Source organism: Rosa rugosa, chromosome 2, assembly GCF_958449725.1.
Source record: "Rosa rugosa chromosome 2, drRosRugo1.1, whole genome shotgun sequence".
Classification (NCBI taxonomy): Eukaryota; Viridiplantae; Streptophyta; class Magnoliopsida; order Rosales; family Rosaceae; genus Rosa; species Rosa rugosa.
The window spans coordinates 38901838-38973192 of record NC_084821.1 but is presented as its reverse complement, the minus strand read 5'-3'; the positions used below and the strand labels follow the sequence as shown (position 1 = coordinate 38973192).

At 38.0% G+C, this 71355-nt stretch overlaps 6 protein-coding genes and 1 long non-coding RNA gene across 10 annotated transcripts in view; 3 read left to right on the top strand and 4 right to left on the bottom strand.

Moving 5' to 3' along the window:
- Positions 1-805, bottom strand: part of LOC133734437 (zinc finger protein WIP3) — a 3368-nt gene extending 2563 nt beyond the window's left edge. Inside the window, exon 1 of the mRNA XM_062162093.1 lies at positions 114-805. Within this exon, the coding sequence (XP_062018077.1) occupies positions 114-644 (531 nt within the window). The 5' untranslated portion in view covers positions 645-805. The remainder of the gene's footprint in view (positions 1-113) is intronic.
- Positions 806-19795: 18990 nt separating this feature from the next.
- Positions 19796-21111, bottom strand: LOC133732715 (CEN-like protein 2). Its single transcript, XM_062160298.1, has 4 exons — positions 20730-21111; positions 20585-20646; positions 20392-20432; positions 19796-20301 (listed from the first exon to the last, which is right to left on the bottom strand). Exons 1-4 carry the CDS (start codon positions 20943-20945, stop codon positions 20084-20086), a joined length of 537 nt encoding a protein of 178 aa, XP_062016282.1. The 5' UTR covers positions 20946-21111; the 3' UTR covers positions 19796-20083.
- A 21958-nt stretch (positions 21112-43069) lies between these two features.
- On the bottom strand, positions 43070-45823 carry LOC133733997 (uncharacterized). Its single transcript, XR_009858000.1, has 5 exons — positions 45234-45823; positions 45070-45161; positions 44925-44996; positions 44080-44162; positions 43070-43396 (listed from the first exon to the last, which is right to left on the bottom strand). It is a non-coding gene; the product is annotated as an uncharacterized LOC133733997 (long non-coding RNA).
- Positions 45824-49121: 3298 nt separating this feature from the next.
- Positions 49122-50822, top strand: LOC133730723 (pentatricopeptide repeat-containing protein At5g48910-like). Its single transcript, XM_062158261.1, has one exon. The coding sequence runs from the start codon at positions 49122-49124 to the stop codon at positions 50820-50822; it is 1701 nt and encodes a 566-aa protein (XP_062014245.1).
- Positions 50823-51534: 712 nt separating this feature from the next.
- LOC133733313 (uncharacterized) lies at positions 51535-55521 on the top strand. 3 transcript variants are annotated; one of them, XM_062160953.1, is made up of 6 exons: positions 51535-51686; positions 51766-51841; positions 53166-53419; positions 53980-54191; positions 54323-54590; positions 54904-55521. In XM_062160953.1, the coding sequence occupies exons 3-6, from the start codon at positions 53168-53170 to the stop codon at positions 55192-55194; spliced, it is 1023 nt and encodes a 340-aa protein (XP_062016937.1). In that variant the 5' UTR covers positions 51535-51686; positions 51766-51841; positions 53166-53167; the 3' UTR covers positions 55195-55521. The 3 variants fall into 3 exon arrangements, with proteins under 3 accessions (XP_062016937.1, XP_062016939.1, XP_062016938.1); XM_062160954.1 differs by having other exon boundaries at positions 51566-51686; positions 51785-51841; XM_062160955.1 differs by lacking the exon at positions 51766-51841 and having other exon boundaries at positions 51542-51686.
- A 6297-nt stretch (positions 55522-61818) lies between these two features.
- LOC133731658 (uncharacterized) lies at positions 61819-64101 on the top strand. Of its 2 annotated transcripts, XM_062159047.1 has the most exons (5): positions 61819-62130; positions 62229-62482; positions 62954-63165; positions 63264-63525; positions 63677-64101. In XM_062159047.1, the coding sequence occupies exons 1-5, from the start codon at positions 62124-62126 to the stop codon at positions 64010-64012; spliced, it is 1071 nt and encodes a 356-aa protein (XP_062015031.1). In that variant the 5' UTR covers positions 61819-62123; the 3' UTR covers positions 64013-64101. The 2 variants fall into 2 exon arrangements, with proteins under 2 accessions (XP_062015031.1, XP_062015033.1); XM_062159049.1 differs by lacking the exon at positions 61819-62130 and having other exon boundaries at positions 62342-62482; positions 62946-63165.
- A 7046-nt stretch (positions 64102-71147) lies between these two features.
- LOC133729079 (uncharacterized) overlaps positions 71148-71355 on the bottom strand; it is a 1910-nt gene continuing 1702 nt past the window's right edge. Inside the window, exon 2 of the mRNA XM_062156551.1 lies at positions 71148-71355. This exon is cut by the window's right edge and continues 35 nt beyond it. Within this exon, the coding sequence (XP_062012535.1) occupies positions 71353-71355 (3 nt within the window). The 3' untranslated portion in view covers positions 71148-71352.

Genomic DNA, 71355 nt, shown 5'->3' with positions numbered 1-71355 from the left:
GGATTCAATTCGAATCTCCACTCTTCCAATAAAAAAGACAAACCCCACAAAACCGAATTATTCAATAGAGATTTCAGATTTCAATTGGTTAGTATAATAATTGACTAACGTACCTGCATGTTGTTGTATCTATTGAAGGTCTTGCTGCAAATGGAACAAGCAAACTGCATCGGCCCAACAAGAATCTGAGCTGGCGTCGGTATCCAAAACCTACTCTCTGTCGCAGAGCATCCATTGGCGTTAAATCTATTCTTGGTTATTGGTAGTACTACGTCTTCTTCCTTGACATCATCCAAAACCTTCTTCTCATCATCTGCAGTTGTGCTATTAGGCAGTCCAATGTGCAGTGCCACTGTAACCTTCTCTATCTGCTCTTCTTTCACTCCGAAACCCTCTCTCTGTACCCCAATATCTTCTCTTTTCACCGGCTTTGTATCGGTAAACCTGCTTAAAAGAGGCAAGCATTGCAGAGTACTACTGTTTTGGTCTTCCAACGAACAAAAAGACGTCAATGATGATGAAGACAGTGATGAAGCAAAAGAGGACGACGCTGATGGTTTGAGCCATTCGATAAAAGGCGGTGCTGCTTGAACACACAAATTTCGGTAGTCTTCCACCTGGTGCTGGTTATTCCATAAACCCATCTGCAGAGAGAGAGAGAGAGAGAGAGGTCCCTGCCTGGTGAAATAATTCTCTCCTCGATCAGAGGATTTATTCAGATACCTTTTGCGTGAAAGCTTTCGGTAATTATAGTAGGGTTGATTTGTGAAAGTGTGGTTTGGTTTCGTCTTTTTGGAACTTTTTCTTTCTACCTCTCTAGCCTTTGTTTGGTTTAGGGGAAAGAGAGAGAGCACTAATTGGTGGGGTTTATAGATAATGACATATGCAAAAAAAATTGAGACTCACCAAAAGGAAGAGAATCCTAGAACAGTCTGAACTATCTCATACAGATATGTTCATTGTTAGCTTAGTATTTATTCCTTGCATTTTCTTCTTCTTTCTTATAATATCATGGAGTTTGACCTACATGACACATTTCACATAATACATTGACATTTTGCAGATGAGCTCAAATAACGGAAGGAATTCAAAAAGGTTGAGCACTTGGTCAATACCTAAAACAAGAGAAATATATATAATTTTGAGGGAAAGCAAAGCTAATCACTACGAACCAGCTAGGCTTATAGATAATTAATAAATTATACGTAATGTGATTTGAGCTTCCATTATATATTTCATTACCTTAATTTTATATGGGCTGCAATGACCTACTTGTTGATCAGTTACTGAGAACTAAATGCAAGTTGAATTTCAAAGTTAGCTGCGGAACAATTCCCATACTCTGTCCTCGATCTGTGCTTAATTTGATGAATTAATTTCTAAAAGGGCAATGATATAGGGCCTCAATGAGGCCTCAGATTTGTGGCCTCAAATCCTAGGTGTCATGTCATGTAAGCAAATATAAATTTTATTTTTAATTCCACATAATATATCTTACCACATCATACTATTGCAACACCAACTCTACCCTTTTATACTTCCTTTTAGATGTTAGGGGGTGAATTAATTACGATAATGAATTTAATTTTTTGAATCAAATAATTATCTTTATTGAAAGAAGCCTTAAGTCGGCTGATTACAATCTGATTGTAAAACGTCCAGAATGCATTCTGGAACCTTATCAATCCAAATAGTATTAATTAGGTGACCAAAAAAAAATATAAGCTATTAATTATGTATTAATTTAAGAGATATGTCTACAAATTCTTTGACCAATATTTTTCTTAATTTAATTAAATTCTTTCCTATAATTTTTCTTTCCAAATAGTATTAATATATTGAATTAGGTGTCAAGAAATAGGCATTAACTTTTCTTTCCAAACATTGATTAATTTCATCCAAAAAACTAGCATTAATAAATTGATTTTGGAAAATACATATGTCTAAATTAAGAGGTAAGAAAAATTTTCATGTTAGTAGCAGCCATTAATTATCATCTACAATCTAAATATATGGGGGAAAAAAACAAAAAATAATAATAAACTCAAATATAACATTTAAACCCTAGCTACATAAAGAGAAAAAATGAACAAAAGAATGTATCTATATTAATCGTATGAATATGTATTTTTCACACTATATATATTTTCAAAATTTATAAGAATCCAACAAAGGTTGAATTCATATACATGTGTTAAGCAAATCTATTGTGATCGAATGTATGTGCAAATCCATTGACTGAATTACATGAAAATTTTCTATTCTTGATTGGAGAAAAAAATTGTTATTGAAATCTAAGCATGAGTGTAATGAAAAGAAAAAATACCAAAAAAAAAAAAAAACTAAAATATTTTTTAGAAAGCCAAAATAACATAGTCATTAGATTTTGGAAGGATAAAATAGTATTTTTCTCAAGAATTACATAGCATGATTTGACAAATAGTTGATGTGTGTAGGTGACATGGCATGACACCTAAGATTGAGGCCACAAATCTTAGGCCTCATTGAGGCCACAAATCATTTTCATTTCTAAAACAAACGTACATTATTTTGTCATTCGAAAATTGGAAAAAGATACCACTTCTATTGCAAAGATTGTAATTTATATACAAGCTTTGGGGTGATGGTGGAAAGGTTGAGGGATACAAGTCACCTTCCAGCACAGCCTGTCCTCATATTTGAAGGCTTGAGGCGAATAAAACGTCTTATAGAAAGATATTCAATAACAAAATTTATTTTTCATGTATTGTTTTCGGAAATCAGAAATTGGGAGAGAATGATCTGTACTTTCATTGATAATAAGGGGGTCTCTTTATATAGAGAATTACAAGCATAGAATATAAGTCTTACAAGGAAGCTGAATCGTTCAATGATTAGGATACCTCTGAAGATATCTGTAAGACTAACCCTATTACAACTTGGACAAGTCACTTAGAGTTTGGGCTAGACACATAAATTAGATGTCCTTAAACACTACCTCTAGTTGCTTAGTCAAAAACCTTGCCCAGTAACAAAAACCCAGTCAGACAAAAATAACCTTAGTCGAAGAAGAAAAAGAGTACAGCACACCTTTCACGTTTCGAGACCATACATGTAGACATCTCCCCCTGATGACTACGATTATGGGAGTTCGGATAACTTCCGTAAACGATGCTATCAACATGTTTCTCGAAAGTGGATTTAGGCAGTGACTTAGTAAACAAGTCTGCCATATTGTCCTCAGATTGAACCTGGTTCACTTTGATCTTAAGGAGAGTCTGTTATTGCTGATTATGTTTGATGTTGTTGCCTTTGATGTAGCCTTGCTTCATTTCTTCAATCCAAGCAGCATTATCCTCATAAATGCTCGTAAGCTCATCTGTAGTAGACTTCAAACCACAATTGCTTCGAACATGCGTAATTATGGATCCAATCCATATACATTCACGAACCGCTTCGTGAAAAGCCATAGTCTCTGCATGGTTCAAAGATATAGCAACTAGGGTCTGTTTTGTAGACCTCCAAGATATCGCGGTCTTACCCATGGTGAACACATAACCAGTTTGGGATCTTTGTGTGGGTCAGAGAGGTACCCAGCATCAGCAAAACCTTCCAAAACACTAATGTCGTTTTAGGATAGGGATAGAGGACACAGGCCAGTGTTGGCGGCGTTCCTGGTGTATGATGGGTCTGATTCCATCATCTCTCTATAGGGATCGAACAAACTCATACCAACGCGAATCCATTAGTATCGAAAGATATCCTTTAACACCAGTCCAATGGCATCGCGTTGGCGCAGAGCTATATCTAGCTAACAAGTTTACTTCAAATGAGATGTTCGGTCTTGTGCATTGAGCTAAGTACAATAATGCGCCTATTGTACTTAAGTAGGGCAGTTCTGCCTCTAGCATATCTTCGTCATCATTATTTGGACGAAGAAGGTCTTTTTTAAGATCAAGACTACGAACGATCGTTGGCGCGCGTGCTTGAAGGCTTGACATTGTCAAAATGCCTAAGCATCCATCAACATGGTGCTTAAGTTCCAAACCGAGGCAAAATCGTGTTCTCCCAAGGTCTTTCATCTCAAACTCGGATTTCAAATGTTCAGAAATTTACCTCAACTTCTTAAGCGGATTCCAATGAAGATCATGTCACCAACATGAACCGCGATAGAATCCGAAACTTGTCATAGAAATGCGCGGGCATAGTTCATCATTGACATATCCCTTCCCAATCAAGTAGTCATTTAGTGAGCATTTCAACCTCATTGCAAATGCGCTCCGTGGGCTAGAGCAACTTGACTTTGGTAATTGAAGTCCATCTAGGACCTTCATGTCTATTATGTATCTAGATCCCCATAAAAATATGTAGTGACCATATTCGTAAGCTTCATGTTCAGTTATTTGGAAACTACCAAACTGACAGGTTAGTGGAGTGCAATGACATCCATTACGAGAGAATATATTTCCTCGTAGTCGATTTCAAGGAATTTTGTAAGAAGCCTTGCGCCATAAGGCGAGATTAACATATCTTTTTCTTATCACGTTTTCTAACGAAGACCCATTAGTCAATAGGACGGGTCAGCATCATAGGCTAGAAAAAATCTTCATCTTCATTAGAAAATCCAACTTAACCTGGATCACATCTTTCTATTTAGGCCAATTTTCTCTACGTTGGCATTCATTCATCAACGGAGCGTGGTTCGATATCATCGGACTCACAAACTCATACTCAAAAAAATGCGCTAATACATCATCAATGATGATGGAGTTTCATTCCCACGTCTCATGTACACTAGTGTAATTTTCAGAGTGCTCTATATTCTCAGGAATAGGTTCTGACATTGAGGCTTCCCCCAACAATAACCTTAATCCAAAACATTCTCATGAGACGGATTTTGAGTGTCGATGATCAAAGGATTGAGTTGTGCCAAAGTTTCATTCGAACCCACGGGCCTCCCACGCATCCTAGATGAGACCATGGCCTATGACTCCAGAGTGTCACTCTCTATGGTGTCGGTGCCATGCCTACCTCCATGTAGGGTGGCACTACGTCCTCTTGTAGGAACATCCATCCCTGCAGGTACGTTTGCAGCAGACGTAGTGGAGACAGACCACCACAATTCATGTCGTTCCTATTGAACATTCGTGTTCTTATCTCCCCCTAACGACAGGAAGAGTGTCTCATCAAAGTGACAATCCGTAAACCTAGCGGTAAAGAGATCGTCTATCAAGGGTATCAATTGGCGGACGATTGTTGGAGTCTTAAAACCACAGTATTTACCAATTCATCTGTGAGGATCCATCTTAGTGCGCTATGGCGGCGGAATAGGCACATAAATGATGCACTTAAATATGCATAAGTACAAGATACTGGTACCCAGTCACTAGCTGTAACGCAGAGATAGATTGAGTGGCGGTGGGTCGTAGACGAATTAGCATAGCTGCATGAGATATGGCATCACCTTAAGCTGATATAGGGAGATTGGTGCGCATTACCAATGTCCGGGCTACTATTGTAGTCGTTTCCGCGAGACCATTTAGGTGTGTACATGGGAATATGATGTCTAACATCAGTCCCAATGCAATAATCATCGAAAATCTTCGATGAAACTATTTAGCATGGTCAAGTCGAACTGACTGAATGGGATGATCTGGGGAGTGAGCCAGTCGCCATATGATCTGTACTAGGAGTGTAGTATAACCAACATTACAATCGAACAATGGCACAACACGTAACCAGCGTGTCTGCGCGTCAACCATCATTATGAAATATTTAAACGCTCGCAAGTTGGTTGAATCGGTCCACAAAATCCCCTTGGATTCTATTTAAGAACGAAATGAGTATTTTTCATATCCTTTTTGTAAGACGGTCTCATTCCTAATTTCCCTAAGGAACAGGCTTTGTAGAACGAGTGAGGGGCCTTAGAAGCAACCAATGAGGATTTTGGTTGGGCCAGAGCGTCTAAAACGTTATTGGAAGCAAAGTTGGTGATTGCAGCATCACCTGGGGCGCCATCACCATGATGGACACCATCCATGGCGTCATGGATATGGACTGTGCCAGCCCTAGGCTGACAGTGGATGGCGGCGGTGTTAGGGGCAGTGGCAGCGGTCACACTTAGTACATGAATCAACCTGTGATTCTTGCTTCGTTTCGCTCGAAAGAATGGATGTCCATGTGAAATCTTTAGTAGATGGATCATCATATCATGACTAGGATGACCTATCTTGTCGTGGCAAAGCCAATATGTGTCTAAATCCAAGAAATCTTATCTCATAACTTTATTGGATTTAATAGCTCGAATAGTGGTGACATAATGTCCACTAGAGAGACGTATAAGTTTCTCTAAGATGCGTCTATGTTCGCAATCATTAGAGGTAGTGTAAAGAAACTCTTTTCCGTTCTCTATATGTGTTTTTGCATGGAATCTGTTGGCTTGAATGGCTCAATAAGGTTCGATTTTCCCTAGGAGAGTAGAGAGTTTCTGTGACAGTAATCAAGGTGCCATTTGGCAAGAGAAATTTGGGCTATTCCATGTCCTTGAACTAATCCTGACGGCCCAGCCATCATAGTCATAAAGTAATATGCTCAGAATTTCAAATGGAGTCATAATGAAAAGAACTCGAAATTTTATTCATAATCTAACGGAGTACATCATTGTTTCTTTAACCATTAAGAAAATCTAATCCGAAAGTAGCTAATACAAAACAAAGGTAGTCGTTTAACTTCTTTCGGTAACTCCAAAATAAATATGACTAGGTAAGTAGAGAGATGTTAGTGGAGCAAAGCTCGCTTAAGTATCACTTATCTCAAAACCGTCCTAGACATCACACTCACTTTGGATGAGCCTAGTTGAAGAAAAAAACTAAACCAATGGCATTTACTACAAAATATATGGCAATTGCCTATTACATCTCTTGAAAAAATAAAAACTTTATTCAAAATCGCCAAACTCTTGATCTTGGCCTGATTTGAAGTCTTCAACCCTTGGTTCAAGATCACCTTCTTGATCTTCTTGTTCTACATAGTGAGCTTCTCTTGCTTCACAATACGCTTTGTAGGCGGTGACAATACTCTCACGAGCTCTACAAATGTGTGCCCAATGACCAGATGCTCCATATCGAGAACATACATCTCTGTGCTCAGATTCCCTTGATTGAGGTGCTTTGAAAGCGTCATAAAGATAGCTCCTTGTGTTGGTGGCGCCACTAACGTGGCCAGAGATGTTGCCTCTCTCTCTCTCTCTTTCCATGCTGATCTCTTCAGTTCCGTGTCCGCCTATTTTGGCGGTTACCTTCCTCATTAGAGCGAGAATATGGATCAGAATGTCCAAAATTGTCCCTATATTTAGGGTTTCGCTCTTGGCGCCCTCCCTTAGGGGCGCGACTATAATTGGACTCCGGAATAGGCTCTATTTCCACAAAGATGTTATCATGCTTTTCAGCGACATTCATGACTCCAATGAGCTCATGAAACCTTGTGATCCATCCTGCCGTAACATCGATTGATAGTTCTTAACAACCATCAAAATAGAGACAGGGAAGGTAGAGAGAGTCCTCTCAATCAGCATCGCATCTGTGATATCTTTTCCATAGAATTCCATTAAGGATTTAATGCGAAGTGCTTCTGAGTTGTAATCAAGAACTGTCTTAGCAACCAATCAAAATATTAGGATACATGGGAAGGCTAGGAGATGTTGTGGCTTCAAGATGACTCAAGATTGTACAAGAATGTTCTAGAATACATAAGAATGGCGTCACATTTGAAGATGGGATTTGAAATTGTCCAAGTGAAGAAGCCTGACCCAAAGATTGAAGCATGTGACTTGCATATGAGATTCTAGAAAGATCAAGACGTCATAGAGGAGTTTTATTTCCAAAATTATTCCTTTATTGCCGTGAGAATTAAAAGGAAGAGTCTAGAAGGCATCTTGACATCAACTTGATTAGAGTTTGGAAGAATATCTACTTCATGTGAATTATGGATAATAAAATAAAAGAGAATAAATATTGATTTAGGTTTCCTGATTGCACACGAGTTGAATGAAGACCAAATTTAGGGAAGATACAGTAATTTCGGCAATGAAGATTACATTGAAGATTTAAGATTGTTCTCTACTTCTCATGCAATATTTTGATTGGTTGAATGACATCACTGTAGTAGAAATCAACCTTGATACCCTAGCATGACGTGCACTATATAAAGGAAGCATTGTGAGATGTCAAATATCGACCACAAAATTCAGAATCAAAGTCACAATTCGTTCCCCTTCTTCTCTCAATATTTCAGCAATCTTCTATTCTTCAAAGTTCAAGACTGTGAAGCATCTCCATCTCCATTCAAGCATCTTTGTTGTGATCCTCATCCATTCCACCACCTTTGAAGCTTCTTGCGTCCTTGAAGATTTCAAAAGTGTAACCATGACCACCTTTTTAATGTTTTCAGTTTTGATACTTTGTAAAACATTCTATATCAATTTTGATTTCGGTTTTTGTTTTTGTTTTATGGTTGTTGCGATTTCATGTGAGGATGAAGTTATGATTTTAGATATGTAGTTTTCGAATACTATGAAGCTTGTTTTAGGTTTTAGGGTTTTCAAAGTGTTAAATGCGATTTCATAAGTGTTATGCATGTTTGTTGATTTTGTGTGCTTCAATCCCATCGTTTACTTGTTTATTGATCTTTGGATGCATACTTTGATTGATGAGCATGTAATTGATCCATATTAAGATATGCTAGCGTTATAGGTCTTAATAATTAAAGTGGAAAAACTATAATTCCTTAGGTAAATCAACAATGAGCTTTGCATGCTTGATTAACCTTCTAACTTGTGTTTTTGGCTTGAATTGATCAAACTTCCATATGTGCTTAATGCGTTAAAAGTGTTTTTTGTTAGTGATTAGCTACCACTAGTAAGTGCATGCTTAATAGGGTTAACTATGGTGCGTTCATCTAGTTAATTTAATTTAGGGAAGTAAAAAGGACTTTGTATGCGTTCATCTTTGTTCTTGATCGATTCCTTGCTATAACATGTTTTGATTCGTGATTTGGACTTTGAAACTTTGCCAACGTGTTAATAGTAGTTGACTCTATCTATTTTTGTTCCATTCATCTTTATCTATTTGATTATGTGTTTTGGTGTGTCACATGTATCTAATTAGGTGTTAATTTAGATTTTGAAATCCCAAAATCCCATTTCCATGTACAAATCGTAAATATTGTGTTTATATATACTTTGTTTTGTTTTATCTAACGTTTTATTTTTGCAGGAATAAATGGAGCCCTAATCCCCAGTTGGGAACGATCCCTACTTATTCTTACTACATTGATAGGGTTTTAAATTGAGCACTAACTTTTGTGTAGGTCATTTGCTTCGTAAATATTGTGTTTATATATACTTTGTTTTGTTTTATCTAACGTTTTATTTTTTCAGGAATAAATGGAGCCTTAATCCCCAGTTGAGAACGATCCATTCTTATTCTTACTACATTGATAGGGTTTTAAATTGAGCTCTAACTTTTGTGTAGGTCATTTGCTTTATGCTAGTTTGCTCTAGAGCTTTTCTCTAGAGTTTTCTTTCATGGCTCAATATTGTCATATCCCGGTGTTTGGGTGAGTTTGTTACTTAGAGCTTCACTCTAGGGTTGCATTATATGAGTTTGCTCTAGGGCTTTTCTCTAGAGTTTTCTTTCATGGCTCAATATTGTCGTAGTCTGGTGTTTGGGTGAGTCATTGTGTAATGTAACTCTCATTTACATTTAATGGATGTCAACGCCCTATTGATGAAAAAAATATTTATGTGCTATTTCTTTTATATATTTCATCAATTATTAATTTATATATTTGCTGGGTTCTAAAGGATGTCTAGAAAATTTATTATCTTATGCATATAGTGAGGTTATTATTTTAAGGGTTAAATACTGTTTACTACCTTGTGGTTTGGGTCCAAATAAATTCAGTCCCTGTACTTTTAATTTCATCAAAAACACCCTCACACTATCATTTTTCATCCAATAGGTCACTCCGTCATAATTCCGTTAAATTGAGCCGTTAAGCAGCTGTGCCATGCCAACTCAGTATTAGGTAGGGCCCATATGGAAGGAAAAAATTTCAAAATTCCAAAATAAAATTTGATTCTCTCCCCCTCTCCGACTTCGGTTTCTCTCTCATCTTCATCTTCAATATATTCTCATTTCTCTATCTTCTATGTATCCTTCATAGTAGATCAGGTTGAATCTTTGTCCAACAATCTCAAAAGGAACTCTATAGTTTGAATCCCAAAAGTGTGTTAGCTTCACTCGCATAACCTCAGGCCCCGTTTGGGATTGCTTCGCTTTTAAAAAAATCAGCTTTTGTTCAAAATTTTAGATTTTATTGTGTTTGGTAAATAAATAAAAAGCAGCTTTAATTGAAAGTTATAGGTCACTGGCAGCAGATTTTAGAAGCAGCCTAGAGGTTGCTTTTAGAAGCTGCTGTGAATAAAAACACACTCTGCAGTTGTTTTATGTACTGAAAGCACTTTTAAAAATATTATTTACCAAACACGAAACTGTTTTAATTCACAGCTGATTATTTTCACAACACAGCAGCAACAGTTTTTTTTAAAAGTCACAGCAATCCCAAACTAGCTCTCAATCATATCCATCCTAAGAAGCAGGAGTCTCAACAATCTTACGAGATGCTAACTTTGCACTTCCAGGAGATCGCTCAAATAAATGAGAACAATCTGTTTATGTAGATCCAATCCCTAATCCAGCACCAAAGGCTACAAAAGCCTAGTGAGTAACAAGACTCCTGAACAAAAGAAGACCGTCGAGGGCTTCACCAAGGATAGAGTAGACTAAGCGGCGGACGGTGAGATCTAATCACACGGCCAAAAGAGAAATTAAGGCGCGCTTGATTTGGAAAAGGATCATGATTTAGGTCTTCACCTCATGACCCCATGTGAACTAGTCGGCTACTTAAATTAGAAAGGTCTCATCTTTTTCTCCAAAACCCATCAAATCAAAATTAAACAACTTAACTTTAAAGGTTTGGTCTTTTGGCCCTAGTTTTTTTTTTTTTTGCTTGTATTCTGGGTCTGATCATGAGATATGTGTGGGTGTTTGTGATGACTGTCATCATCTGTATATATATGACTTTTAGTGCCGGTAATTTCCCCACTGCCATGAATGCAGGTGTGGGTTGAGTGATCGATGAAATATTATCAAGATCTTATCTTGAAGTTTTAGTTTCATAATTTTATAGCTTTTGTTGGATTTGCAGTGGGGCTATTAATTGCTCTCGATTTTTGAATCTATTTCTTTCTTCTTCTTCTTCTTCTTCTTCCTCTTCCTGAACCCTGCAGAATAGGCATTGTGTTCCAGGAATTATGTTTTTTTTTTTTAATGGAGGCCAAAGCCCAGAAAAAAAAAAATGTCAAGAACAACTCTAACAATATTATTTAAAAGGGAAAATGTCCATTTACCCAAAATTGAGCTTCATTAACCCCATTTACCCAAACATCTTATAAGAATTCTCACTTACCCAATAAATTACATATTTTTTTACCCTAATACTCAATTAAGTATTTTTTTTATTATTTTTTGTATATTATTGATACAATTTTGCCCCCCCTCCATTGTCACTTAGAGAGAAGTCAATGGAGACTTGACCGGAGTCCAGTCAATACTCGCCGGAATCCGGTCACCGGTCGCGGGACTTCGGTTACCGCCGCCGGAAGTTATCACTTAGAGACAATTCGGTCACAAGTCGCCGGAAGTTCTCAAAAAGTTCGTCGGAGATGTCATAGGTCACGAGAGAATATTATTGTTCCCCAATAATATTATTACGGCCCCCAGTAGCCCCTAATAAAAACATTATTGCCCCCCAATAATATGATTATTGGGGGCCAATAAAACATTACTGCTCCCTAATAATATGATTATTGTCCTGCAGTAATATGATTAGTTCCCCAGTAGAAACATTATTGCCCTTCAATAATTATTATTTCCCACCACGTCGTCACCAATTTTGCGAGCTTCCCGAAGCACCAGGTCCACATCAACAAGACCATTTTTCTAAGGAAAACTGTCTTAACTGGAATTAAGACATCATTTTATGTATTTTCTCATATAATAAAAAAAGAAAAAGGAAGTAGGTACATGTGTGGTGCAAGTACGTTTTATTATTAAAAAAAGAAAAAGAAAAAGAAAGTAGGTGCATTTGTGGTGCAAGTACGGGCTGGCAAATGGCAAGAAAGAATGGCATAGGTAACAGTGACACATGCGGAGTTACTTATGTCAGTGTCATATTGACAAGTAGTAGTAGTCTCGTAGAAGAAGCGGGCATTTCCCTTTCCTAATTCTTCGTCGCTAAGCTTTGGGCTTTGGTCCTTTATAAGAATCAAAGGAATGATGAAGACGACTTCATCAATCTCGCTGCTCATTCTCCTTCTGACATTCGCAATCGCCATGGCCGACTCTTCTTCTTTTGCTCTCCGCGGTGCTTCTCGATCATTATGCCCTTCTGGTTCTAGTGCGGGGACACCGAGATTTCCATCCCCAACCGCCTCATCAATCGCCGTCCATTCCTCGTCAGGCGGAGATGGTGGTGAACTCGGCATCTTCGAGGCTGACGGTGGTCGGTGAAATCGGCATCTTCGAGGCTGACGATGGTCGCTGAGTCGACTCCGCCGGGGAAGGGAGAGAGAGAGAGAGGAGTCGAGAGAGAGTGTAGTTTATTAATTAAATTGAGGGCAAAATTGTCATTGCTGTTTAAATTGGGTAAATGGGATTAAAAACTTCTTAGTGGAATAAGTGGACAATTTTTAAGCTGAAATTGTGTAAATAGTCAATAAGTATTATGTAAATTATTTTTTATTTTGTTAACTAATTTTAATTTTTCCTTTCATGTGGGCCCCACCTACTCCTGAGTTGGCATGCCACGTCAGTTGCTTAACGGCTCCATTTAACGAAATTATGATGGAGTGACCTATTAGATGAGAAATGATAGTGTGAAGGTGTTTTTGATGAAATTGAAAGTCTAGGAACTGAATTGATTTTGGACTAAAATCACAGAGTAATAAACAATATTTAACCCTTATTTTAATACAGTGCTCTGAATTGAGACTGAAAAAAATTTATTATTTAATCGAAATTATTAATTTATCAAAGTTTTACTGTATACGTATTCTTAGTCGAGCATTATTTAGCTTCCACTTTTCCATGATGACATTCTTGTGTTAGTAGATCCCATCTATGTTCTTAATGAATTTGGCCAAAATAGAGAGTGGAAATAATGAAATTACCGAATGAAAATGGGGAACGTATAGATGCCACCTACTGGTACATATGAATGCAACGTCATGAGCTTAAGACATGGTCTACAGATTTAACAGAAATGGAATCTTATGCAAGAGGAGGTCGATATTAGTTGAAAAATTAGTTTTTGCTCCGTACAAGGTTGTCTTCTTTTCTTTGGTAGGGATCAAACTATATATATTTATTCGACTATTCTGATTTTAACTCATTTCTGTATTTTCTTCGCCGCTTGATCACCTAATTCGATCGAGAGGCTCAATGTCATACGTTCAGATATGAATTTCATTTGAACAAAAGATTAGGCTGCTTATGTGTTCTAACAAGTAACTCATTGATCAAGTACGCATAGCGGCCACGATCAATCTCTATCAATCTATGAAGAGATTTTGGAAAATCGATATATATAGAAAGGTCGGTAAAGCATATACAGGACATGCCATTATTTTTGGGAACTGTAGTGTTGCCTTTTAATAAAATTTAGAAAATCTAAAGCAAGCTTTGCCGACATCAAGATATCACGGGCGGATTTTCAGGAGATGATGACATATTGCGAACATTATCTTTGTCTGAAGCCATTGTATATATGTTATCTGCATCGTCCATTTCGTCCATTGTTTCAATATTCCTTCTGATAAATTTTAAAGTCAACAAAGTATTGAACTCAATAGTGAACTAATTACTTTCATATTACTTTGTCCCAAAAAGAATTAATAGTTTCATAATACGAAACTAACTATCCCTTTCAGTACATCATTCCATGATATTGTAAACCAATCAAACGAGGGAAAAGTAAAGAGAGTGGAAAAATTGTTTTGGTTAAAACATTGAAGTGATTATGAAATATAATTGTTTTGACTATCAACAAAATACTATTCGGATTATGATACCGTGCGTACGTTGTACTAGTTAGGTAGGTAAACCCAGATGAAATGTCATGAATTTGTTTGGCTAGATTCACGGGAAGAAATTTATATTTTGACATTTATGTTCCAACATATAGTAGCAAGCTAGATTGCGTCAACAAAAGAAAGCAGAATAGAAGTTCAGAAATTAGGAAACTTACTGACTCGATCATCAACCTCTTAGTCAATGGTACTCATGAGACGAGCTACATTTCTGATTGCAGAACCAACACTATTTTCAAATTGTGGCCGAACTCTTGTTTTGATTTCGAACAAGTCCAGCTTCATGATACCTATATTTGATCTGCTAGTATTTACGGCCGTTCGATGAGTCTCTGCTAGATTTTTTTTTTTCCTTCTTTCTCTTCTTCAAAGAAAAAACAATCCATTCACGCGTAAGGAGCTGTACATATGGTCAAGCTTGTAGAAATTAGATCCCATTTCGTAAACTCATCATTGGAAGAGTGGACCTTGACCTTAGTCTTGCTCACTCTTTCGCAAACCTGTAGTTATATGGCAGTTTTAAGACGTTGAGCTCTGAATGGGAAAATACCAAACATACCGGTCTGCAAATTCAAAGAAAGGGCTTTGTATAAAGCGACGGAAATGATGAAGATTAAGTGCATGTGGCTTATGTCTAGGTCTTTTGCTATTCCTTCTTTGAAACTGAAACCCATCATGTCATGTTAATTCTAAATCTTCATCATTTCCTTCACGATTAGTTTTTAACTACCTTGTTTGACAAATTTGTATTCAAGTACTCTCAAGGAGTAAATGACTAATTGGCTGGAGGATACGTAAGCATGACGTATTGCGTAGAAGCTCTTTCTTTGTCCTGAAGGTGGTCAATCCAGATTTAAGCTGTGAACCCTAAAATTATGACTTGGGCTGTTAGTACTTAGTACACTTCCATTTTAAAGATGCCCACCCACAGATCGTCTATGGACACCCGCTATTTCTTTTTCTTTTTTCTTAACAAGACACAGAATGTAAACTAGCAAACAAAGAAAAAGAAAAAAGAAAAAAGAATTCAATCCTTTATTTGCAAGAGCTAAGAAACATGGCAGATTGGATGTGTTAGTTACTGAAGCGTTGGTCATAAGATATAAATTATTTACAGCCTTGCAACATAAAATTTCTCCTGTAGAAGGTAATTCTAAGCTGGTCATTGACTCGTTCAAGGGCTTCATTTCAACTCGTTGACGCATTCAAGAAATTGCCCAAGACATCACCTTCTAGCAAGATGATTGATTCGTACGTATTTCATTCCCACATAAATCTAGAGAAGCAAACTTTGTAGCAGATCACATTGCTTCTCTTAATCGTCTTTGTTCTTCAAATCAATCTTAGGTTCATTCCTTGCCCCTATCTTCTTCCTCTGCTTTTCACTCGAATCAAATGGGGAAGGATGCCCCCAAGCAAGGGCGGATCTACATACAAGCTTGGAGGACTCAAGCTAGCCTACCCGAGATTTCTAGAATAAATGACTGAGTATGTGTAGAATGTACATATTTAAAGACTTGCAGGCTTGGTTTAATGTTTTAAACTAACACCAAGCCCACCCAAGTTCGAATCACAGAGAGAGAGAGAGATGTTTGAGTGGCATGATGGTAGTTTGTTAATTAGAATAAGGGCAAAATGGTCATTTGATGTTAAATTAGGTTAGTATGAATAAAAATTTAGGATAATTTTGGCTCATTTTGGTGCTATTGGTCAAAGACTTTTTTTTTTTTTTCTCCCACCATGCATGCTGGGCTCGAAGTTGGAGGCCCAATAAACATATTTTCTTGATTTCTTCAAAATGTTTTGTTTTAATTTCTTTCTCCCAATGCATACTCGAAGTTGGACACTAGGTCTCCCTGATGTGTGGCTTTGGATCTATTTGGTATTCAGATTTGTATTTTTTGTTTTATCTTTGGGCTTGCATTATTTTGTAGATGTTAGGTCTTTTTTTTTTTGCATTAGTTCAGTTCTTTTCTCAATCTCACGATTATTTTATTTAGTAAAAAATGATTCTAAAATTATTTTTTTTCAGTAATTCGAATAAATAATAGTTTTGGATGAGTTTTTATTTTTTGCATCTCAATAAAATATATATCTAATATATTTTAGTTAAATACTAGTACTGTGACTAAATTTTCCTATCACTTTAGTAAAAAAAAAAAAAAAAAATCAAGCCCGCCCCAATTTTAAATCATGAATGCATTGCCCCATGGGCTTTTGTTGTAGTTTCTTCTTATTTTTTGTTTTTGTTTTTGTGTTTTTCTTTTTTTTTTTCATCCAAAAGAAATCCATCCCTGCTATATACGGAGCCCAGTGGACTCTTGAAGAGAAAAAAGAAAGTTTCAGTTTTTTACTTTTTCAAGTAAAGTCTACTGTGGAGAAGCAGAATGGAAAAGGTTGGTATTAGTGTATTACCAAAGGAGAAAGCACAGGCAAGTACCGTCACTCTAAGTCGACCAACCAGTCACTGCAGAACTACTTGCGTGTCTGCGTTCCCTAACCTACTCCTATATATTATAGGTAGGGGATGGCCGTTCAGTAGCCTATGTTCGGGACACATGCCACGATATTCAGAGAGGGATTTCTGTCCACACTCCACAGTTTCTTTTTTTGCTCATGTGCTGCACTGCTGCTTATGTTTATAGCCTCTCCGATGTCGACAGGCAAAGATCGTTCAAATCCAAAATGATGTAGGGGTCCTCACACCGTCGTCCCAAAGTGATAAGGATGAGGACACTAGTTATCTAACGATTTTTTATAGGGTTACCCAACAATATATGACCTACTTTGTCTAAGTTCATTAATATATATAATATTAATCTAGTTGTAGTAATAATAGTAATACTACTGTAAAACATATGTATGCTTATAGTTCTTAATATAAATATGTTTGTATTGAAAACTAGAAGATATATAATTAATATTTATATAATCAGTAAATTTAGCATTTACTAAAATCAAACCAAATTTTTCAGTAATTTTTTATTTTGGTTTGATTAGTTTCGATTATTAAAAAGTCGGTTTAGAACATCTTTAACAGACTCTCTATTTTGGCTCTTTAGCTATTTTGGAGAGCATGTTTAGCTTTTTATCTATTTTAGCAGCTGCACCAGACTCCTGAGTGGCTCTCAATTATAACTTTTAGCTATCTCACTCCTAAATATAGAGAGCGAGATGATGCTCTCTATAATTTAAAACATTCATTTTAAGTTATTTTATGTAATTTATAAATACATTTAAATTATTAAATTTTTATTTTAAAAATAATATAAATTCAAAAGTAGCTAAAATAGAGAGCACTGATTCAAACGTATTTCTAAATGACTTTTTAGCTACTTTGACTAAATTTTGATTTGAAAATGACTAGCATTGTTAAAGATATTCTAAATAAATCTAAAACATTAGTCGGTATTCCATCAATTTGGTAATTATCAAACCCCTAGTGAATGTCCATCTGCACTTGTACTTAGTATTCATATGTACGTCCGTATCCAATTATCTATCTGCACTTGTCCTAGCTGGTGTTCAGAATCTGCACATGCTCATTTGTAAGGTCAGTTATCTGGCTTGTACTGATAATATCCTCATAACCTCATTCAATACGCTATGTACTTCTGGTGCACAAAAAGGGTGGCGCTCGAGTACTGGTTTTATGGTGCAGGTTTACATACGTACCAACAGAAATAGTACGTGTAGCCGAGGTTAAAACAGAAAGTAACAATATTCTATACACATGCTTTAATATTTAGAATTGTTATTACTGCTGAAATTAACTTCTTTGCATTACGTCCAAATTAGTCATTTTAATTGCACAAAATTAGTCATTTTAAAATATTTTCTAAATTGAATACCCAAATGCAAGTTTGTTTGCTAATAAAAACCCTAATAAATACCCAAATGCATACTTTTTGGCAACCATCAATACCTTCATTAGTTGTTGACATGGCAAGCGAATAGAGGTTTACCCAACCGCGTGCGTGGCTGCAATTGAAAAACAAGTGTTCAAACCCAATATATATATATATATATATATATATATATATATATATATATATATATATATGAGTTTTTCTATTGGAACTTCTAAATTTACTCACTGGACCTCTATGCTTTTTACACCTCCTATCAAATTTTTAAATACTAAATTTACTTACTAAACATCACTGAATTTCCTCAAATAACCTCACTCATATAATTTGCAAACAAACTATTATCTTTAAAACAAAAAAATTAGTTAATTTAATGAATTAATTACCCTATAAATCTTAATTACATATCCATTCCTTAATCAGACAACATAAATTTTTTAATAAAAAAAATTAAACACAAGGTATTGAGTTTTAAAAATTAATTTCTAATCAACAAGAAAATAACATGAACTTTTTTGTGGTTTTTTTTTTTAACTTTTTTTTTTCTTCTGTTTTAGCTCTGCAAAAAAAAAATGAAGATTAATAATTTTTTCTTAATGTTTATTTTATGTATCTCATGATTAATTATTTAAATATTTGTTTATTTTTTTTAATTGCTAGCTCTTTTTTTTTTGTTGCAAATATAATGGATAGACTTAGATTTAGGTCATAATATGATTTGTTTGTTTTTTCTCACAAATACGCGTTCAACATGTATATCATACATTTTTATGTCACATAATCATAGTTTTAATTCTTATTAAATATATATGAATGTTTAATGAGTATGTAGTGAAATTAGGAAATTAAAATAGATAAGAAAAATAATAAATAATACAATATAATATTATTTAATTGGAAAGTCTATAGAAAATCAATTTAATATTTTTTTGGTATAACTATTGTCCTTAATAGTCATTTTATAGTAAGTTATATATGTAATTTAATAATTCATAATAGAGTGAGGTCAAGTGAGCATATTTGGAGGTCCCAATAGCAACACTATATATATATATATATATATACTGAACGGTTAAGATGTGAAAATATGATCGGAAAGTGGGTAAAAATGGGAAATCCGTACGTTTTGCTTAGGTGCGGATATCCTCACCTGAGCAAGGTTGAATATATATATATATATATATATATATATATATATAAGCTTACTTAATTTCCCTCCCAACTGATGGTAAGTTTTTATTTATTATGATTATTTTTTTTATACAAAGAGTAAATGTCTCCTACATGCAAGTCTATATTTTTGTGCATATGAACAGTAACAAAAATAAAATAAAATTGCAAACAATAAACTTTTACTGTGACTAGCAGTCAAAAAATTCTTGAAGTACAAAACCAACAAAGCAAAAGCTCCTTTGCAAAGATGGAAAATGCAGGGTTGCCCATTATAGGTTAAAAAAATAAAAAATAAAATAAAAAAAGACCTTAACGCCTGTGAAATGTGGCTTAAAGCTGTGAAGCTACAAATGTACAACCACAAAAAGTTACACATAGGCCAGAAAAATAAAACCTAGAATTGCATGTATTTATCATTTTATTTAGGGGAGTGAAATTCACATTCCTTTTATTTTACAATTCAAAATCCATGTTTCATTTTTTAGTAAGTTAAGTTTTATTTTTAGTAACTTAATTTTATCTTTTTATAAGACTTTCAATTAAAAAGAAAAAAAATGAGTATGAATTGTAGAATGAAGATGGTGGATTTCACTCTTCTTTATTTATTTATAATACTTGATATTTAGGAAGGTACACAAGGTTTACACAGCCATAGACTAATACACATAAAACGACGATAATACGTAAATAAAAAGAAAAACGATTTTATGCACCAGTTATAGTGTTATATATTGACTCTCACAACAGATGATCTATGAGATTTATTTATTTAATTTTTCTTCTCATATTAACTGGCACGTACAAGTGTTTCCAATAAAAGACCAGAAGCATCACTTGGTTGTTTAAAAGTTAATTAGCGTCTTCTTGCAGCAGTTTCCCTCTGGGCATTGAAGAAAACAGCAGCCACCGGAAGCCCGAACTCGTTTGCTTCTGCAAACTTTCGACTGTCGAAGTGGTCCTTGGAAGGAGGAGGAATCACTGTTTGCCTACCTTTCTGCTTGAACAGAAGGAACACAAACCTGTGGATCCCTATGTTTGGCCTCGGCATTTCATATTTCACCACCTCCCTTCCTGCGGTTTTTATCGACCACATAATTAATTAGTTCAAAGAAACAAAAACAAACCCATAATAAGCATCATAATCGGTATGAAAGGACTTACCAAATGTGTTGTCAGTTGTTCCTGGGATATCCGTGACTATCCTGCAAAGGTAGAAAGAAAAGAAGATTAACTCATCCAAATCTTTAACAAAAATGGCAGTTCTGCTCATTTTGAACCTGCACTATTATTGCCGTAACAAAAATTTTCATGCCCAGGTAAGTATTCTACCAACCAAGAGTAAGGGTTTTGTTACCAGTGCAAGTGCTCCTTCAGATATGGATCACTAGGACCTGGAACATCTGGGTCAGTCATGACCTGCAAGGAAAGAATCACCTTAAGGACATATATTTACAAAACTAAAATTAGATTGGAGATAGATCACTGTAAGCATGCTTTACCAGTGTAAAGAAAGATCTCAGATCGCCTCCCTGAACTTCAACCTTAGGCTTCGTGGTTACTGAGGAAGGAAATAGCTCATGCCCATTATACACCTTCTTGCTGGAGTTGTAAGTCACTGTCATTTTAACACTGGGGGAGAAATGATCAATAACATCTCCAATGACTCTTCCAACAACAAGAGGATCTGACATCTTTGCCGTGGAATTTGAATTCATATATAAATAAAATTATATATCCTTTTCTGTTTTCCTTGAGGAAGCAGGTTTCTGATTTATAAACACTGAAGCAGACCCCATATTTATAGTTGAGAAGAACCCTTGAAAACTACATAGGATCCATTATGACAGTTGATCGAAGAGAAGTGGGTTTAAAATAAGTTTCAAAAGTGGAACATATATGAAAAGATATATATTTAGTGTACTCTCTCTAATTAGTTAACTTTTAACAAAGTATCCTTAAAATGCCATTAATTATAGTCTTGCATGTACTTCAGTTCTCTCTCACGCTCATTAATACAAAATGATTTATGCCTAGAAGTACAGAAAAAGAAATAAAAATAAATCATTGCTCGAGTTAACTTACATTTTCATTATTATAAGCTCGAAGACTATATATATATATATATATATATATATATATATATATATATAAACAATTCGAAAGACTTGAAGTTGTGTACAAGCCTAAGCCTATTACATCTACCCTAAGCCGTGAAAGAACTACATACACACCTCCTCCCCCCCCCCCCCCCCCATCCATTGGTACGCAACTCTTGCTTCTTGAAGTCTTTTATGAGCCTATTAACCTTTATCGTTTGCGAGTCCAAGTAACAAATAAATAATGCGATCACATTTATAGTTGATAAATATGCTTCACAATAACATATGCATAAAATACATAGATTATGACATTTGTATGAGCAAAATAGCTACTTGAGTGAAAATAGATAAAGAACTCTCTCCCCTCTATCCCCAAACCCCTCTTCTTCTTCTTCTTTTTTGTTGAACTGAAGTGCATCGAAGATTTACCATCTCTCTCTCTCTCTCTCTCTCTCTCTCTCTCTGGTTGAATTGAGGTTCATCTCTACACCAACTTAGTTTTATTAATTAGCTAGTTGTTGAAGTGGGAGCTTAATTACATATTTGATGTTTCCGAGTTATTTAATAAGTGGCTTTTGTATTAAGTGCATTAGAGCCATATTTAGCCCAGAGAAATGATAACATATATTGGCGATGAGACTGTGATACGAGTCAAGGAAAGCCCTAGACGACTGAGCATCTTGTATGTACGATTTCAATTATTGTAGCATCTTACTTCAACTGTCACAGTTTGAGTCTCAGTTTTAATGTCAGTCCGCGCGAGCGCATACACTACATAGGTTTGTTGATGAAATGAGGACCTACTTGACTTGATCGATGTGCTATATGATTCGAATTTTATCATCTCTCTATCTTTTTTCAAGTTCGTTTTCTCAAGGTATTTGATGTATTGGCCCCCACCAATTCATGTGTCTCTACGAGGGCGCATTGCAAGTGTATCAAAGATTATATCTCTTTTCAGAAAATGTTTGCTTACCTCAAGTTTATGAACAAGCAAAAAAGATACTATGCTTCGATGATTTTGGCTTGTAAAATCGAAAACCTCAAATTGATTGCAATTCATATAAATTTGCAAAAAGTTATTTCATTTACAATAATTTTTTGGATGTGCAGTGTGCGCATCGGACAATAAAACACATAACTAGTCTAAATGGTAATGAAATTCCTTCACTAAAATGTTTATTTGGATTATGACATAGAAGACTTAGAACCCTTCATGTTTTAGGTATGTTATTTATGATTTATTTTGTAAAAAATCATTTATGTTAGAAATCGTTTGATCATCGAAAATGATAAAAGTATGAAAAGAAAATAGCTTTTTCAGGTAGATCTCCCATGCTGTGGATGTTAATAGAATAATTAAACGATCTTTGATTTAACTAATTGTTTTTGTACAAATAATTCATGAAAGATTATAAATTTTATGAGGAAACATTAACAATTCAACTTAATTAGTGAAATTTGAAGGTTATAACTTTTTTTTTATTTTTATAAGAAAATTATTATTTGAAGGTAACCTTCAAAGAAAGACATAAGCAATGGGATTGTGTTTCGATCTGCCAACACATTCTGAAGCCGGTAAAGAGTCTTTAGCCTTTTGTATGAAACATTAAGAAAGGTATACTTTCGAAATTGGTTTCGCAAGAACCTTCCCAAAGTGAGGATTCACTCCTATATACTGATGTTATTAATTTGAGAGTTATTTTATGGTATAATTTAATTTGGGGTATAAAGCAGCTCGTTCCACTACCACAAAGCCATAAACATAGACTGGTGGCCTGGTGCTGAGCAGTCACTTCAATAAAGAGATTCACTTGTGCTCATTATGGTTCTTGAAATAGCAGGGGCAAATAAGTGGCTTTGCTATAAGGAGAAGCCATAATTCTCTTGTTTATTTCCATATCCCACTTTTGGATTACATTGGATAATGTTTACAACCGATTATCGGATTATGTACTATATTTTATGTTAGAATCTTTTCTACCATTACTTTTGCTCGTAGCCCGTACATTTATTTTACACTCTAAAAGAGCACTAGCTATATGCTTACTGGATTTGGTAGAATAAGTTTTGTCACATTACCGTTGCTCCAAATTTGTTTTAGTTATCTTTGTTTCGTTCTTTTAGTGGTCGTCACTCCCACCTTTTCTTGCATCTTTGTATGATTTTTTCTTTTGTTTTCTCGTTGTACCTTGATTTTCTATATCAGGTCAGGTTTCATAGCTCCTTTTTCACTTGTCTCACATCCTAAGTTTTTTATTTAATTTTTTTTTACACCAAATGTCATTTGGTTATTTATTAATTACAAAAAAAATTAGGTCAAAGTACATCAACAAATAAAGCCTCATGGACAAAAACCCGAAAAATGGTTGGCCAGATCAAGTAAGAATAAAAATAAAGAAAAGTAAAATAGGTTGTGTTTCTGTGGTTCTAACGGGGGAGAGCACTTGAGAATCACCGATCGAGTTGAGTATATTTGGTCCCGTTACCTGTCAAGACAAGAATATGTAAGGGACAAGAAGACCGGGTTTGCCGGCCTATAATTCTCTGATCTCTAAATCAGTATCAGTATGAGATGTTGACAAAGTAACGATATGGAAATGCACAGTTTTTGACTTACTTGGTTTGGAAGTATATGGCTGCAGATATAGGAAATGTTGGGAGTTGTGCCCATAAACCTCTGATGTGGGAGAGTGTGCCATCCCACAAATGGTAAACAAAGGCTTTGCAGCTTGGTTGTGTCCATATTCTGCATCCCGATGCCCAGAGGTGGTTTCGGTCGACATGGATACTGGCGACTTGGCATGCCACGTAAGGGAGGCTCTGGAGTGTTTTCCGTCAAATCTGAGATGAGTTCCGATGGCCGATTGGCCGTGTTCGTCCAGTGTTTGCGCTTGATATGCATATGGTATAAATAAGTCCCCCAAGTCCTTAGTCAAGAACTCTCTTGGGTGGAGAGTTTGTTCTAGTGGAAACAACGGGAGTGCATGGTGAGAGGCTTGCCGGGAGGTGCTCAACATGGATGACCAGTCCCCTAGTCCCCCAAGTCCCTAGGCAAGAGGGGTCGGAGACCGAGTCTTGGTACGATATCCCTGCTCGCCACCCTGGGAGGCAGGGCTCCCCGTTTTGGCTAGGGTCTTGTATGCTGGGAGTAGCCTCTAGTGTCGGGACGGCCCAGTACTTGGCGTGTTTTACAATGCTTCTAGACTTCTAATGTGACACATGGCGTGCTGTTATTTGAAATTCGTGCGTGATGAGAAATCATTTCAATTTCCGCAACGGGTCATAATTATCATGCTAGAACCAAGGCGACAGTCTATTTACGCCATTAATGAGAATGTGTGTTCTAAGTCAGGATAGTGTTCGTGGGCGATTCAAAATCGATGACAGCGATCAAGGGGTTGGGGTGTATAAAAGGTGGAGTCATCTAGAAAGAGTATTTTTTTGGATTTTTATTTTTCGACATGAAACTTCTCTCTCAAGAATTCAGAGAAGAAGATTGGAGGGTTGCGTTGTGGTTTGACAAGTAGTGTGAAGACTTTCGGAGTTCGTTGAGCAATCCGAAGTTTGCAACCATCGTCATTACTCGATTCATCCTCCAAAAAGACGCCAACTGTTGGGAAATCACAAAGGTAAGAAATTTTCTTTCGACTGGGAAATCTTGCTTCAAATTTGTGGTTTTGCATGTTGCTTGGAATTTCTGTGTTTTTTGGGTTCTCTAAAATTTGGAATGTGGAAAGTTTCTAACTTTTGGATGTATGATTGAGGTGAGATTGATTAGAAATGATGTGTTGAAGTTTCTAGGTTTTGTCTTTAAGAATAAAAAGTGTTCTGGGTTTTTGAAACGTATGGGTTTCTGGTTTTTCAAATGTGTGAGTATTGGACTTGGCTAACTGTGCGAGTAGGTACCAAGAGTAGGGGTCATCATTTGGCCCTTGGGCCCTAAGTCTATTTCAAGTCCGCCCGACCTGTAGGATCGAAGCCCAGCCTGACCTTTCCATTAGGGAGGTTGACTCGGTCCCTTTTTCAAATAGGGTAGGGTAAGGGCCATGGAAATGAAACACGACCCACCCTTTGAGCCCGCCCCCCCCCCCCCGGCAAACAAGCCCTAATAATTTTCTATTTTTTCTATTTTTTAAATATGTTCATTTTTTTTATCCACATACAACTTATCCCTTTATTATTTTGTATTTGATTTTGGAAGCTTTATTTTCTTTGTTAAACAACAATTAATTTTAGGAGATTTAGAGAGATAATTAATTGTATATAACTACCCTAACTAATATTTGTAATTGTTATTATGGTAGCTTAAAAAAAATGTATATATTAAATAGAGTAAAAAAAAAAAGTCTTGGATTACCCACCTATACAACCATTGATTGAGCCACATTTTGTTAGGGCTGGATTCGGCCCAAAACTGACCTAAATTAGGCCCAACCGTTACCAAACTGAAGTTGGTCGATAGGCCCAGTTCTTAGGCTGAAATAGAATCGTGCCAGGCCTAAACCGAAAAGTCGGTTTATCGGACTGTCAGTTGGTTTGTTTCGGTAATCGACAGCTGCCGAATTTTATTGGGCCTTCATTCCCTTCATTTTTTATGGTTTGTTTTTAAGCCCAATATGTGTTCTTAGAGTTGATTTAAGCCTTGACCCAATAAGTGTTTCCAAAGCCCAACTCTTCATTCTCTTATAACAAAATCCAAAAATCCGATACTAACACAATAGCACATTGAAACACAAAATCTGGAAACTCAAAATCTTAAAGGGATTCAAATTATTAAAGGGATTCAAATGATTCAACCTCTTCATCTTAAAGGGATTCAAACTCGTCATCGGAAACTCTAACACATTAACACATTGAAGGGATTCAAACCATTTCAAGTTAAAACTTAAAACTGCAGTCATCCATAAACAAAATGCAGCAGCAGTCTTAAAAGCAAAAGAAGTTCTAACTTCTAAGTTAAATATTGCAAGGGAAAATGGTCCATACGGTACTTGAAGTTTTGCTCCTTATAAATTTTGGTACCTCAAGTTTAAAAAAATATCAAAACAGTACCTGAGGTTCTGAACATTGGTACCTAGAGTTGTTAACTCCGTAACAGCATCTGACATCTGTCATATACTGAAGGGTATTTTTGTCCCTTCATGTCCCTCCTTTACATCTGTGTTCTTCCTCTCCTTGCATCTGTGTTCTTCATCTCCGGCCACCAATTTAAACCTCACAACTCAGTTTCAGCATCACTTGCAGATGATGTCAAGGTGAGATACTTCATATGGAGTTTCAAGTATTAATTTGTAGGTGTATATATAATGTATTTGGTCAGCATTATCCATGCCTACCTCTGGGTAAACTATGTGCTTGTTCAAGTTGATATTTTGATGTCATTTAGTAGTGGTTGGATGAACATGTGAGTCTGATTCTCTTTTGAAAAGAAATCATACGTGATTTTTCAATTTAACTTATTCTCGAAGAATATATGGCTACTGATTACTGGTTTTGGAGGAAAGCATCTATTGCATTAGTAAACTGATGATGATCAGACTACTGGTGATGCTTTTGAGGAACTAATAAAGAAGAAAGCTTCAGTATTGTTTTTGTAATTCTTTATCGTTGTTATTTGTTCTGCAATCTATTAACCGTTGGACCATTTCTCCCAAGTATATACGACCAAACAAAAGAAAAAAATTGTTGCAAAATCCAGCCGATTGTCTAGTTACTGATGAACTTCTTGTCCCAAAGTCTTTGTGTCATGGTCTATTTTTTAGATAAAGTTTTAATTCGGCATTTTAATTACTGGTTATATCTATCTCTGACCAGTTAGATTGTTCTGATATGAAATTTATGAAGTGCAAAATTTTTGATAAAATCATCCTCTGTATTCTGATAGATGCTTCCTAACAATCCCTTATTCACTGATGCCTCTCCCTCACAAACACCCACCAATCCTCACACACCCAAATTCAAATTCCGAGCTTCCACAGACAAAGCAACGTTTGCACAAGCTACACACTCTTAAACCCACAAGCCCATCTCTCTTTTACCTCCAAAAAAGCCTCAGACTTTAGTAATAGTCCAAGAGCTCAAACCAGCTCTGAGGTTAGTCACTGCATTTCTTTACTTAGAGGTAACCATGTGGCTGATTGTAGACATGCAAATTCATGCTCATGCTTTGAAGTTGAATGCTTTTGAAGTGAATATTGGGTAGGAAACAAGCTTGCTATGCTGTACTCCAACAATTATGAGCATTTAGACTATGCTCAGAAGATGTTCTACGAAATGCCTAAGAGAATAGTGCCCACTTATGCAGCTTTGATTAGTGCATATTGTTAGTCCGAGCAATGGGAGGACCTGTTCTTGGTGTTTAGGTTGATGGTTGAGGAGGGAATGGTGCCTCATATGTATGGAATTCCAAAAGCAATCTTCGCATTGGTGGCCGGAGATGAAGAACACAGATGTAAGGGGAGGAACAACACATATGTAATGGAGGGACATGAAAGAACGAAAATACCCTTCAATGTATGCTAGTTGTCAGATGCCGTTATGACGTTAACGGCTCTAGGTACCAATGTTCGCTCTGGGTCAGAACCTCAAGTATCGTTCTGATATTTTTTAAGCTTGAGGTACCAAAATTTATAAGGAGCAAAAGATTAGGTACCGTACATACCATTTTCTCATATTACAACTACTACTAATTTACATATAACTTAAGCACTTAAATAATACATAAATAAAAAATAATACTGCATTACCAGCATAAATCAAAATTTAAATTGCCCCAAAGTATTTTGAAGAGTAACATATGCATGTCCCATTACAAATAAAACTCAAAAACAGAAGTTAAGCACAATTAGGTTGCTTTAATCTTCCGATCAGCCATCACCTCATCTTCTCCATTATGTTGCTGCTGCTGCACAGTTTCAAAACATTGATATTACAGACTAAAATGAATTGGAAACTTGATGCGGCTGTTAGCCAAATAGCCACCCTTAAATATAAGGGGTACAAGTAATAGTATAGAGATTTAAGAAAGGTTGTCGAACCCACGAGGATTGGATTCCTTTCACTAGCTAGGGTGTTAACCTAAGGAGAGCTAGAATATGCAAATGTACAATCACAAACCTAAATTCACAAGAAATCTAGACTCAAGGTGAGTATGTGCATTGTGGTGGTAGTGAGATTGTTTGTTGGATAGAGTGGTGAACCAATTAAAATAAATGCTCAAATGTAACATAAACTACTCTAAACTAAACTAGTAATATAATGGATGAAGTTAGGGGTTTGATTGTCTACCACTAACCTTCCTTGCAAGTATTGAAGTTCAAATACAAGTAATGCTATTCTAATTTCCCAATTACCCTCTTTGCATCCGGATAAGACTACAAAGACTTAAACTCCTTTAATGATATCAATTCCAACCGGATAAGTCTAGAATTAACTACCTAAGAACAAATCCTATTACCGGTTAAGTCTCAATTCATTGTTCCTAGATGCATAAAGCTTGAGTTTAGATAATCATGCAAGCAAACCAATCCTAGATCTAGGTGATTTTAACTCACAACCTTCATATGCACATAGAGGATGCTATCATGCTATCAATGCTCAAGGTTAGCTACTCTCTAAACATTTTTTCATGAGATGACAAACACAACACATTCAAAGTAGTTAAGTTTGAATGAATGCATTCACTTCTTGAATTAGCATATGAAGATGAAAATCACAAATAACATCAAATGTAAATTAAAACAACAATTCATACAAGTTTGGCTAGGGCTTTCAACCATAGCCCCAACAAAGTAACTACTCACTCATAATCATACAAATTAACATCAAATCTATAAAGTACATCAAGGTAAATTAAAGAGTTAAGGAAAGAATGAACTAGTTGAAGCTTGACAAATCAATGGCTAGCTCCTCGATCATTTGTTTTTCTCCTTCAATGCTCCTTGAGTCATCCTTGATGGTGGAATGGATAGATGATAAGCTTCTTGACGGTGATCATGAATGGAATGGTGATGAAGATATGATACTCCTTTGGCCAACTTTGAGTGGTAGTGATGGAGGTTGAGGAGTATGGATATTATGTGTTTGGATTTTGGGAGGTGGAGATGGAGGTTTTGTTGAGGAGATTGAAAGAGAAAGAAGTTGTAATGGGGTGGTGTGGGTGATGCCTTAAGAGTGTAATGAAGGGATGCTTATATAGATAAAAAAAGAGCAGAGTAAAATGATGAATGAAAGCAAAAGGGAGCAGGTCAAGCATTGTAAGAAGCATGGAGGTAGAGTATGAGAGTGGTAATAGATCCTAAAAACAAGAGAAAGGGGTATGGAAGAGATGGAGTAAAAAAAGGGAAGTAATGATGAGCTACTAAAGAGAATAGAGTAGAAAAATATGGCTAAGGGAGAAGAGAGGAGCATCTAGCTCTTTTTATTATGCATGGGAAACATGAAAATGAAGAGTGTTGGAGTGGTTTTGGGTCACCAAAGTCAAGATGACAAGCATGGGAGAGAAAGTGTGCAAGGGATGCCTATAATCCAAAAGATAATATGTTGGATTAATCTTGTCATAGTCTTGTAGGATTCTAGGGCTATCCTTGATAATTTCAGCATCATAGACCTTCCAAAAATGCACAAGAAATCCGCCCAAAGAAGGTTCTAGGCCAAACTGCCATGTTTTGACTTTTGTTTTCTGCTTCTGAAGCTTCCTTCAATTGAATCTCCACCGAGACTTCGGAATTTGCCTTCAGCTTCTTCATACCAAATGTTTCTTGATAAGTGTAGATCATTCTAGTAAAATTTCAGAGCTTAGTTCATCGTGGTTTGGCCAGAAATACTGCCAGAATCCGTACATGTCCTGTTTTGCCGTTTTCGTCTTTTAGTCAGAAACTTGGACCGATCTTTTGAAGGTCTTCCACTCCGAACTAGTTCTTACACTATTCATAATAAATGATCCTTAGGATGTCTAGAATGAATCTGGAAAGTTTAAACTCATTTGGAGTTCGTTTGATTAGGCTGCCGCCCCTCCTTTCTTGTCTAGCTCGCTTTCTCCTAGTCGGAGTGGAAAATGTGTTAAGGTTGACTTTTTAGTGCATTTCCATGCTTCTCCATCATTTCCTAGCATGATAAGGAAAACATAATAAATATAAATAAATAAACACAAGGGTTAAGCAAAAGTACAAGATTAGGGGAATAATGAAATTTGATTAGTCAACATTAAATTGGACTTTAGAACAAGTAATTTCCATGTTTTATGGCACAAATATGTATATGAATTATGATCTAACAGCGTCAGCCCATAAAACTTAATTTAAAGAAAATTTAATGGAAATAAATTGAAGAGGTTAGTTATAAAATTGAATGCAGACCAAAATCAATGCAGCAACTGGCAGAAAACTAAACTTATCATATTCTTTATGTTGCAGCAGTAGTCAAAGAAGAGCTTGGTTCATCCATTCTAAGTCCAAAAGTTTCTACAAATTAAAACAAAAAATTGATAGTGAATATACGTTTAGAAAAATTAAAGAAATTGCAAAACCAAGTAAATTTAAGGACTAAATACTCGTTACTCCTCATACTTTTGCATGAAAAACAGTTTAGTCCAAAATTTTAAAATTAAACAGTTTAGTCCTTATTCTTTCTAATTCTCACACAACAGGTCCTAAAATGACTATTATACCCCTCACTTTTTATTTTTTTATTTTTTCTGCCTCTCTCTCTCTCTATATCTCTATCTCTCTCTCTCTACACACACACACACACACACACACACACACATATATATATATAGTAGCACTTAGCCAATCACTTGAGCAGACTCAACACTCCACCATTCGAGGTGTTAGGGAACTCCTATAAGGATCCACCACCATTTTTCCCAAATTGAAGGCATTTTCACTTGCAACGGTGCTACAAGGGATGACAAATACATCCTTTGCTAGCTTGAAAAGTATCGGATAGGCATTTGCATTTACTTTCCACCAAGTTGCCACTTCGGAATCCTTTGTCATTAGATGAACATATCTATCACTCACATATTTGTGAACCTCATTCGATATCGATTATTTCATTTTGTTATTAAATAAACTAATATTTCAGCTTGTCCACCATAAATTCCATCAAACTCAACCCCTCCATTGGCTGAATTCCATCTAATGTTGTGGTTTGTGAAGGCTGTTTCACAGTGCTTCCACTTAGGATCCAACACATTGGCTATGACAACTATTTTGTTCATTTGTCCAAATGAACCCCAATACTTATCGAACTTGGCTTTCATCCCACAAGCCACCCATTGGAGAATAGGGTCTAATTCATCTCTCATCTTCATATCAATCTCTGTTTGCAGCCCTATTAACTCAAAGAAGAGCAGATGTGCTGTCACTTTATTCCAAGCACTCAAGTTCATCGTTGCTTCGTAAAACTTCCCAAGAAAATGCACAAAAGCATGTGCATTCCTCCAATCTTGTGGTGAAGGAAGACGAACCCTTTTCTTCCCTTTGGCATCCTTCTCGTTAAAGTACCTATGAAAAGCTTCATCTTTATCAGCCATCTTTTCATACACTTTTTCATACTTTAGTGCTGCATCCAACATTAAGTATGTGTTGTTCCACCTAGTTATAACATTGAGGGGAACATTTGCAGTCTTGCTCAAGTGTTCAAGCACTGAGAAATCCCTAAATTTATCAAGTCTGCTTAAAAATACTTGATAAACTTCACACAGTGCCAAATAGCCTCTATCCCATCCTCAATCTCATCGATTTCATTTCTCACAATCAGATTTATGATGTGAAAAGCACATCGAAGGTGTAAAAAGTCACTGTCAAAGTTTTAAGTCCTTTGACCCCTAAGTCTTCTCTTCATATAGAAAACAACAGTATCATTTGCAGATGCATTGTCCATTGTCATTGCAAAGACATTGTTACCACTGCATTCTCTAAGATACTGCTCCAAAACCCTCCCTGTATCATCCTCTTTATGGCTAATGATTAAACATAAATTGATTATTCTTTTGTGAAGGTTCTAATCACTGAGTCACGACCGTATGGTTTATGTTTTGAATACTCCTCCAAGTATCAATACTATGCTCACTCTTGTTGAGTGAGCAGCAAACTCACTCATCAGCTTGGCTTTCTCAATTTGATACAACTCCCACACTCCTCTAGCAACCATTTTTTTGTTCATTCTTTTCCACTAAGGTTGTAACTCTTCCACAAACTCCTTAAACTCATTCCTTTCAACTTGCATGAAAGGAAGTTCATCCATGATGATCATCCTAACACACTTTAAGTCACATCTAGGTTGGTTGAATTTATGATAAGTAACCCCCCCCCACTCACATTATCCTTACTAAGAGTGGTGTGACTCTTTGTTTCAAGTGGTATAGGGGTCGTCAATGGACAGGGTAGGGCCGACCCTACCCAAAATTAATGGGCTCGGGCCGGGCCGGGCAGGGCCAAAACATATTTTTTTTATTTTTCGGGCCGGGCTTCTCTTAAAAATCAAGGCCCAGGGCCTTACGGGCTTTTTAGGGTCGGGCCGGGCTTTTTTGGGTGGGCAGGGCTGAGCCCATTATATTTATATGTCATATTATTTTGTTAAAAAAAATACAAAAAGCTATGAAAAAATTATGATATGTTAATGATTGACCAAAATAAAATACAAAATTAAAAAAACATATGACCTAATGCAATAATTAGTTCAATATAACTACATAAAAAGATATTAATACAAGAATTGAATGGGCTTTCGGGTGGGCTTATAAGGCCGGGCCGAGCGGGCTTTAATGGGCATATAAAGGGCCGGGCCTGGGCTTTGAACCCTCCGCCCTAGCCCTGCCTTGTGCCCAATGGGCAGGGCCGAGATGGGCTTTGTTGCGGGCCGGGCCGGGCTTTTGCCCACTGGGCCGGGCGGGCGCCCATGGGCTTTTAGGCCCGCGGGACAAATAATGACCCCTAAAGTGGTACATGGTTCGTAAAGAGGGCATGTTTTTGCACTTCTTGGCATGAGACCACATTGAAGAAGTCCCAGTTGTAGTGCTGTAAGCAGGTACAATTTCTTGGCAAAAATTGCACTGTGCAACTTCTACATTATCACTACCATCAATCAGTTTCGGCCTAGTGAAACACTCCTAGGTTTTGCATCTTCCTATAGCTGGCTTCGCATGTTTACCCAATTTCCCCACCCTAGTTGTTTTCCTTCATTTCCAACTTGTCCTAGCAGACAAAGTATTGTCCTGCCCTTCGTGAGTAGGAATGCTTAGGGTGACTGTGAGTCTATTTCAGGGATGATATTTAGGTTGGGGTTTGTGTTTGGGTTTAGAGGCTGAGATGTAGATAAAGTTGTTACTGCATATTGAAAGGGTACTCACGCTACTAGAAGAAGATGCCATCTATACAAACATGAAAAGAAAAGAAAAAAAAAAAACAACTGTCATATTTTGCCTAACTTTAATCAGTCCAAGTATTTCTGCTTAACAAATAAACAAACATTTCCAGTTCCAATTCATTACCAAAACAACAGCAAAACAGGTCCAATGCATTAACATTTCAAGTTCATTAACATTAAGCAATTCCAATTCATTACCAAAACATTAATCATTAGCATTCACAGTTCATTAATTATTAGCAACCTTCATTTATCATTTGTCATTTATACAAATATACATTATTCACAGTTCAACCAAGTATACAAGTATCATTCACAGTTCAACCAGAACACAGTTTCATCATTTATCATTACCATTTATATAAGTATACATTATTCATCAACATCACGAAACAAAAATTTGCATTTCTAATTCATAAAATCTCCATTAAGCAGGTCTTAACATTAACACAAATAAGCATTCATTATTCACAGTCCAACTCAAATACTCCTACCTTTTCAATAAAGTCCTAAACATATACTCCAACTTATCACACTTGGACTCCAACCAGCTTTGTCCTTGCCTAGGAAATCAATTATGTAATGTTAGAAACCACAATTTCCACATCAATAATTTATTAATGGACAAAGATATAAAAAATGGGTAGAAAAAAGTCAATAACCTTTGTTGAATTATGCGTATATAGTCTGTATTCTTCACTTATGAAACTAAGCATCATAAGACTTAATTAGTAAACCAATTTAGAGAATATATGTTTAGCAATTTAAAAGATGCTTGTATACCAATTTTGAAGCTCACTACGTCGAGCAAGTAATTCATTGCCACTAATAAAACAAAATGAGAGACAAACCTTCTTCATCTCCATTCATGGACTTTAACAAGCTGTTTTTGACAAACTAAGAATCCCCAAGCTTAGAAGGTGAAGTTCTTGAGGAGTTATTGTTTGATCCACTTATCTTTCTATGATGGTGAGCCCCAATGAGCTTCATCCTCAATTTACTAGGAGAAATTATACCTGTCTGAAATGATGAGGATCAAAAAATTAAAAACAAATCATACACGTCAGTCCACTATACTAGAAGTTACAGTCTTTGTAAAAGAAATCATCTGAGAAAGCAAAACCCAATAATTAGATTACTTCAATCACCCAATCGTTCTTGTTCTTATTAACAATTTGAAAGAAAACCCATGAATTTTGAGCTGAAAACGGAGGCAAACTTTTACAAAGTTGAGCTAAAATCTGGGGCTCTTCATTCTTCCTCTTCTTCATTGAAATATGGGGCTACTTCACCATCTCGAACAGCTCTGGAAAACTTCTGTTCTTTTACCCCAAATCTCAAAGAACTAGGGTTTGAGCAAATTGAGGATAAGGCCAAGAAACTATTAGTATATTATATATATGACTAACGGGAACCTTTCTCGGGTACTGATTTCACAAATAGGGGCCAAAATCTGGGTTTCGGTGAATTTGTGGAGGGAGGCACGAGAGCTGTGAGACTGAAAACGAAGACAGTAGGAACTAAGGGAAATGTCGAAACCCAATCTCACTTTTTGGTTTTGTTTTAATTCGATAGTAGGAACTAAGACGCATTAAATATATAATAGCAAGAGCTGCTCGTGCTCTAGTGGTTGGGACTAGGGCTGGGCATGCATAAACTGGTGAAAAATCGGTAACCGACCGAACTGAACCGATTTTCCGGTTCGGTAACCAAATTATGAGTAAAACAACGTCGTTTTGGAAGAGAACCGCACCGAATCGCTTAACTGCGGTGCGGATTCGGTTCATGGCTTCGAACCGCCAGCATTGAACCGAACCGGACCGAATTTTTATTAATATATATACATCAACTAACCCTAGCTTCGAGAGTATCTCGGCCGTTTCCTTCATTTTTCCCTCATCTCTGATCTGTCGATCTCTCCCTCATCTCTCACACGACTACCACCGCCGCCGGCGCCTCTCTCGCGTGTCCCTTCTCAGCTTCTCTCATGGCTAGAACCCTATCACCAGTAAGGATCGAGTTCCCTTCTCTTCTCAGTTCTCTCACTTCTCTGTCTCTCTCGATTTTTTTCTTTTTCCAGTTCTTGTGTTCAAAACCAGTTGATACGTTGATGAGACTATGAGAGTGTGATGACTGATGTGACTAGTTTGTGTGATAGTTCAACGATGAGTCAGTTCTCTCACTTCTCTATCTCTCTCGATTTTTTTCTTTTTCCAGTTCTTGTGTTCAAAACTAGTTGATACTTTGATGAGACTATGAGAGTAGTTTAAAGATGTGACTAGTTTGTGTGATAGTTCAACGATGAGACTATCAGAGTAGTTTAAAGAAATGCGACTTTGATGCGACTAGTTTGTGTTCTCTGTTCATGTTTTGAAATTATGTTTAAACTTTAAACTTTAAAGAAGACTGCGACTTTGATGCATTTCTTGTTTTGGATTTGCTGCAGAGTTGATTGAGTTTCATTGTTTTTCATGGTTACTTGCAGATAATGGAAGGGATTTCCTCAACTCCGACATCTACACCAGCTGGAACTATAGACTCAAGCATCGGTACGACCCCCGCACCGAGTCCGAGTGCTGCAATTGTGCCACTAAGCATGTAACTGCTAATGAGCCTCTTCTATGAAGCAACCTTGAAGTTTAGTGCCACTAAGCGTGTAACTGCTAATGAGCCTCTTCTTTGGATGTGCACAATTGTTGGTGAGCTTGATAAATGCATAGCTAGTGAGGATCCTTTTCTTGTTAGCATTGGCACCTCGATGAAAAAAAGTTTGACAAGTATTGGCTGCAGCTTGACGATCTTAACAAAATTCTAATTATTGCTCTGGTTTTAGATCCAAGAAACAAACTATTGTATCTTGAATTCTTCTTCCCAAAGCTGCAAGCAGACCGAGGATGTGTGCAAGTGATGATCGATGAAGTGAAGACAACCTTGAGCTTGCTGTTTGATTTTTATGCAGGTTACTCTTTATTTGTTTTTTATGTTCTCACATTTTTTATTTTGATAGTTTACAAAATATAGATACACTAATTTCTCAACTTTTCCTTCAATTGCAGACGAAGATCCAGCTGCTGCAGCAACTTCAAGGAACGTGACAATGCCAAGGATCGAGTCTATGCATCAGCAAGTTGATGAGGATATTCATGCAGCAAATCTGCTTCAATTCAAGCTTTTGCGGCAAGAGAAGGACGTTGTGGTGATCAAGAATGAACTGGACAAGTATCTATTGGAAGCTTCAGAAGACCATTCGAACCCCAAGTTTGAAATTTTGGCTTGGTGGAAGGAGAATGCTCAAAGATATCCCATTCTGTCCCAAATCGCCAAAGATGTGTTCGCTATACCTGCTTCAACCGTGGCGTCCGAAGTTGCATTCAGCCTTGGAAAAAAGGTGGTGGACCCTTTTAGAGCTTCCCTTACCCCTAAGATGGTTGAGGGATTAGTTTGCTTGAGTGATTGGCTAAGGGGAGCGGGATTTGATGTGTATAAGGAACCAACCAAAGATGAGCTGCAGATGTATGAGGAGTTGGAAAAGCTGGAAATTGGTAAGGGTTTCACCGTTTTAATTTTTTTTTTTGAACTTCCTGTTTTGTAAAATAGCTGTGTTTTGCATTGTTAATTTTGCGATCATTTGTGAGGATATGAATCAGTAGTTTCTTTGGATTTGTAAGATAGCTTTCTGATTTGTATGGGTTTATTTGTTTTTCTGTTTTGCACTTGTTGGGAATTTGATGGACAGATGGAGGGGAATATGCTGTTAGTGACATTGAGGAATGAATAAGTGAAGGAGCTGGATTGCTTGGAGGAAGCTTGAAGTCGGCACTCCGCACTCGGCAGCGCTGAGTTTGGCACTTTGGCATTTGTTTGCTTGTTGGACTACCATTTTATTTTGGTCTGTAATTTGGCACAATTATGAACTCCCATTCTCAGTTTCTGACTTTCTGCATTTGGTTAATTTGAACTTTAACAAATACTTTGTATTAGTGTAATTTGAATCTATTCAGACCGATTGTAATCATTGTATTAGTAGTTTTGTAGTTGGTAGTACTTGGTATGTATGTTTGTATTGTTTCTTGACTTTCTTCTAGTGGTTGATTATGTTTTTTTTTTTTTTTTTCCAGATTTGGTTGATTAGTTGGTCTGTATGTTTATTTCATATTTAATTGATTAGTTGTTGGGAATTTGGTTTGCTGAAAGTAGAGGTTTCAGTTTCAGGTAAACCGGACCGATAAAACGGTGCAACCGAAAATGCAGTCCAAACAATTTTAAAGCGGTTGCGGTTCGAAAAATGGGCCTACCGAATAATGCGGTGTGGTTGCAGTTTCAGGCCCAAACCGGCCCGAACCACACCGAGCCCAGCCCTAGTTGGGACCAGAGGTTGTGTTTAAGAGGTTTAAGGTTCAAACCCTACCTCCTACCAAAAATTGTATATATGTATATTTGGTATATATACGGTACGGTATGCCGATGGTATGCGAATACTCATACTGTAGCTGAGCTGAACCACATACTCGGTACAGCTCAGCCAAGCTAAATTGTCAGTAAGCCGATATTTCGGCCCATATCAGCCCTACATTTTGCCAAAAAAAAAAAATAATGTAGATATATATATATATATATATATATATATATATATATATATATATATATATATATATTTTTTTTTTTTGTTAAACAAAGTAAGGCCCTTGTATTCGGGCCTATTTGGAAGGCCGGCCAACCCGACCCTTTTGAACCTTACAAAATGAGCCTTAAGGGTGAGTAAGGGTTTGTTGACTTTAACTGCCCGGCTCGACCCTACCCTAAATACCACCACTCTACGCTTCACGCCCATTAGCAACTTCACTTGACTGTGGAGCATTGCTTTGTACTTTAGGCCCATCATCAGTAAGTACCCAGTTTTCAGGAATAATTCCATCCATTGGGACATCTTCATCATCCTCAACATCCATCTCCTGCTCTTTAACTACATCATCATGTGGCACTTCTTCAACACCCTCAACAGCTGGCAATTGCACATCATCAATTGCATGTCCAAATAACATAGTATGATCTATGTCATCATCATAGTGATCTAACTCATAATCCTAAAAACCCCTTCTCTGCTCCAAGAAAACAATGTACACATGCAGTAGCCTTTGAACAACAAGAATAAACCGAACCATGTCAAGACAGTCTTGATCAGTGACTAGGTAAATATCCACTACCCTCTTCACTTCCTGGTATCCTAAACTAGTAAGCAATTGGACCAGCTCAATACCCCAAATCCCAAGCCCAATAATTGAACTTAGTCACACTCAGTTTGTCCGGATCAACCCTATCAACATAGACTACGTCCTCCACTCCCATGTAAATCCTATTCACTCCACCCTGTGAAAAGAACCTTCCTCCATGATGTATTGCTACGGTGAATAGTTCAACTGCAATTTTCCAACACCAGCTGTTAGATTCCAAAATGGGAAACAAATTCAATGTTGTTCAAACTAACCAAATTGATTATTCAACTACCTCTTCTTTGTCGGTTTCTCTACCATTTATACCGGTTTCTGTTTTAAAATCATTTATCAGTTCCCTACACTATTAAACAACCCAGACCAAGGTTGAGATTTTACTTTCACCACCAACCTAGCCACCAGTCCAATAACCCTAATGTAACGTCCCGTATCTCAATTTACCCGTTTACTAGTCATTCGGACGGTAAACGACACTTACTCTCAGTTTTTACTTTGTTTCGATACTTTTAGTGGCCCTAAAAGTTGACTTTTTGTTTGGGTCAAAATTTGAGAAAATTTCCTTCATAAAAGTCGTATAGGACGTTAAACCGAGCGCGTGCATATGTGGTACGTAAAAATCGGAGTTCGTATGCGAAAGTTATAAGCGAAAATGTGAAAGTTACTGTTCACGGTAAGTAGTATATATTTGAATTTTTCACTGTGGCCGGTAACTTTTTCTTTTCTCTTTCTCTTCCCCCGCGTGTTCTCTCTCTCGTCCCCGAGCTCTTGCTCTCTCTCTCTCACCTCTGCAACTCCGGCTCTCTCTATGCTCCGACCACCAGATGACGTGAAACGAAGCTTCACCGACGCGTCTCCTCCTCCTCATCACACTGGTGGTCGTCGGTCGTCACGCCGTGGCCGGAAAAGGAAGAACCAAGGCCGGGAAGTTTACTGTAGCAGTTTGGTGTTTCGTCGATTTCCGGCGATTCCGGCCATTTTCAGCCACCAAACCGGCGTCGAAGGTTCGGTTTTTGCCAAGGATCATTTTGCCCCTAGCCTTGAGCCACGATTTGGAGCGTGGAGGAAGATTCGAAGAGATGAATTTCTGGGTTACTATTCACCGATCGGGTTCAACCTTCTCCTTAATTGTTGAGGTACTTCTGCTCATTTTCTGACTTTGTCTCAGTTGAGAAAGTTGTTGGGTCTGTTGAGTAGGTACTGCTACCAAAGTTTGGTGGCCATCGGAGCTGGTGGCGGTGGCGGCAGCTGCAGCGTGTAGGGCAGTGTTTTGACTCTAGTTTTTAGCCCATTAAATCCTATAAATGTTGTAGAGCTTGTATGTGAAGTTTGGTGAATTTTGGAGGAGTTTGGAATTGTTTGTGATTTTCCGAAGTTCGGAAGTTTTGTGATTGAATTGTGGGAAATCCAACGGCCGGATTTCCCTCGTTTTCGTTGTGGAATATGTAAATCGAGGAATTGGTGTTATGGGTGTGATTGGATTGAATCCGAGAAGTAATGGAGATAGGGATTTTCTGGTTTCGTTTAGGTTCGTAATTATTTATTCGAATTGTCGTTTATGGAAGTGTACTTGTGTACAGGACGATTTATCGAGCTATCGCTTGACGAAGGAACTCGTTTGCGTGGTCGCCAACCAGTACTGTGAGTGGACGTTTGATTTTGAATATTGATGCATGCATTTATTTCTCTAAAGTAATGCTTTATTTAATTATCATCTTCTATATTTTGAGCATATGATGATTTGCTATCGGTAGTGATTTTGGTTTTCGGATTATGTAGTGTTTTCGGATTTGATTGGGTTTTGAGATTTATGAAATATTATAAAGTGATTTCGGGAATGAATTGTTTTCGGATTTAAATATTGTATTTGTATTCGTTGATTTGAGAATTTTGAAGGGTTTTCGAAAATGGAAGTTTTGTCGAGGAAACGGTTGATTTAATTATTCTTTTAGCGTGTGGGACACACTGTTGATTTTTGTGACTTACTATGAGAATTTCCGGGTACGGTTGGGAATTGTACCCGTGTTTTCTTTATTCGCGGGACTTATGGGGAAGCCTTACTAATTTTCGATATTCGTATGATTTTAACCCACCATACCTGGGTCGGCATATTTATTGATAGCTAGCCTATTAGTACTCCTCCCTGCTTACTATGTGTTCGTGGGTGAGTAAGAGCAGAGCATGGGATGCTCCAGAGTGTGGGACACTCCGACCCGAGCCTGGGAGGCTCCCTTCTTTCGTATGGTGATACCTCTTCCCCATATCTTATCGTCGCTTGACTAGCGGGGCTAGTCTGATTTTCACTGTAGCCAGTGGGGCTGGTCTTATTTTCTTGAGAAACGAGATTTCGGTTTTACGATATATTTTTTTCGAATGTTGTGACTAGCGAGGCTAGTCGGTTTATCGTTTTGAAATTCTTGGATTTAAAGCTAAATGTGTTTTCTTATTGTTGCATGCATCAGATTTTTTTTAAGAGAATAAATGTGGGAAAGTATGAAATCCTTTTTCTTTTAAATTGTTTATTTTTGTCCACTCACGCTAACGTTTTTTTGTCTACTTTTTCCTGGGCCTTTCGGTTTCTAATGCCCAGTTTGCAGGCGTTATTAGTTGAGGTCGGGCGTACTTGGTTCGAGGCATAGTTGATGAATGGCTTCCGCACTTCTTTGTTGGCTCTGATCTATTGTGGGTTAGTGTTTTGGGTAGTCCACATTAGGGTTGACTAGGCCAGTTCTCGGTAGAGTTATCTCTAAGGTGGGCCCCGCAGGGCCACCTCGGATTTCAGGGTGAAATCTAGGGCGGGTCCTGTCACCTAATTTATTAGAATACCCGACATCAAACCCTAACTTTTATTGAACCCTAGGCATACAAAGACAAAATAAGACCCTAAACCGTACACAAACCTTAATCAACAACATTGACTTCCATAAACTATCAAAAATTTTGGACCATAAACCCTAAAATAGCGACAGCTCATAGAAAGGGGGAATATTTTCTTACCTCTTCCAAACATAGGTGAATCCCCATCCAGCCGGAAATATCTCCAATAATTAGCCATTGACCCTCTGCAAGATCTGATTTGAGAATCGAATCTCTTTTTCACTCAGGTCTGCAGGATTCTCTCTCACTTTCTCTGATAACCAGAGTGCCGTTGTGGATTTGGAATAGAGGAATCCAAAGTTAGAAAGGTTTTGAGATTAGGTCGAGGGGAATGGAACACCTTAAGTGGTCCAGGGTTATCGAATGGGCGAAATTGCCCCTCATGTTTTGCCACGTGGCTGGGCTCTTAACGCCGTTATGTGTGTACCATTTTTGGGTCGGGCTTCAAACTTGGGGTACCAAAATGATAGTTTTACATAGTTGGGTATTGAAGTTGAGAGTAGGCCTTAGTTCGGGTACTGTTGTATATTTTTCTCATAAAATAATCCTAATTAACTAATCACATTTCAAAACCATCAAGCAAAGAGTCTTATGATAGTCAAATCATTCAAATTAAAAACTGAACAGATTTTGTATATTATGAACGAATAAAAAATTAATGTTCTTGGGGTGTTTCAAACAAAGTAGCTATTGAAATTTGTTTTGCATATCTGCTTATTGCTTTAGCAGGTAACCATGTCGGAGGTGATCAGAGATTGGTGGTGAGGACTGTGGACACCTCCTGATGATGGATAAGAAAAAAAAAAGGATAAAGTTTAAAGTAAAAATTAGCAGAGTAAATCCAAATACTAATATTAGAGAATATGAATAGAAACACTCAACAAAATAATTCGATACCTTTCACTAAAATTTCCAAAAAATAAAAGAGGAATGGTAAATACTAAGACCATCTCCAATGGATATGTCAAATCCACGTGGAGGTCTGTACTGGTAACAAAAGACATACCAAATTACTCCTACCCATATGTCTTATTCTACGTGTAAATGACCTATGGATTTGGGCTGTCAAATTTGACAAAGGCAAAGAAATTGTCATTTTATTTTTTTATTGTTTCTGTGGTGACCCGAGAGAGGGGTCCCACAGCGCCGCGATCCCGAGCCAATGAGAAACCGACATGTCACGAATGACATCCCGATAACTCATCAACCTGAAATCATAAGGCCTTTTGGGTTTAGACTGTTGGTTCACATAACACTTTCTTGGACAAATCACTCTAGCAACCGGACAACATATTTTCGAAAACGGAATTTAAAGTGGGCTAAAGGATTTGGGCTTATAATCGGAGCCCAATTTGGAAAACAAATCACTAAGTAACTACAAGTGCGAGAGACGCGCCCCAGGGTTACGGGCCTCTCGAAGTTTTGGTAAACGAGTAGGAAATAAATAAATAAAAGTAAATAAACAAGCTACTTCAAAATCCAATAAAGGATCAAAACCTTCTTTTGATAAAATTAAAGAAGAATGCGCCAAGCCGGGCCTTGTGCCTCCTCTGTACGCTCCTCGACCGCATGCTCGAAACCTGCACACTGTTGTAGGGGTGAGCTTTCGTCCTCGCATGCCCAATAGGGGCCGACCCAACCATGCTAGGTTTGAAAAATAATATACTTGAAAATATTTACTACATAATATTGTGCACGTTTATCGAAAATACTTTAAAAAAGATGCAACCACAAACATTTATTTCTTTTATAAAGCATATGCAGTATGCGTCACACAATTTGGAGCTCCGAGATACTTACCTGCCGGCTAAAATAAAACAAATCGGTGACCGACCCGGTTCGTCATCCTTAGAGAACCGGCCAACTACTCTGTAGTCCTTGTGACTACAAGTAGCGAAAGTGTCTATTTCTTGGCCCTGAGTCTCCTATGACTGGTTCACTGTCTGTACTCACTCTTCCTCGACAAACATAGGAGCACGGCCCCCTCCGGAGGTTCACGGTTATCGACACCGCGGGATCCCTAGGAATCTACGCGTCTAGGTCCCATTCACTTTCAGGTCACAAGTACAAACATACAATGGGGTACAGTATCTCAACATACAAGTCTAGCCTCGGTTTTCGTAATCAGTAAATATCAGTTATGGAAACACAGATATCACGAGGCATCGACTAATGAACAACCAAAAACGTATTTTCAGGCAACATACTATTTTACTAGTGCATTCCACACACAGAAAAGCCTCTAACAAGGAAGGGACAACTCACCCTACCTGGATATGGAGTGCTCGTCCACAATTAGCTTCATTTCTGACTTTCAATACTTCTTCCAATTTCACGTGCACACGCTCGAGTCCTTTATAATGAAATTAAACCAATAAGTAACTTGACGTCATAATAACTCAACTAACCGAGCAACCAAAGCATTTATTTAATTTTCCTTAAAGTCCATCGGATTAACCTTTAACATAAAAACCTACTATCCATTCCCAAATAATCCGAATGGTATTGCCTTTGAACCATTTGGGATATGGTGATTATACTTAGCACTTTGACTTCATTTCTTTAACCTTTTTACTTTAGAAAAACAATTCACAATTTCCATTCCCGAACAATTCACTGAACATAGTAAGCTCATTCGGGATATGGTGATCACACTTCTTCCCATATTAAAATCTCGGTCAACCGGTTTGACCTCATTTTATTTAGCCTTTAAACCTTAGGCAATTAAATAGCAACCACCATTTCCGAATAATTTCATTATACGATAAATTCGGGATATGATAGGTTTGGAATATTTCTATTCACAGACCTTAAATTGAACATCCCACATATTAATTCACTTATCCAAAACCGGTCCATTCTTATTTACCACTTTTCTCATGCATTTGACCAACCCACCGATTCCATTCTTATTTTACATTTCGACATTGATAACAAATTCATCCTTTTAATTCTCAAGACATTCAATAAGCCGATTCATGCCAAGTTTCCAACATAACAGTTAATACACAAGCAGCATAACCATATCTCATTTTGTTTACTTAGTAATGCCATAACCTCTATCAATACAAACAGCACACAACCATATAGATCCCAGATTGCACAGTCCCCTTACCATTCTTCTTTTCCAAAACAGAAACCAGTTTCGTCGTAGCTGCAGTTCCACCACCAACAACCTTTCAGATCCCTAATTGACAAAACAAGATCAATAATCCATTCTCAACCAATCCACAACCAAGACAAGGTCTCGAGTTTCTTACCATTCCTCAACATCAACTTAACTGGCCCAGCAGCTCCTCTCTTCCAAAACTCCAAAAACGCAGAAATCCACATCCATTAACCATCTGAATTCCTAGCAGACAATACACGATCAATGAACAACCCTCACCCAATATTCCATCCAAACACAGGTCGAGATTCTTACCTTATTTCGATTTGAAACTGACCCAGTAGCTCATTTCTTCTCCAAAGCTTCAATTTTCCAGATTCCACAAACCAGACGAAAAAGGTAAGCCGGTGGCTCTCACGGCGGTGCTGGGTGGCTCCGGTCGAAATCAGAGGTCTAGGTGAGGGGCTATTCTAGACATTTAGGCACTTACTACATCCATGGTGGTCGGGCAGCCCAGGCATGGCTGGAAATTGAAAAACGACGACATGCAAGGCCCCCGGTTCAGGCGAAACTCGTACGTCGTTTTCTGGCTTCGGTGGGTGGCGAAACTTCTGGGTTTTGCTCCTCGTTGCTTGCTGAGTCAGGCGGTGGGGTCGTTGTGGCGAGGTGATGGTCGGAAATCGACGAAGGTCGAGCAACAGTGGTGTCGCAGCCTTGGGTTGTCGCGCGCGGAGGCTGGCGGCGATGCATGTCGACGATAAGGTTCAGGCTTGGGTCGGATTTGGATGCTGGATCGATTGGTGGTCGTGGTGACAAGAGCGGGTGGCCCGAGATGGAGTTTCCGGCGCTGGTAGAGAGAGAAGAGAGAGTGAGGTCGGGGGAGAAAGAGAGAGATGCGGCCGAGAGAGGAGAGAGGGAGAGAATGGGAATCTAGGGTTTCCCTTGTCAACTTTCTATTTATACTTATGTCCGTGAAATACCCATTTCGCTCTTGCAACAAATTACGGAACTCTCCTAGCTTACTGCTTTCGGTTTTGGGCTCGTAATTTTTCTTTCATTCGTTTTTCGTCGGAAACTTCCTAAATTAATTCTCGACTTCGTCCTAGGCCCAAAACTCAATTTCGTTGAAACTAAAAATTCAAATCTTCACTTCAACTCAATTCGCTTTCCTTTCAAATTTGCTTCGATGATCTTTTGCTTCAATGAACTTTAGTAACCTTCTAGGCCCAAAACGAAAAACTCTGGCCCAAACTCACATCATAAGGCCCATTAGCTGGTCTCGACATTAAAACAATGTCCAAAGTCATTTCCTCCACTTAAATCACCTTGCGGAAAAATCTTATCGGCAAGAAATTACTTTCAGAAATTAACTAAAATTTTCAGGGGCTCGCAATTTCTCTCTCCTTCTCCCTCTCTCCCTCTCTTCTTCTCTTCACTCTCTTTCTTCCAGATAAAATATTTGTAGATAAAATAAGTGTAAAAAGAAATAAAATATTGATATTATTTGACATATCTATTGGAGAAGAAGTTGAACAAAAATGACATTGCCACATCATCCTTCAAATTCAATTTTAACACACTTCAATTGACTATACCATTGGAGATGCTCTAAGACCATCTCCAATGGATGTGTTAAATCCACGTGGAGGCTTTTACTGGTAACAAAAGACATATGGAAGCACTCCAACCCATAAGGTCTTATCCTACGTGTAAATGACATATGGAGTTGGGCTGTCAAATTTGACAGAACAAACTCAATCTGTCTTTTTTTTTTAATCATTATTTCTCTCTCTTCTTTCTCTCTCGTCTCTCTCTCTCTCGCTTCTTTCCCCACTGAGCTTCTTTCTCTTTCCTTCTCCAGTTTTGCATCTAGATCTTCTCATCTTCTCAGGCAATTGACCCACAATAACATCGGCTGGTGTCGACTTGGAGGTAGTCCTTCGACAGGGTTTTGATTCCAAGCTTTGCGAAGTAGAGACCGGCCTCGGAAGGGTGGCCGTTGGCGCCCAATTCCAGATCCACAACAGATGAAGAAACAGAGAGGAGGCTCCGGCTATGGCACCGAACGTCGTCGACTTTTAACCCCGAAGTTTGGGATTGGACCCAGAAGCAAGAAGGAGACTAAACCCCGAAGAAGAAGAGTGAATGGTTTTCCAATTATGAATGGGTAGATGGGTGAGACTCGATCTTAGTTGGGTGCTTTAGGTAGATGGAATAAGATTTGTTTGGGTGCTTTGGGATTGAAAAGATCTCCTGCAATTGTTGGCTTGTTGCCCATTGATGAAGAAAAAAGAAACAGAAAGAAGAAAGAAGAAAGAAGATCGGAAGAGATGAAGAAGAAAGAGAAAACATAGTTTCTTTTTGTTATAAAAAATTTCAAAAAATAATAAAATAATATTTAAGTATAGGGAAAAAATCATGAATAGTACCCGAAGTAAGGCCCACTACGAATTTCAATACACAAATTTCCAAAACATAAACTTTGGTACATCAAATATTAAGCCCGACCCAATATACGTACACGACGTCAATGACTCCGTCAGACGTCGTGCCATTATGCACATAATGAAGGGCAGAATAGGTTTTTTCATTTGTCAAGGGTTTCCTCTCCCTCACTCTCTCTGACTCTCCCCTCCCTCTCCCTCTCTCTTTATCTCTATCTCTTCTCTCTCTCTAGAATGGCTCTACAACTCCAGGAAACACTGAAGGAGGCAACTGTAGTCTACACGGGCCTATCTTCTGGCAACCTTCTTCACACTTCTGGCTCTGCTCTTTGCCGCTTACCATGTCATTTATGAGCTTTTTGGGCCATCCGAGACCCACTACCGCCTCAGGAACTTGGAGGAGATGCAGCCTCTGCCGCCGGCGGTCCAGCTCGGGGAGATCACCGCCAACGGCTCCAATCCCAAGAAGCCTCTGCTCATGGCCATCAAGTCTCAGATCTATTGGTGAATTTGCGATTTTCGATCTCTCTCTCTAAACCTCGCTCACCGGCTCTGCTACCCCGAACCCACTTCGCATAACCCACTTCACACCTCCAAGATGCTCGCTTTCCGCCGTTTTGGAGTCGACCCAGTTGCAAAAACCAAGCACCAAGCTGTTTCTGGCCGAGGTACTCCTCATCTAACTCTTGTTGCAGTCAATTTGGGTTTTAGTACAATTTATGCACGAAGAATATCATAGGAGGCCACTCTTTTCAATCGATTCGTTTTGTGAGGACCAGCGGTTGTCGGCAGTTGTGATGGTAGGACGCTGTGTTGAAAGCGTGGTGGTGCTGCTTGCACGCTGCACTGTGCAAGCAGGTGAGAGAGAGAGAGAGAGAGAGAGAGAGAGAGAGAGAGAGAGAGAGAGAGAGAGAGAGAGAGATATATGGGAGAGCTAGGTGCCCACGGTAAGAGGAGAGAGGACTGAGTGCTCAATAGTAAAAAAAATTGAAGAGACCGTTTTACCCCTTGAAATACGACAGCTGGCACGAAACTAACGACGTCATTGACGTCGTGTATGTTTATTGGGTCGGTTTTGAAACCTCATGTACTAAAGTTTATGTTTTGGAAATTGGTGTGCTGAAATTCGTAGGGGTCCATAGTTCAGGACCACTTACCAAAATTTTCCCTTAAATATAACTGATCCATTGGAATACATAGGTTTTGTGGAGAATTTTGGTATTATTTCAGGATGTTCTTCTTATGCTTATTGTAATTTGGGGTTCAGGCTCTATGTCCCCCCCTTGTATTCTGCAATTTCATTAATCAAGGCTTGAGGGCAGCCGCACCAGCCCCATTTCAAAAAAAAAAAAAAAAAAAAAAAAACTAATCCATTAGACTAAAAATTTGTCAAAAATGACCGTGACACGTCATCCTTCAAATTCGAATTTGACACGAGCTTTTTGACTAACCCGTTGGAGATGCTCTAAGGATATGGTTTCGTTGTAGAGCGGGAAGGTTCAGTTTTTCCAAGTGCACCATGACTGTCTCTCCCTTGCTTGTCACCCAAACCCTCCCATTGTTAGAGAAATGCAAAACCATAACTGAACTGCGCCAGCTTCACGCCCACATAGTCAAATCAAACCTCGTCAACCACACATCCACCATAACCAAACTCATTTCCCTTTGCTCCCACCATGGTGGCCTAGACCATGCTCTTTCAGTCTTTCATCGAATCCCGGACCCCAGCCCCTTCATCTTTTTCTCACTCATAAAGCAAATGTCCGAGAGTTCAAGTCCAACGGAAGCTGTACTCTTCTATGCTCGCATGCTCTCTTCTTTGGAAAATTTGAACGGGGTCGAGTTTTTGCTCCCTGCATTGCTCAAAGCGTGCAGCAAGTCACGTTCTTTAGAGGAGGGGAGGCAAGTTCATGGCCAGATATTGAAAACCCAGATGTTGTTCGATCCGTATGTTGCCAATGCATTGATTAGGATGTACTCCGAGCTGGGATGTATTGGATTGGCACACAGGGTGTTTGATAAAATGGCTCAGAGAGACCAAGTTTCTTGGAATTCACTGATTACTGGTTATTTGAGGGTCGGGGAGGTTGAGTTGGCTCGTGCGATTTTTAATGAGATTCCGGAGAGGGACTTGGTTTCGTGTAATGCAATGATTGATGGGTATGGGAAGAGTGGCAAGTGTGAGCTTGCTGAGGAGGTTTTTAGGACAATGCATCATAAAGATGTAGTTACTTGGACGTCAATGGTTTCAGGGTATGTATTCAATCACCGTCCGAAGGAAGCATTGGGTTTGTTTAGGGAAATGTTGAGTCAGGGCATTCGGCCTGATGCCCCGGCTCTTGTTAGTGTTCTCTCAGCCATTGCCGACTTGGGTTTCGTTGAGGAAGGCAAATGGGTGCATGCTTATATTTGTACGAATAAGATTAGGTTGAATTCAGGGTTTATTGGATCAGCTCTTATAGATATGTATGCTAAATGTGGGCATATAGAGAATGCTTACCATGTCTTTGAAAACATTGCTCATTATAGGAACATTGGGGACTGGAATTGCATGATCTCTGGCCTTGCTATGCATGGCCTAGGTCATGAAGCGCTGGACATTTTCCTTGACATGAAAATGAAAGAAATTGAGCCTGATGAGATCACTTTCTTAGGACTTCTTACTGCTTGTAACCATGGAGGTCTAGTTGATGAAGGTAGATACTGTTTTGAACTCATGCAGGAGAAGTACGGACTTGTTCCTAAGATTCAGCATTATGGATGCATTATTGATCTTTTAGGTAGAGCAGGGCACTTGGAGGAGGCGGTTGACGTTATACAGAATATGCCCATAAAGGCGGATGCTATAGTTTGGAAGGCAATTCTCAGCGCTTGCACGATTCATGCTAATGTTGCAATTGGGGAAAGTGCTGCCCTCAAGGCAATAGATTTGGCTCCAGATGACTCAAGTTGTTACATTCTCCTCTCGAATCTTTATGCCAAAGTAGGGAGATGGGATGATGTGGGCAATGTTAGATTGATGATGAAACAGAGGGGAGTTCGAAAGATTCCAGGGTCAAGTTCAGTACTTGTGAATGGAAAGGTTCATGAATTCCTTGTGGGGAAGGAAATGAATGTTAAATACAGTATTGAGGTTCGTACCAAGATAGAGGAGGTTGTCTCTAGGTTGAAATTGGAAGGATACAAACCTGATTTGTCTCAAGTCCTTTTGGATATTGAAGAGGAAAGCAAAGAGGACTCACTTATTCTACACAGCGAGAAGATGGCCCTTGCATTTGGACTAATAAACACAAGCAAGGGTTCTCCTATTCACATAGTGAAGAACTTAAGGATTTGTTGTGATTGCCATTCATTTATCAAGCTGGTTTCTGGAGTTTATAATTGTCGAATTGTTGTGAGAGACCAAAACCGTTTCCATCAATTTGAGAATGGTTCCTGTTCCTGCAAAGACTTCTGGTAATGCAGCGGCTTACTTTGAATAATTGAATGAATGGGCAGGTTTTTGTAGCCTTCAAGAGTCAGGACTACATAATTCATGTATCTAGTCTATGAAGTTGTAAAGCTGCATCATCCTGTGGAAGAATCGAGCTCAATGGGCAGGTTTCAGTCTCAATCTTTGGCATTAGGAATGCAGACTACATTAGCATCTCTTCAAATTCCCCTGGAAAGGAGGGTGGCTCAATTATCACTAATATGTGCATTTAGAGGGTGAGCTTTTTACTTATTACTTACACTGATGATGTATATTAACTGTACATATTCATTCATTCCTTAGTAGGTTAGGTTTTTTTTTTGTTATTGCAATTTCTCCGGTACTGTTATTGCAAATCAGTTAATGTTACACATTCATTCCTCAGCTGATAATTACTGCTACGTGGTGCAAAAGTAGATACGTCAAAATTGATAATCACAAGTCAAACTAGGATTCTTCTATGGATACCAAAACACTTTTACCTTCTGTTACAGAAAAGGAAATTTCTTTCTTTCTTTTTCTTCACAGGCATCCCAGTAAATGCCAAACTATACGCAACCCCACAAATTGATAGGTGGGCCGTGGGCACAATAAACATGTTTTGCACGTCTCATCTTCTTGACTTCTTAATGGAAAGATGAATAAAACAAACAAAAAAGAAAAAGAAAAAAATCTTGGCACTATTATTGCATGTGAGTTTGTGGCTCACGTCTTCTTGTGGATTTTCTTCACTTGTTCGGACTACTGACTGTTAAGTGGGGAATTGTTAGGTGAGATGATCAAGTGAGCGAAGTCTCTGCAACAGAAGGAACATTAGTCAGCTACTCTCACTTCGTCCCAATTTTTCAGCAGGTGGGCTTTTGATTTCTTCTGTCTTTTTGCGATTTTGTTTATCTTTTTCTTTCCAAGTGTGCTCAAAATCACTTGCTAGGTGGTTTGAGCTGCCTCAGCCGGGGATCACAGTCACCAGAGGAACAAGAGAGAGCCAGACCCTTTTCAACTTTCAGGTAGGTTTCTTTCTCTCTCTTGTTTCCTCGTTTTATTCTTGGTAGTTGTGTTGAGGGCCATAGTTTTGCTGAAATTCTTGTTCACTTGGAATTGATATTGATGCAAAGAGACCAGAGCACTCGTATTTGAAGAACTTCCCTGATGTGCTTAAAATGTTCCACTTTGTGGATTTGAATTTTATCTGATGCACTATTTAAGCAACTTTTTCCTACTTAGAGCCTGGTATCTGCAATAGGTCTTATAAAAGTACATAACAAGTTAAGCAATTGCAACATGACAATGCAATTAGCTAGTAAGTTAAGCAATTGTGGTAGGAATACGTTCAATGAATACGTTCAATTTTCTAGGAGAATTGAAAGGCATCTTTTGCAGAGGTTTTGAATGTATTGTATGTAACACTACCAAAGTTGCATAAATGTATGTTTTGAGAGAATTTAACATGTTAATGGGGAATCCCACATGGAGAAAGTAGCAAGTATTTGAGACAGATTTGTAATATATATATATATATATATATATATATATATATATATATATATATATATATATATGGTTACTTGTTTCTCCTGCAAGCTATCTGAATTATGGCGTCTCTTAATCCGAAGGGAATCTTTTCTTGATCGATCATTTAAAGTGTCCATCTAGACATTTGCAGACAAACTATTAGATTTTTATTTGGAATCAAAATGTCAAAGAACTAGACTTGGTTTTCAGTTGGTTGGATCAATAGGTTTTAAATGCTTATTGAACTTCTCCGAAGCTTTTGAGTTTTTGGAAATGCAATTTTTTTTTTTACTTTGCGGAGGTTTTTGAAATCTCCAGAATATCATGTAACTGACAAGTCTCCCAAACTCTTGAGTTTATAGTCACAATGAATATGAACACGAAAACATAAAGATATGTCTATATACATACAAAAGGCTTTATTTTGGAACATATTGGTATGTTTACACATTGTTGTTTTGATCAAACATGGAATTCCAATCTGACTTGCAACCCCAGAAATAATTATTCCGACCTGGGATTTTTGATGATGTTGTTGTGTATTTTCTCCTCCATGTAAACTATCCACAACATGATGTTCCTCAGTCACCCTTTTTCATTCATATTGGCTAGACTCAACATAAATCAACGTATGAATGTTCATTTTCATTAACTCTGCTGTAATCAATGGTTTTGGTTAACTGAAAGTTCTGGTTTCCTAGAAAATAAAATCTCCTATGGACCTATGGTTAGAGAAAATCTATTGATACCTTATAGTTTCTATGGTTGTGTCACTAATGGTAGATCCTGTGGTATTAATTATTATTTTTCTTTTTCCAGCAATGATTGCCCCAGTAGTACTAGCTTTGACAGTGGGTTTTCTTGGGTGGGCATATCAGGCACTAAAGCCTCCCCCTCCTAAAATATGCGGTTCACCTGGTGGTCCTCCTGTCACTTCACCTAGAGTGAAACTCAGTGATGGTAGATATTTGGCCTACAGGGAGTTTGGAGTGCCTAAAGAAGAGGCAAAACACAAGATCATCATCATTCATGGCTTTAGCAGTTCCAAAGATCTGGCTTTACCTGTTTCTCAAGTATGAACTTACTCTGTTTTTATATTGATGCATGCCTTGTTATAATTTTTCAAGAATTGGGCCAGAAATTCTGCAACACTGAGCTGGTATGCTGGATAGCTGTTATAGGATGTCTAATATGTTCCTGAGGAATTTTTTGAAAAGCAAGTGATCTTTATGTAGTTGGTTGCTGTAATTTAGCTATAAAGTAGACATTACAATTTGCCTCGGTATTTGTTCTCCTCCAATTCTATGTCAATGTTTGTATTTGCATTCCCTTCGTCTCACACCTAGTTAAGCATATTAAAATCAATACATCCAGAAAGTATGTCAAGATTTCCATGTAATGTACATTATTAATAATGTTTACCTGAACATACATGAATGCTAACGTCGAACTTCTCTGGTCTTCTATCACCTCAATTTGGAAGTTGCATCGCATCTCAATTTTTACATGCTACATTCTAGTACATAGCATCATTACTGTTTCACCCCATCTTTGATAAAAGTGGAAACCCTCCCATTATGTTCTGTTTAATTCACTGTGAAAAAAAGTTGACTTGTGTTCTATTTATGGTCAGGAACTCGTTGACGAGTTAAGGGTATATTTTCTCTTCTTTGACAGAGCTGGTTATGGCGAAAGTGATCCGTATCCCTCACGCTCAGTTAAGAGTGAAGCATATGATATTCAAGAACTAGCTGACACGTTGCAGATTGGGTCCAAATTCTATGTAATTGGAATCTCAATGGGGGCTTACCCTGTTTGGAGTTGCTTGAAATACATACCGCACAGGCATGCTACTTACTTGAAGAGCCATGGCGCTATTGTTTTATTTTTTTGTTTTGAATAATGTTTCTGCTGAGCTTTTTATGAAGTTTGTTGTAAAGCATGCTTCTTACTTATTGTCGATACATCACTTGCAGATTGTTAGGAGCTTCCCTGGTAGTTCCTTTTGTGAACTACTGGTGGCCTCGTATTCCTGCTAATCTATTGAGAGAGTCCTTTCAGAGGCTGCAGGTATCGGACCAACGGACATTCCAAGTTGCACATTACACCCCATGGTTACTTCATTGGTGGATGACCCAGAAATGGTTCACTGCATTAAGTATCATGGCTGGAAATATGGAGATCTTCTGCCCCAAAGATTTAGAAACATTGAAGAAACTTTCAGAATCCCCAAGTGTTGGTCAGGTAATCAAATTTTCTCATATTATGCTCACATAACTGAAAAGCCATCCATCTCTTTTCCTTTAAGAGCCCAACGTTTTCGAGGTTTACATATTTTTTTATGAACTCATAACTATCGTCAGAGTATCTGATCTAAGCTCTTGCTCTTCATCTTGTAACTATAAGCATGTTTTGATAATGCTTATAAATTGCAGGAAAAGATACGGCAGCAAGGAGAACACGAATCTCTCCTTGCTGCCAGAGTATCTGATCTAAGCTCTTGCTTTTCATCTTGTAACTATAAGCATGTTTTGATATTAATGCTTATAAATTGCAGGAAAAGATACAGCAGCAAGGAGAACACGAATCTCTCTACCGAGACCTACTGGCTGGCTATGGAAAATGGGAATTCGACCCCATAGACTTAACGAATCCATTTCCTAACAATGAGGGTTCAGTTCACATTTGGCAAGGCTATGCAGACAGGATCATTCCATATAAAGTAAACCGTTACATTGCAGAGAAGCTTCCCTGGATTCATTATCACGAAGTTCCTGATTATGGGCATTTGCTTATTTTTGAGAGTGATCACTGTGAGGCTGTTTTGAAGGCACTCTTGCGTGGATAAGTTCTATGCTGATGGTATGCCTAATCATGCAGCCTTATTTTTGAGTAAGGTCTGGTTGCTCATTACCTAGCAAGTTTACCACCTAGCTATCTTTCTTCTTGGAAGAGTAAGTTTTTGCAATTATTAATATTTTATGTTTGAAAAACCATAATTTTTGTTTCACACGAAAGCTCTCCAATTGATCCATGAAGTCCTGCGTGGAAGCCTACTGGTATTATTTGAGATCAGTTGTTGCTTCAACCAATATGCCACGATCTTATGTAAAATAAAGTTATGGGCTTTGCCATGATCTTATGTAAAATAAAGTTATGGGATTGTTGTGACTAATTTCTAATTTTCCATATGAAGTCTGGTGTCTGCTCTAACAATTTACCACAAGCAATATTACTCTACCACATTAATTATGGAATATGGACAAGCATTAGGTCATTGGAGAGAGCAGAAGATTTGTGCCCAAGCTCGATATTGTATTATGTTCTTCGTCGTATGAGCTTGAATGATTGCGATTGTTTCGATGGTAGGTTTTCAAAAGGAAGCTCTTAAAATTCTTTTTTTTTTTTTTTTTTTTTTTGTTTGGAAGAGGGGATCAATTAAGTTGCCTGAAAGCTAGCCCAATGGGCTGATAATAGAAATACTTAACCAATCTGTTGGAAAAGCCCAAGCAGACAAGAACTAGAAAGGAAAATTAATTTTCTCTTGAGCTCAAGAGAGCCAGTACCAGGAAATTAATCCTTAAAATAATAAAACCTAAAGCATAGGCCCGATAAGAGACCCAACCCATTACTGAGACCCTAGCAATTGCCGTCCAACTCGCGCTACTAGCCGCGCACCGCCGCCGAGGTATTGCCAGAAACAGAACAACCAGAAGTTTCGTGCTGAAAAACCGCTGCCATTCAAATCCCAAAATACAAATCAAAAGAGAACCAACAACCAAAGGGATGAGATCCCTCACAACAAACTCAATTTCTCCACCATCGAGACTAAGAAGAAAACATGGTTGCCGAACAGGATTCGAGATCCAGAGCATAGAACCAGAACAAGAATAGTAACAATGGAGAATGGGGGTGAAAAACCCATGCGTGAGCACCCATGCTCGCCCAGGTAAGTGACTTGCACTTTGTAATTGCAGCCATAAGAACTCCCTTAGAGGTTGAGGGTAGAAAGAGAGGAGATTTGTTGTGGGATTGATTGATTTTTGACCTGGAAACGCGTAGGATTGATTGACAGTGAGAAGAAAAGAAAAGAGAAATCAAGGAACAAAGTCCTCCCGTGCTGGACATTGCCAGGATAAACATCACGGAGGGTACAAAATCACCACAAAGGTGAAAAAAAGCTGGTAATGCTAGAGGAAGGAGAAGAACAGTAGAGATGAAAGTAAACAGAGTCAAAGCCCGAGCAGGAGACCTCCCTAGCTCTTCAGCCCTCGCTCTAGATCCGGATGCATCAAGATCTGGGTGAGAGAATGGAGGAAGAGGGGACTTGAATTTCATATCGGGTTTCTCTCTCTAGGTTTTAGAGAGAGAGGCTCTGGTTTCAGCTTACATTTTTAAGCTCTTAAAATTCTTGGTTACAAGGTTTGCGACATCTTTTCTCTTTCTTCAAAGTTCCAAGTTTATATAAGCAAAATGAAGCTCTTATTAGTATGTTTTTATCTAAAAACTGGAATGAATGTGGATGTACAAAACACCGTGATGCTTATGAGGTGAGGAAGTGGATACTCCATGATGGAAATTTTTGGCATGTTGCTTATTGCATAGAGTGTTTTGCCACTTGTTTGTATTTTAAAAGAGGTTGATTCGGAAGTGAGACCTGCCATGGAATTTATCTATGAGTTGATGGATGCCATAAAAGATAAGATTGCAAATAATCTTAGAAATGTGGAAGCAAAGTATGCACTGATTTGAAGGAGAATAGATAATAGATGGAGTTCACAACTTCATCAGCCATTGCATGAGGTGGGTTATTACTTGAACCCTCTTCCGATATGAAGAAAATTTTTAAAATACCGAGTATGTGAAGAAGAGTTTGGAAGAGTGCATAGATAGGATGCTAGTTGGTGAGGATCGTGTCAAAGCGGAGATAAAATTGGACTTATATGAACGAAAGCTTGGTAAAGTCGGAAGTGAGATGGCCTTGTCTACTAGAATAAAAGATCACCTGGTTAGTTACTATTTTGCTTAACTTTTAGTACTTTTAAATGCAATTTAACCAAATATGAATATGATTTTAATGTAGGGTTCTTGACCAAAAGCCCCAAAATGAGCCAAAGTTATCCCACTTACCCCAGCAACAGATTTTTATTCCCACTAACCCAATTTAAAGAGAAATGACTATTCTGTCCTCTGCTTAATTAATAAATTATATACTGCCACTTGGTAATCTCTTTCTCATCCCCGATCTCTCTCTCTCCTCTCTCTCTCTCTCCCCTCAACTGACCTCCAGCTCCAGCAATGTTCCAGGCCATTCGGTGCTCCACCCAGCCCTTCTGGCGTTCGCCGGTTGACCCAGGCGCTCTGGACCCAGCCTCTCCGGGGTACGACGTAGGCCTTCCGGCGTTCCAGGCCCTCCGGTGCTCGACGAAGGCTCTCCGGAGCTCGATCAAGGTTCTCCGGTGTCGATGAAGGCTCTCTGGCGCTAGATCAAGGTTCTCTGGCTCCAGATTTTTATGCCATCAAGCTCTCTCTCCTCTCTCCCCTCCGATCTGACTCTCTCTCCTCTTTTTTTTTTTTTTTTTTTTTTGCGGTAAAATTGGGCAGAAGCCCAAAATGAAAGGAAAATGAAAAAGGAGATGGGTGAGTGTGCGGCCTTCATGCTCTGGAGACAAGCTCAGGCCCTTCTTGTTGTGTATTTGGTGTGAAGGACGAAGAAGGACAGAGCTATTTGGTGTGAAGTCAAGGCTGCTGATGGTTGGGCCCATTTTGTTTCTGTTGTAGGGAAGATTTGTGTTAGAAATGAAAGGATTTGAGTAGTTAAATTGATTGATGTGACTGCTTTGTATCTGTTGCATTTAGTTTGTGACGCATTATTAGCAATTTTATGGTTCCCTTTGGACAGGAGTAGAATCTGAAAAAGATTTTTTTAGGAGACAGTAGAGGTCTATTGGGGGCAATAGACGTTTTTAAATTGATGTAATCTCCTCGTTTTTTCTTTAATCAAAGTTTTATTTGTGTAATTTTAGAAAAATTAATTCTCATTTCGGTAATCGAAACGTCTATTGGGGGGCAATAGACCGAAAGTTCTATTGGGATGCAATATACGTCTATTGCAATAGATGTCTATTGGGGGCAATAGAGGTTTTCAGAAAAATCCGGTAGCCGGCGACCGGTGACTGGAATCCGGCGAAAGTTGGCCGGAATCCGGCGGCCGGTGACCGGGCTCCGGCGAAGTCCCCTATGGTTTCTCTCTCTTCCATTTTCTCTCTCTCTCTCTAAGTAACAAAGGTGAGGGTAAATGGTATTAAAAAAAATAAAAAATAAAAAATAAATCTTAATGGGGTATTAGGGAAGACCTCCTTAGAGTGTTTTGGGTAAGAGGGAATTAAAAAAACTTAATGGGGTAAGTGGGAAAAAAATCTCTAGAAATGGGGTAAATGGATAAAAACCCTTTAATGTATTAATCTACATTCATTTTATGTTCTTAGTGTTTTGGTAGGAAAAATATGGGACACACACCGGACTTGATGAATTTTGCTACGGTTCTTTCTCTTACTTATAGTGCATCAGGGTGTGAGAGGAATTGGAGCACTTTTGAAATAGTAAGTTTTCTATCACTTCTAAGTTGAATCGTTGCATTTGTATGTTGATCATTGATCGTTGATTGTAGATTCATATCAAAAAGATGAATAGACTTGAGCACAAGAGGTTATATTTGATTATAATGCTACCTTGATTAAAAGCATGATTCTCACACTTTTCAATTCAATTCCAGTTGCTCCAATTATTTCACCTTTTGATTTCATTTCTTCGATTATAATGCTATCTGGGTTTTTTTTTTTTGGCTACATGGTTCTTTTATATGTATATATTTCAACCTTTGCATACTTGTGTGAAATTGATATATTCTGGTCCCTAGCTAGCTCTTTATTGAATCCTACTGGTGCTTGTAGGAGAACGTTTAGATTGGTCAGAATACCCACGTTCCTTGTGAAGTAAATTTAAGCAGCTTTGCCTTTGTGTGTTTAAATTCAAGATGGCCAAAAAGGGGTTACGGGGTTAATAAATAAAACTAAGGTTATGGAACTAGTTAGTACATATGCAAGAATATTCAAGCCTTTCCTCTTCACTAGCTATGGTCATACATCATACTACATATATCTATGAACTACAAACCTGGTCACTATCCTTGAAAAGCTAAATTTGTCCACTTTTGTCACCTTTGTGCATTTACTCTGAATTCAATCATGCACTCTTATTTCTTAATCTAATCATTTTACATCTAGGAAGCTTGACGTGGTATGATTATATTGAGTTCTGGGAAGTTTCCCAGATACAATAAATATGATCGACAATTCTACCTTGAAGATTTACAGCATTTTCTGACTTTTGATCATCATATTCTACTTGGTTTGTATTTTTATTATTTTTTTCCCTTTTGAAATAAGCAAAGATATCCAGGACTGGATTCTCTGCCTGCTCTCTGATGGATATGATGCTAAAGTGTTTATGTTAATGTACGATCATCAAGGTTCGAGTTATTTTTCACCATCAAGGTGGAGTTCTGCATCAGCATTCAAAACCATTTAAAAACTCTTTAGGTGACGCTGACTAACAGTCGTAGTTTCAGTAGTCCACTAAGAGTTTATGGCAGCTGAGGATTCCCAGAGATTGCAAGTTCGAGAAGCATTTATGGTAAACAGACCTTTTGATTAATGAGGAAGCGGGATGTATTATTGAACTAGTAATATATGGTGCTGATGAAGTTGTCTTAGCTGTTAGATTTCATTGAATACTAGACAATGAAATTGAATAGAACCTGTAAACTGGCATTGTGACAATTACCATGGTTATCAGTATCATTCAAATTAACCTATTATCGTCGAGTATCATTTGCTTTCTTGTTTCTAAGCTCCCTTTAAGCATCAGCTAATGCTATATGATCATTGCGTTCCAACTGATGTATGCTTCGGCTGTGTTTTTCTTTTTCTTCATATGGAACTTTACTTTTGTGTGTTGCCAATATTAGTACAAGGATTTGACTTCTTGTATCAAAGTAATATATCAATGTATGTATGTTGTTGTAGTAAAATTTCATATAGTTACTTGTGGAACCTACAATAGTTGCTCACATGGTAAGTGGGTGAAGAAATTGACTGCTTAATTTATCGATTGAACTGAAAGTAAAGTCCTTTGCTTTATGAAAGGGAAATCTGTATAAATCCATATGGAGTTAAAATAATCCGTGGATTCTGTAGAATTCACGAGAATCCACAGATTATAAGAAGTCAGATAGAATCATTTAAAATCTAGATTGAATACACCCCCCTAAATTTTTTTTTCCCAAAATTACACAAATAATAACTTATAATCTTTTATTTTGTGTAATAGTAAAACATAATATGCATATTGAAGAGTTTAAAGTAAATCTTTTATTCGGTGCAACCAAGGGTACAAGAATAATACATGAGAAATTTTTTTATTTGGTATAGTTACATAATCAAAGAACAAAATTATGTATTTTAGTAGCATATCTTAGCATGTATGCCCATTTTGGTAATTATACACAGTCAAAACACTTTTGCCTTGCAACTTACCAAACACCTACAAATTGCTTTTCGTTTTCACAGCACTTTTAAAAACAGTTTACCAAACACCTCAGCTGCTTCCTCTCACAACAAGTTCGAAAGTGCTTCCTCTCACAGCAAGTTCGGAAGTGCTTCCTCTCACAGCAAGTTCGGAAGTGCTTCCTCTCACAACACAACAATCCCAAACTAAGCCTAAGTCGTACTTTCATTAATAATAAGGGTCTCTTTATATAGAGGATTACAAGACATAGAATCGAGTTGTACAAGGAAAGATAATCGTACAATTAATCGGATATCTATGAATATCTCCGAGAATATCTCTAATTCAAAACCCTATTACAACTAGATCAAGTAACTTAAAGTTTGGGCCAGACACATATTCTGAATTACACCAAGAATAATCAGCCAACTATTCGAGTTTTCCTAGATTATTTGACCGCATAAAACATCTTACGACCGACATTGTTTCATTCATAAAGTTAGGCACAAATTCTTAAGATCGATTGTTTCATTTGTTTAGCTGCTGAAAAAAAAAAAAAAAAATCTCAAGACCGGCACTGCTTCAATGTTAGGCACAAAGCAAATGAAATTTTCCTAGATCATTTAGCCGCAGAGAGAAAAAAATTCCTCAAACCTTTTTTTTCTATTTGTTTAAGAACAAAATAATAATAACAATGCTTGGGTGATCTTTGCATAATCACTCCAGATTCACGCTTTTGATGACTCTTCCATTATTGATGATGTTATACTTAAGAAAAACAAAATTGTAAGTGTCACAGCGTGAACGTGGGTGTGTCTTGCTGGCTCCAAGTCGGAGTTGAAAATGACGAAAATAACCTTCCTTAAAACAAATGTGGCCGGGTTCGCTGTAACTCAACCCCAGGAGAATTCTGACATCTCCAACAATCAAGCAAAAGAAGAAGCATAATAGCACCAGAAGGTGAACTAGATACCCATCTCAGCAGAACATTCATAAGTATATCCCAGCTTTGTCCAGATTTTTTATACTTTGGCAATAATAACACGACGCCCCTTCTTCAATCAGTCAAAAGTTCAAAACTTTTCTTGCTCCCTCCTTCTTTACTGATACAAGTAAAGCCCTTTGCTTCCCACCACTTTCCATCTGCAAGTCAAAACACAAGAACCCATCTTGGAAATCCCTCAAGCCCCATCAGAGAGACTCCCCACCATGACAGGTGGGTTTCTGTTAATCGTTTCTTTCAAATTTGGAACTGGGTCCATGGATTAGAATTAGATCTGTTGTTGTTGTTTTTTTTTTTTTTTTTTTTTTCAGGGATGATATCAAACACAGCTGTGGTGGTGATGGGTTTCTTGGGAATGCTTTACATGGCAACAACTCAGCTTCCACCTCCACAGACCTCTGCTCTGCCTCAAGATCCTCCTCCAACATCTCCAAGAATCAGGCTTGCTGATGGGAGGCATCTGGCTTACAGAGAAAGTGGGGTCCCCAAGAACAAATCAAAGTTCAAGATCATCATAGTTCATGGCTTTGGAAGCTCTAAAGAAATGAGTTTCCAGGCACCCCAAGTAATACACATAAATCTCTGATCTTAATCATCCTCTTGTTTTGGTTCTGATATATTTGTAGACTTAAGTTGGCTCTGTGGGGAATCATTGTTGGGTAAATGAGGGTATTTGAAAGTTGGTGTGATAAAAATCAAGAATCTGGAGTCAATTTTGAAACTTTGAAATGGACTAGTTGGGGAGTTGATAAAGAATTGTTTAAAGAAAATCTAATCTGCCCATAGGCTACTGAATTTAAGCATATGTGAATTGGAAAGAAACTGCAGAGAGATATGCAAAAGCTACTTTGATCATACACTTTTAAACATGTTAAGAAGTATTGCAGGGGTTTGTAAAAATCATCTGTTCTGGTTTGTTTAGAACTTTATTAATTTAGAAACCGTATTATAATCTGGTTAAGGAAGCAGTACTAAAGTTTCAGTTTAAAGCAAAATGTCAAAATGAGATGAATTTTACGATGCTTCAGTTTCCCAGGAAATGATAGATGAGCTGGGGATATATTTTCTGCTATATGACCGGGCTGGGTATGGAGAGAGTGATCCAAATCCAAAGCGATCAGTGAAGAGTGAAGCCCTTGACATCGAAGAACTAGCTGATCAGTTACAGCTTGGATCAAAATTTTATGTGATTGGAGTGTCAATGGGATCATACTCCACCTGGAGTTGCATCAAATACATCCCACATAGGTAAAACCCTCACTTGTGGGTTCTAAATTCATTCATGACCTTCTACTTGTTCATGTTGAAAAGTTCTCTTACTATTTACCTGAAATTCATTTGTGCAGGTTAGCTGGTGTGGCTTTTGTAGTCCCAGTTGTGAATTATAGGTGGCCTTCATTTCCAGACAATCTGATAAAGGATGATTACAGAAGAAAACTAGTTCAATCGGCACTCTGGTTTGCAGACTATGCCCCTGGGCTGATGCAATGGTGGGTGACTCAGAAATGGCTCCCTTCAACTTCTGTCATGGAAAGAAACCCGGTGTTCTTCAACACCAGAGACATTGATGTCCTGAAAACAACCCCAGGCTTCCCAATGCTCACTAAGGTAACCACATCTTGATCTTCCATATCCAGTTGTTAGATACAAATAGAGACACCTAGTTGTATATTGTGCTCCACAATGTATGATAGGAAGAGGCTTTTGTGAACTAATATTCATCAATTTTCTGAAACTATGTTCTTGTTTGCAAATGCAGGATAAATTGCGGCAAAGAGGGGTTTTCAATACTCTGCATCTTGACTTTAAAGCAGCTTTCAGCCATTGGGATTTTGATCCAATGGATCTAAGTAATCCATTCCCGCAAAATCAGAGCGCTGTCCACATTTGGCAAGGTTATGAAGATAAGGTTGTGCCATTTCAACTGCAAAGATATATTTCATCGAAACTACCCTGGATTCAGTATCATGAAGTTCCTGATGGTGGGCATTTGATTGTGCATTATGCTGGTTTATGTGAAGCCATTCTCAGGGCACTTTTGCTTGGTGAAGAATCACTTCACTACAAACCTACTATTGCCAAAATTGTATCATAAGTGTGTTACATACTCAAACTGTTGATTGTGTAGATGATTGATTCATTCAGAGAAAAAAAGAAAAAAGAAAAAGGAATTATAGATCAGAATATGTATTCTCTAAATTTTTTTTTTTCTAGAATCGATAAAATAATAAAGAGATCTATTACAAAGTGGCGTGTAACAATTCTATGAAGCACCAAAACAATTTGTTTTTTGTTTTTGTTATTCTTTGACTATTGTACAAAGAAAGTTCAAATACTAAGATGGGGGTTTGAATATTTGTTCTGCCTTCAAGAATTCTTGCCCTTGAAAATTTATTGAAATACTTAATAAAATATGGGACAGGTATTAATTAAAACAAAAACCTAAATGTTTTATTTGGATAATTTCGCGTAATAGTACCTTAAAAAGTAAGGCATAGTATTACTTAATTAATTATTTATTGGGATAATGATAAAAAAGGTCATTTTGAAGTGCCTTATTATAATTCAAACAACACAAATGTCCCGATGATAATTAAGGTCACCTGTTCACGTTCTACCACTGTACTTCAATTTAATTACAAAACTGCCACCGTCAGTTTTCTCTGGCGGTTTGTGAGAGGTAGACTAAAACGGCACTATTGTTTCGTCTCCTCCACATTACTTCGGAAATTCAAACCTCAAAAAACCGCTCAAACCTACTCCGAAATAGAGAAATATTAATCTCCGGCGGCCACATTCTTAGACACATACCTTCTCCGACGACTGTTTTGCTCAACGGTGAAGCAGCGCCGACTCTGAAAAGTACTTCACAGAAAAAGCCCCAAATTTTAGGGATTTGAAGAATTGCAGAACTCGAATCGTCTACCTCGACCGGGTAATCTTTCAGCCTCGATTCTCAGAAACTTCTCTTACTTAATTTCGAGTCATTGATATAGTATTTAGTTTTGGAATTATAAGTCGAATATGATATAATTATTTCTGCATTTGATTCTGAAACAAAACAATTCGATTCCAAGTTTTGGTTTGAGTGAATATTTAAAGCTTTTTTGAGTGGAGATGATCAATGACTGTCTTCAAATTTTAGTTTGATGCTGTAACATAGCCAGTGACATAGGCTACTGACTGGGTATCATTTGATTTTGGAGGGGCTCTGTTTCCATTTTGGTGTGATTTGATACAGAGACATGGACAGTAACATAACAATTTATATGGAGATAATGACTGTGTGTCATGCTGTTTAGGCTTTAGGCTTTACTTGAATGGAAATTCTGCTAGTGCAAATACATATTTTATAGGCTCAGATAATGAAACTGGCCAGTGAGGTCACTGGCCAGGTCGCTAGACAAGTCAAAGGCCAGATAAGTCACTGGAAAAGGCCAACTCATTGGCAACGTGTGTTAAACTCCTGTCAATGATCATGTAACTGGCCATGTAACTTATAATGTATGTAACTGAACATGTAACTTATCATGTAACTGGCCATGTAACTTACAATGCATGTAACTGAACATGTAACTGATCATGTAACTGACGTTGTAACTTACAACATATGTAACTGGCCAAGTAACTGATCATGTAACTGACGTTGTCATTGACATGAGCTGTAACTGACCATGTAATTGATCATGTAACTTACAATATATGTATCTGGCCAAGTAACTGACTACGTAACTGATTATGTAACTGCAAACTCAATGCTAACCTTCTTATTTTTTCAACAGAATTTAAACATCAGAAATGGCAAGAACAAAAAGAAAAGAAAGGGAACCAAGCGATGATGACGAAGACTACCAAGAGGTGGAATCAGAAGATGAAGAACACGATCGAACGATACACAGAAAGAAGAATTCGAAGAAGAGCTTGAAGAAATAAAAAAAAAGGAGACAGGAAGAAACAGAAGAAGAAGAACCATCACTGAAGAAGATTCTCAAGAAGAGCTTGAAATAAAAAAAAAAAAAGACAGGAAGAAACAGAAGAAGAAGAAAAAGTAGAACAATCACCAAACAAGGGTTCCTCTTTGGTGCTGTTTCAAAAAACTGAAGCAGCACCAAAGAGGAAGAGAAATGTGAAACCAGGACATGTGCAGTACAGGTGCACATTAATAAGTTTCTTGAACACAATTAAAGATAATAAGAAGAATCTCAGTGCAAGAACATTAGATTTGCTCAGGCAGTCACCATTTGGAAATATTGTCGATGCATTCCATGGTGGCTACATAGAGGAGAAGTCAGCCAAGAAATCTGATGATTTCATTACACTCCTCCTGCAGGCCTACGACCATGAAACTGACCTCTTCTTCTTTGGAAAGAAGAAATTCAGGATCTCGACAAGAGATATTTCAAAGATCTTAGGAATGCCAGAAAAAGGTGACTTGGTCCCAAAGACTTCTGAGGGTGCATATCAGTCCGACTTTGTCCAGCAGTTTTTTTCAAACACAGCGAGAATTAACAAGAAAGCCGTGGAGAAAGCTCTGCAAGATGCGCTGAAAGACAATCCAACAACAGAGGATGGGATTGAGAAGAAGGACAAAAATGTGGCAAGATTAATCTTGCTGGACTTGTCAATCAAGTTTCTGTTCCCAAACGCAGGAGGAACAATTTCATGGGACTACGTCAAAGCCTGCGAAAATTTGGATAAGATCGGATCTTATGACTGGGCAAGGGAAGTTGGAAGCTTCTTAAAAAAGTCTATAAAGACTTTGAAAAAGAAAAAGGAGTCAAGCAGCCCATATGGTAATACGGGGGGCTGCGTTCTGATAATACTGGTAAGTTACTGTCAGACTGAAATGTAACTGGTCAAGTCACTAATCAAGACAAACTGCATGTCATTCGTCAAGTCACTATGACTAATTTTTTTTTGTTTTTTGTGCAAGCAGTATTGGTTCTGTCAAAAGACTGGAAAAATCAAGCCAATATCTGGAAGGGAGAACGAAGATCATGGGATGAGAAAATGGGACATCCAGAAGCTGATACAGAATTGGACAAGTTTTAACAGCTTGAAAAAACTAGAGGTATTTTCTTCTCTGTCAAAGTAGTTGTCACTAGCCAAGTAACTGGCCAAGTAACTATCTTGGTTAAAAGTCACCGATTAAGTCACTATCACACTGCATGTCAATGGCCAATTCACACTTCATGTCACTGGCCTTCATAACTGTTGTAAACATGTCATTGCTCATGTCACATAGCATGTCACTGACATATTGAATATGTTTCTTTCAGAAAATCTTTGAAAACCTGAAGGAGGATAGAGAGGAATCAGAATCCGAGGAAGAGGAGAATAGATCAGATGAAGCAAAGACAGTTCCGGAAGGAGAGGAAAAAGGAACTGATGATCAGAATTGTGAAAACAAAGAAGATAACGTACAAGTTGAGGTGGCTGAACAGGAAACAACTTCAGAAAAAAACAAGTGGGAGAAAGAGCTTCAGAAAAAGGAGGAGGAGATAAGATATATCAATGTGGAGAAAGATAATTTGAAGACAAAACTGAACGAAAAGGAACAGGAACTAAGGAAAATCACGGAGGACATGATGAATCTGGAGGAACGAAATGCTACACTTGTGACCGAGAATTTCTGCCTTGCATCATCGGTGAAGGAGTTAGAGATAAAATTGAAGGAATTGGAGCAAATGTTGAGCCAAAAGACTCACACCTCAACAGCAGCTTAGCAGCACAGCTCCCCACCACCTACCTCTGCAGAAGAAAAAAATGAATCAAATGGAGCTGCATCTAAGGCTGCTGAAAACGCAGAAAATAAAGATCAATCGACTGTTGAGGAAGCTCAGTCCCATGGCATCTGCACAGTCGAAGAATGTGCAGCAGCAGCAGCAATTCAATCTCCACCTCACTGCACAGTGCAAGAAGAAACTCAATCGACAACTCCATCGCAAAAGGACTCACTGTTCCAGAGCCCCACAGTCTGCATGCTCACAGTCGAAGAAATGAAAAAACAACCTGACATGTTTCAGATAGTGAAAAGTCCTGTAGCTGCGCGTGGCCTTCCACTTTGTACGTTGAGCCCAGAGAAAGAGCAGAAGACACCAGAGGAGAACAAAAAAGGCGAGTTAACAATGCGCCTTACAGAGCAACATTCTGGTGAAACTGTATCATCAATGGGTCTCTACTCTTACGTTGTGAGATTAAAGAATAGGAGAAGAATACAGAAAAAGGACTCAAGAGAAAATAGAATTATGAAGATCTTTTCTTAATCATATTGATATGCTTTGGTACAACTTATATACAGGATGGATGATAGCACGATCCACAATTATAGGGCTATCTTTAGTAAAACAAATCAACCAAATCAATCAGCTAATTACATCAGTTTCCTAATAACATGGAAATTCTAATCACACACAATCTCTTTCCTTAATACTCCCCCTCAAGTTGGAGTGTATATTGATTACACCCAACTTGTCCAACAGTGTAGTGAACTGTTTCGAACTCAAAGGCTTGGTGAACAAGTCTGCTAGTTGTTCCTTTGTTCGAACATGTACAGTCTTGACTAGTCCTCTCTGTACCTTCTCACGCACCACATGGCAGTCGATCTCTATGTGTTTTGTGCGTTCATGAAACACAGGATTGGATGCTATGTGGATTGCAGCCTGATTATCACAAAATAGTTTGACTGCATGTGTAAGTCCAACGTTCAAATCCTTCAATATGCTTCGCAGCCACGTTATCTCGCAGCATATCGTGGCCATGGACCTGTACTCCGCCTCTGCACTTGAACGTGACACAGTTCCTTGTTTCTTTGTCTTCCAAGATATGGGCGCATTACCAAGGAAAATGCAATAACCAGTTGTAGACCTCCTTGTGTCTTTACATCGTGCCCAATCTGCATCACAAAATGCTTTGAGCTCCAATGATCCTGTAGAAGGCAAGAGAATTCCTTGTCCCGGTGTTTGCTTGATATATCTCAAAACCTTGTATGCAGCATCCAAGTGAGGTTGTCTTGGTTTATCCATAAATTGGCTCAGAATGTGTACAGCATAGACGAGGTCTGGTCTTGTGATGGTCAGGTATATGAGCCTGCCAACTAATCTTCGATATTGAGAAGCATCTTGCAACAAAGCTCCCTCTCCTTGCGTCAATGCCAAGTTGTGTTCAACTGGAAACCGAGACGGCTTAGCACCAAGAAAACCTGCATCTTCCAGTACTTCGAGCGCATACTTTCTTTGGCATAAAACAATCCCTTGCTTGGACCTCGCCACCTCTATTCCGAGAAAATATCGTAGCTGCCCCATGTCCTTCAGCTTAAACTGATTTGATAAAAACTGTTTAGTTTCTTCAATGTCATGCAAGCTATTTCCCGCCAATATAACATCATCAACATAAACTAATAATGCAGTGAACTTTCCTTGAGTGTTTCGGACGAACAATGAATAATCAGACCATGATTGCTTGAACCCGGCAGCTTTGAGAGCCGTGGAGAGCTTTAAAAACCACTGCCTCGATGCCTGTTTTAAGCCGTACAATGATTTATGCAGCTTGCACACTCGAGTCTCCCCCTTTCGTCCGAAACCGGGAGGCAATTGCATATACACATCTTCAAAAAGATCACCATTAAGGAAGGCATTGTTGACATCTAATTGATGAAGATGCCAACCTTGAATAGCTGCAAGGCTCAGTAGGACACGGACGGTGGTGAGCTTGGCTACCGGGGCAAAAGTTTCTCGGTAGTCGACTCCTTCGACTTGACTATAACCTTTAGCCACCAATCGTGCCTTGTATCTTTCAACAGTACCGTCGGGATTGTATTTGATCTTGTAAACCCATTTACAACCAATGGGTTTCTTGTGAGCAGGAAGTGGCACCAAACTCCATGTTTTGTTAGCCTGAAGTGCCTGTATTTCTGCGTTCATGGCCTGTCGCCATTGTGGTGATAGAATAGCCTGTGAAAAAGAGCTGGGTTCTCTTGCAATAGTAATTTTGGCAGTAAAGACTCGATGGTTAGGAGAAAGACGGTCATATGATAAAACATGGGAAAGAGAATGATTTGTACCTGAAGGAATGACTTCGTTCGAGGAAGAGGATGAAACGGTACGTGAGGGGAGAGCTGCTTCAATATGAAAGTCTTGCAATGTAGTGGGAACTCTGGTGGAACGAGTAGACCTTCGTGGTGGTGGTTCTGTTGGCCGTGGTGATGAAGAAGGTATAGGTTGGGATGGTGAAGATGGTGAGGAAAGATAGTCAACTGTGTTTGGTAAGTTTGGAGAAGTGGATGGAAGATTGTCAGCGGAAGAGATGGGAAGAGAAGATGGGGGAGGGTCCAGGTAATTTGTGGAGAGTGAGTCAGGAATGGGAAGTGATTGACTTGGTGTAGAAGATATGGAAGGATCTACATGATTTGTGGAAGAGGAATCATCAAGGTGTAGTGATGTGGGCAAAGAAGGAAAGACATGATTAGGAGATGCAATATCAGTGGAGATTGAAGGTATGGAGATATCAGAGGGATTTTTATAAGGAAATTCTGTTTCAAAGAAGGTGACATCCCGAGATATTATCACTTTCTTTTCCCTTAAGCTATAAACCCTATATCCCTTTTGACCATGAGGATACCCAAGAAAAATGCACTCAGTGGAACGTGGGTCAAATTTGGTGGGTCGAAGTGGATGAGTGGAGACGAAACAACGACAACCAAAAACACGTAAATGAGAATAAGTTGGAATTTTATGGAAGAGTTTCTCAAATGGAGTTTTCCCTTCAAGGAGTGGTGTTGGTGTCCTGTTTATGAGATAAGTGGCAGTTAAGATAGCATCCCCCCAGAATTGTTTAGGCAAGTGGGCTTGAAAGAGTAGAGAACGTGCAACATTTAGTAGGTGTTTGTGTTTGCGCTCAGCCACGCCATTTTGTTGTGGCGTGTTCACACAACTAGTTTGGTGCACAATACCCTTGGAAGAATAAAACTGTGTGCACTTGAATTCTGGACCATTATCACTCCTAACTACTTTCACTCTTTTTCCAAATTGATTCTCGACTAAGTTGACAAAGTGAATAAGTAGATTTCGTGTTTCAGATTTGTGTTTCATGAGATAGATCCAAGTGCATCGTGAATAATCATCAACAATAGTTAAGAAATATTGCGCCCTAGAAATGGATGGTACATGATAACCCCCCCAAATGTCAACATGAATCAAATCGAAGCAAGAATCACTGGAAGAAATACTTAATGAAAAGGGTTTCCTAGTCTGTTTAGCTAGAGGACAAATTGAACAGTTACTTGCATCGCAAGATTTATTGGCAAGAAATGGAAATAATCGAACAACTTTGTTGGATGGATGGCCTAGCCTTTGATGCCATAGGTCTTGTGTTTTGGTGCTCACCACATTGCACGTTCCTTTCCTTGGCAGATTGAGGCAGTAAAGTCCCTCACTCTCA

Coding starts and splice junctions, on each gene's coding strand:
- LOC133733313 (XM_062160953.1), top strand. CDS start 53,168: ATGATTGCCCCAGTAGTACTAGCTTTGACAGTGGGTTTTCTTGGGTGG. Junction 54,192..54,322: donor TTGAAATACATACCGCACAG/GCATGCTACTTA, acceptor CATCACTTGCAG/ATTGTTAGGAGCTTCCCTGG. Junction 54,591..54,903: donor AATCCCCAAGTGTTGGTCAG/GTAATCAAATTT, acceptor TATAAATTGCAG/GAAAAGATACAGCAGCAAGG.
- LOC133731658 (XM_062159047.1), top strand. Junction 63,166..63,263: donor ATCAAATACATCCCACATAG/GTAAAACCCTCA, acceptor TCATTTGTGCAG/GTTAGCTGGTGTGGCTTTTG. Junction 63,526..63,676: donor GCTTCCCAATGCTCACTAAG/GTAACCACATCT, acceptor TTGCAAATGCAG/GATAAATTGCGGCAAAGAGG.
- LOC133732715 (XM_062160298.1), bottom strand. CDS start 20,945: ATGAATTCAAATTCCACGGCAAAGATGTCAGATCCTCTTGTTGTTGGA. Junction 20,433..20,584: donor CTGAAGGAGCACTTGCACTG/GTAACAAAACCC, acceptor CTACCTTTGCAG/GATAGTCACGGATATCCCAG. Junction 20,302..20,391: donor AACAACTGACAACACATTTG/GTAAGTCCTTTC, acceptor TAAAAACCGCAG/GAAGGGAGGTGGTGAAATAT.
- LOC133730723 (XM_062158261.1), top strand. CDS start 49,122: ATGTCCGAGAGTTCAAGTCCAACGGAAGCTGTACTCTTCTATGCTCGC.